Source organism: Mobula birostris, chromosome 13 (genome assembly GCF_030028105.1).
Source record: "Mobula birostris isolate sMobBir1 chromosome 13, sMobBir1.hap1, whole genome shotgun sequence".
Lineage (NCBI taxonomy): Eukaryota > Metazoa > Chordata > Chondrichthyes > Myliobatiformes > Myliobatidae > Mobula > Mobula birostris.
Genome location: NC_092382.1, coordinates 8,550,724 through 8,614,682, shown reverse-complemented (window position 1 = coordinate 8,614,682; position 63,959 = coordinate 8,550,724). Strand labels below are relative to the sequence as shown.

The 63,959-nt window shown below is 50.4% G+C and overlaps 3 protein-coding genes across 3 annotated transcripts; 2 read left to right on the top strand and 1 right to left on the bottom strand.

The window, feature by feature from the left end:
• Positions 1–5,243: 5,243 nt before the first annotated feature.
• Positions 5,244–42,712, top strand: LOC140208332 (NACHT, LRR and PYD domains-containing protein 3-like). The gene is made up of 10 exons (XM_072276927.1): positions 5,244–5,672; positions 11,495–11,591; positions 14,982–15,341; positions 15,918–16,084; positions 18,973–19,144; positions 19,251–19,316; positions 37,338–39,075; positions 39,522–39,608; positions 39,764–39,931; positions 40,078–42,712. The coding sequence occupies exons 2-10, from the start codon at positions 11,582–11,584 to the stop codon at positions 40,163–40,165; spliced, it is 2,856 nt and encodes a 951-aa protein (XP_072133028.1). The 5' UTR covers positions 5,244–5,672; positions 11,495–11,581; the 3' UTR covers positions 40,166–42,712.
• Positions 31,163–37,303, bottom strand: LOC140207378 (uncharacterized). The gene is made up of 9 exons (XM_072275920.1): positions 37,284–37,303; positions 37,014–37,170; positions 36,868–36,912; positions 36,585–36,725; positions 35,380–35,455; positions 32,788–32,931; positions 31,775–31,891; positions 31,396–31,544; positions 31,163–31,279 (listed from the first exon to the last, which is right to left on the bottom strand). Exons 1-9 carry the CDS (start codon positions 37,301–37,303, stop codon positions 31,163–31,165), a joined length of 966 nt encoding a protein of 321 aa, XP_072132021.1.
• A 10,975-nt stretch (positions 42,713–53,687) lies between the features above and the next one.
• LOC140208322 (uncharacterized) lies at positions 53,688–63,824 on the top strand. The gene is made up of 2 exons (XM_072276908.1): positions 53,688–53,757; positions 60,611–63,824. The coding sequence occupies exon 2, from the start codon at positions 60,934–60,936 to the stop codon at positions 61,804–61,806; it is 873 nt and encodes a 290-aa protein (XP_072133009.1). The 5' UTR covers positions 53,688–53,757; positions 60,611–60,933; the 3' UTR covers positions 61,807–63,824.
• The last annotated feature ends 135 nt before the right edge of the window (positions 63,825–63,959 follow it).

The window sequence follows — 63,959 nt, the reverse complement described above, 5'->3', positions numbered from 1 at the left end:
GGAACAACACCTTATATTCCGTTTGGGTAGCCTCCAACCTGATGGCATGAACATTGACTTCTCTAACTTCCGCTAATGTTCCCACCTCCCCCTCGTACCCCATCCGATATTTATTTGTATACACACATTCTTTCTCTCTCTCTCCTTTTTCTCCCTCTGCCCCTCTGACTATACCCCTTGCCCATCCTCTGGGGTTTCCCCCCTCCCCCTTTTCTTTCTCCCTAGGCCTCCTGTCCCATGATCGTCTCATATCCCCTTTTGCCAATCACCTGTCCAGTTCTTGGCTCCATCCCTCCCCCTCCTGTCTTCTCCTATCATTTTGGATCTCCCCCCTCCCCCTCTCCCTCTCCCTCTCAAATCTCTTATTAGCTCTTCTTTCAGTTAGTCCTGACGAAGGGTCTCGGCCCGAAACGTCGACTGTACCTCTTCCTAGAGATGCTGCCTGGCCCGCTGCGTTCACCAGCAACTTTGATGTGTCTTGTGAACCATCCATAGTAATCAATACATTACAACAGAACATTGAGGTGATGGAAGGTAAAATAATAACTGAATGTAACAAATCATTATGGTTACAGAGAAAGTGCGGTGCAGGTAGACATATGGTCCAAGGTCACATGGAGTTAGATAGTGAGGTCGACAGTCCATCTTATTAAGCTGTGTCCTATCATACTGGGAACATTCAATTTGATATCACAGCAAAATGGAGGCCATCCTTCAGCCCAGTGGTATGTTTCTGTTTTCTTTTAATCTTCCACCGGATGGGTGGGGAGAGGTGAGAATGTCCAGGTTTGTGGAGAACTTTGATTCTGTTTCCTGCTTTGCTGAGGCAACGGGGAATATAGAGACAGTTCATGGGGGTGGGGGCGGCCTGTTTCTATGTTGTGCTCAGCTGTGTCCACAGTTCTCTGATGTTTCAACTTCTCATCGCAGAGCAGCAGCCGTACGAAGGCGGGAAGTATCCAGATCGGATACTTTCCGTGACTCATTGATAAAGTTTGGTCAGGGACAAACGGTATATGCCAAATTTCTTACTGTTTGTTCTAGCTGTGTCATTTTAGGGTACCTCACTGATCAGTATCAGCAAACTTTCTTCTGACCTATGTCATCGTTGTAAAGTGTTCTCTTTCACCTTTTACTTCATTCAATTTTCCAGGATTCGTTGTTGTTTTATTATTTTTTTATTTTTTTGTGTGTTTTTGTTATTTTTTTTTCCTTTGTTAACAAGAACTACCAGAGGTCTAATTGAATACAGCACGAGGCAGGGTAAAAGCAGGCATTACAATTTTAGTTTCTCCGTTAAAAAGTGGCCTAGTGTTGATCCTTGACACTATGAAACTCATAACATCTTATATTAAGTTTGTTACTTCGTTTCTCAGTTATTTTTGGTGAACCACTTCCTCCGTTTCCAGGGCAACGGCCTGTCAGAGCTGCAGCAAGTGTTGCACATTTTGCCGCTCTGTGGTCACCGCCTCTCAGCGTAGAGACAGTGGCCCCAGGAGCAAATGTAACAGAGTGACAGTGGGAGGAAAGGATGCTGTGAGCATTGACTGTATGGGATGTATTACACCAGGGTCAGAATGAACTCAGAACTAACAAATTGGAGGGGTCAGAGTGGCATTTACACAAATGGTTTAAACATTTTAGTCTGTCCCAAATATTTTGCAAACAGCTACTATCAGTGCATTGAAAATGAACAAAAAATGCTGTTACCGGAAATGTAAAGTAATACAAGAGAGAATGCTGGAAACGCTCAGCAGATCGGCAGCATCTTAGACAGTCCCAGTTCTGAAAATGGGTCAATCCACACCATTTCTCCTTTGAGGAATGTAGCTGGATGTACTGAGTCCCCAGCATTTTCTGTTTTATAATTTTACATTTTGTTTCTGCTACCCTGAGGGAAACATGGCAGCCAATCGTGCTGGGCAGGATCCCTCACGGCAATAAGATGGTGATCAAGTGTGCTCAGTTTAGCTGCTGGAGACATGCTGAAGTGTAGCGGTATCCTCTCTCAAGCTACAGCCTGGTTCACCAGCCTGAGCCCCGACCCCGGCAGAGGGTCTTCAGGTTCCAGTTCCAGCTCAGTTTGTAAATCAAAAGTGGCAGCAGCACCACGGCAAATCGCCGGCATCGAAGCGTCTGTGACTGGGTCATACTATCAGGATGGATTCTCTCAGAACATGGAACTGGCAGTGTATGGATTTCAATCCAGGTTGGCAATTCTACAGCTGGGATTGGAATTTCCTCAGTCTGCAGTGAAGCTGCAGCCTCGGGTGGTTGGACATTGGTTTTGGGGAAATCACCGACTACACCATCCAGCGGGACATCATATCTGTCAAGTATTCTGGAGATGTTAGAGGAGGTAAATATGTAGGTAGATGAAGTTGAGCCGTGATTTTGTCTAAATGGACTTTGGTAAAGCCTCGAACAAGATCCCGCACGGCAGCTGATCTGGAAGTTTCGGTCACATGGGATTCACGGGGAGCTAGCGAGGTTGATTCACACTGGGATCAATGACAGGAAGAAGATAATAATACAGTTCCTCTTGTCCTTATCTACCTCCCCTTCAGCCTCTGCAACTTCCACAATATACAGTGAGGTCTTACAACTAAACATATCTTTACCTTCCTCGCTCCCACCCCACCCTCCTCTTTCAACAGGGATCATCCTTCCTCAATTCCCTTGTTCAATCATCCCTCCTCACTAATTTCCCTCCAGTCACTTATCCCTACAAATGGCCTTGGTTCTACACCTACCCGTACACCTTCTCCCTCGCCTTCATGCATAGCCCAAAACAGTCCTTCCAGACGAGGCAACACCTCACCTGCGAATCTGCTGGGGTCATCTATTGTGTCCCGTGCTCCCGATGGAGCCTGATTTACATTGGTGAGACCCACCGTAAATTGGGAGACCGTTTTGTTGAGCGTCTCTGTATCATCTGCAAGAAGGGGGACTTCGCAGTGGCCAAACATTTTAATTATGATTCCCATTCTGACGTCTCGATTTATGGTCTCCTTTCGTGCCGGGATGAGAACACCCCCAGAGTGAAGGGGCAACACCATATATTCCATCTAGGCAGTCTCCAACCCGATTACATGAGTATTGAATTCTCCTTCCAGTAAACACGTCCAACGCCTCACACTCCTCTATGCCCTTCTCTGAACTTTCATTTCTGCTCACCAGCCTATTACTTTCCCCTGAGTCCCCTCCTTCTCTTTCTCCTATTGACACTGTCCGATTCTCTCTTCTCCAGCCGTTAACTTGTTCTACACTTGACTTCACTGTCACCGTCCAGCTCGCCTCTTTCTCCTCCCCCAAAGTTTTATTCAGGTATCTTGTCCATCCCTCCTCAGTAATGAAGAAGACTCTTTGCCGAAAATGTCGACTCTTTACACTTTTCCACAGACACTGCCTGATGTGCTGAGTTCCAGCAGCATTTTGTGTGCGTTGCTTTGAATTTCCAGCATTTGCAGGTCCTCTCGTGTTTAAGTGAGGTATGGACAACATTATTTTTTCAAAAGTGTTGCTTCCTCCGAATTTTTTTGCTGATGAGAGACTGCTTGGAGATGAACACAAATATAAGTTCAGACTACTTGTATCACGTAGGAATTTGGAGAAACAACAAATTAACTTTTATTGAATATAATGTGTTTAATTGCATGATGGTGCTGATGCTTTCCAATAGCTCAACTAAGTTAAAATTATTTTGTTAATGATTTTCATTTGTACTCAGTGTCTGAGCCTGCTCGCTTTAGTGTGCAACAATAATTCGCCAGCATTGATGAATTCCAGTTGCCCCGGTGTCTTCTCTCCATGACCGCTATCTCCTGGTGAAACCTTTCACCAGCTCATCACTAACAGCAGCCAGATTTACAGGGAAGAAGTCTAAACGGGAATGCAGAAAATGAATCTTTAGTGACATGTTGCATTAGGGTTTTATATGTTTGAGGTATGATTTCAACCAGCTGCATGTAGGTTGGTGCTCTGTAGATGCCGAGAACAAAATTCAACAACTTTCTTGAATGCCTTCCATGTGATTTTCTCCGGTCCCACTAGAAATTCTTCAAGTTGCCTGTCATTGATGACCTGTTTGATTGCTGGACAAACAAAAATGCCTTCCTTAATCTTGGCACCAGTTATTCTGGGAAATATCTGTCTCAAATATCAAAATCCTTCATAGAAATGTTTGTGCCTGGTGATAGAAAATTCCATCCTTACAGTCCTGAACCCAATAATATTTACAAAAACCTGTCCTGCCATGCAGCAGCCGCGCTGCCTAAGCACACCTGGACAAGATAGGAAACTTGCCAACTTACATTGTGGGCAACATTTTAATTGACTTAAATTATGAATTGAAATAATAAACATTAGTGATTTCAAAAAATGGAGCGTGATTGGGAAATTTCATGGTGGTTTTCATGATCAGTAGCCCAAAATTCAGAAGATACACCTGAAAGTTGAGGAAGCAAAACCTTTGTTGTCCAGAGTAATTACCATAATAATTATGTGGGCTTTGTTGAGATTATATCTGGAATATGCTCCCCATACTAACATGGATTATGCAGACCAAAGAACAAACCGCCAGAGGAACTCAATGGGTCGGGCAGCATCTGTGGAGGGAAATCAATTTTCAATATTTTGGGCTGAGACCCTCCCTCTGGACTGAGAGTGGACGGGAAATAGTCAGAGAAAAGAGGTGAGGGGTGGAGATGGGGCAAGACCTGAGGAGTGAGAGGTGGATCCAGGTGAGGAGGGAGGTGGGAAGGTGGAACTAGTGACAGGGGTGCGAAGTAAGTGTTTGGGCCAACATGGGGCTGCAGAAATGGAATTTAAATCCATAGAGGGTTATCGAAGAAGTTTGTTTTAGAGATTCAGCAGAATGAGCATTGGAGGACGATGAAGTCTCAGTGATCGTCTTCACATAAAACAGAGGCCGGCAGATGTGTGGAGACCGAAGGGATCGAGGAACTGTGGATCGGACAAAAACTCTTGGCTGAGATGGGAGAACAACCGACATCTTGTTGATGGTTTGAGGGGCTGAACGGCCACCTCCTACTGTTTCTCACTTGATATTTCAGTGTTCCTGTCCAGCGAGGTTCTGGAGGAATGTGAATAGAAATTAGTGCTTATAAGCATAGAAGTGATTTCCACGAAACCTGCACAACTCCTGTTCGGGTGGGAATTGTGTATCGGACCGGGATGGGAATCGAAACCGTAACTCGGAGAACCGGGAGGTGGGGCGATGGGGATGGGGAAGACAAAGAGGGAAAATTTTAAAATGTAGCTGGTTTTAAAAATTGAAATAACGTGTAAAACGCAGCGGTGGGTCGGGCTGCGTGTGAGGGGCGAGGAACAGAGTCACCGGTTCAGATGGGAGACCCTCCACCCGTCACGTGATCCCGTTTCTCGCTCCCATTTCAAGCGCAGATCTGCAGCATCTGCGGGATTTTATTATCCAGGCCCCGCCCCCGCCTCAGCCCCCCGCTGCCGAGGCTCCGCCCCCGCTCTCACAGTCCCCGGATGGGCGGTGCTGTTCTTTCCGTTCTCTGTTGAAGCGGATCGTTGGCTGGGAGCCGGTGAACCGATCGCTGTCTGCGGGACAAATTAATCAAGTTCTCATCGGTCAGTGTTGAGGCCGGTCACTAGGTGTGAACGCGACCGACAATTTCCCATCGGTGAGTACTGATGTCGATCCCGGTGGGGTGGGGTGGGGTGGGGTGGGGGGGGGTGCTGATGTTGGGCAGAGCGTCCCGTTAACTTCCTCGAACTGGCGGCCTCGTCCCACTTCCTGGACACAACCTGCCGGGGTCGGTCCGGCTTATGGGACCGTCACACCGAACCGCCTGAGATGAGCCGCCGCTCAGCCCCGGTTGTTCTGGTCCCAGGAGCGGGATGAGGTGGTGAAGCCGAGACTGAACAAATCCATTAAGATGTAGCTGGGGACCTTTACCTCCATCACCCGGCCCGGTCTCGGATCCAAACTTCACCTGGATCGATGCCTGGGGTCGATAACTGTTTTACATATGTCCAGCACACTGGAATAGGCCGTTCGGCCTGGTGTGTTCTTGCAGACGCGAGGGTTCAACAGAGTAATCACACCCTCGGGACACTGATCCACGTGTATGAGTAGTTTCATTTATCCCCCGTTCAGACAGGACAGTGAGATCCAGATCTCTAACGTAGGACAGTGAGATCCAGATCTCTTAACGTCCTCTCGGGGTACTGGGAAGTTTATTTCCATCTTGTTTCCATTGCAACGACTTGCCGAAATGCAGCCAGTGTTTCACGATATATGAGCCTATTAATGCGGGAATTAAGTGTTGTTTCATTTATCTGGGTTTCTCGGAATTGTGTACACTCCCTCCAGAATTTCCAAAGGAGCAACCCAGGCCGTCTAATATTTCCACACGATTAAAATGGGGAATCTTTATTTTGTTTTACATGTACAGAGGTAGAGTGAAAATCGTGTCTTCGGTATTAACCGCACAGATCAATACATTACAGCAGTACATTAAGATAACAATACCTGAGTGTAACAACTCATTCTGGTTACAGAGGAAGTACAGTGCAGGTAGATATGTGGTGCAAGGTCAGATCGATTTAGACTGTGAGCTCCATCTCATCCCGCTGGGGAACATTCAGTTCGCTTATCACAGCCGAATGGACACCGTCCCTGAGCCCGGTGGTATGTTTCTGTTTTATTTTATCTTCGCCCCAGTGGGAGGGTGAGAAGTGAGAATGTTCAGGTTGTGGGGTTCTTTCATTATGTTGGCTGCTTTACTGAGGCAGTGGGAAGTGTCGACTGAGTCCATGGAGGGGAGTTTGGTTTCTATGATGTGCTCAGCTGTGTCCACAGTTCTCCGCTACTTCATTCAGTTAAAGAAATAGCAGTAGACAGTAGTTGTATTAAGCTGTGCGGTATCGGGATGGGATACTTTCTCCGGAGCACTGATGAAGCGTGTAGGGTGGAAAACGACATATACCGAACTTCTTAGTCAAGTCAAGTTTATTGTCATTTCGACCATAAGCTGCTGGGACAGTACACAGTAAAAAGAAAACAACGTTCCTCCAGGGCTATTGTTTGCTCTGGCTTTGTTATATTGGAATCTGTTATCTAGTAGTGTGTACTATTATTTCAGTGTCAGTGTATTACTGGACGACCATCGGAGAGTGCACTTGATTCCTTCTCCCACCGGGTTCCATCTGCTCATTCCCTGCCCATCTGGTTCAACCTCTGTCCAGTCTGAATCCCACCAACTGAATGATATATATCAACCCATTGTTCAATCTCTGTCCAGCCTGTATCCCACCACATCAATGATATCTATCAACCATTTTGTTCAATCTCTGTCCAGCCTGTGTCCCAATGCCACAATGATATATTTCAGCAAACTCTCTTCTAAATTTTGTCTTCATTGCGAAGATTTGTTTTACAACTTTTCCAGGATTGGGTTTTTGATAGCTGGAGCTACCAGAGGTTTAATTGAACACAGCAGGTGGCAGGGTAAAAGCAACCATTTCAATTTTAGTTTCACCGTTACAAAATGGCTGCAGTGTTAATCTTTGTCAAAATGAAACTCACAGCATCTGATGTTGAGTTTGTTATTTCCTTTTTCGGTTATTTTCGGTGAGCCACTTCCTCTGTTTCCAGGGTAACAGCCCGTCAGAGCTGCAGCAAGTGCTGCACATTTTTATCGCTCTGTGGTCACCGCTTCTCAGCGGCCTCAGGAGCAAATGTGACAGAATGACAGTGGGATGAAAGGATGCTGTGAGCATTGACTGTATGGAATGTATTACACCAGGGTCAGAATGAACTGAGGAACTAACAAATGGTTTGGGGTGGGGTGGCATTTACTGTTTAGGGTGTTGTTGATATTTTACAATCAGGTACTATCTGTGCATTAAAACGAGGAGGGAGAGAATACTACAGTTGCAGGAAATTCAAAGTAAGGAGGAGAAAATACTGGAAACGCTCAGCAGATAGGCAGCATCTCGAACAGTCTCAGTTCTGAAACTGGGTCTTCCACCATTTGTCCTTTCAGAGATGTAGTCTGATGAACTGAGTTTCCAGCATTTTCTACTTTATAATTTTACATTTTGTTCCTGCTACACTGCAGGAAACATGGCAGCCAGCTGTACTGGGCGAGATCCCACGCAGCAAGAAGATTGAACTGGGATTAGCTGAGACACTGCCGCATATTACCGGCAGCAAAGAGCCCTGGGAGAGTTGGTGCTTGAGATACAATCTTGGGATGGGGGCTCCAGGAATATGGAACTGGCAGTGTTTGGGCTTCGGTCTACGTTGGTGCTTTTACAGATGTGGCTGGATGTTCCTCCTTCCGCAGTGAAGCAGACGTCTCCAGGGGCTGGATATTGGTAGCGTGAGTCTGTCAGTGTGAGATGTGGAAACACCCAATGTGATATGTGGAAAAGATGTGTGAGGCTCTGGGTGTGGGCTGTGACCCTCTGAGGTTGGATCCTGGAATACCACACGTTTTCACCCAGATAAAATGAATCAGGGGATCAGGTTGTCCGGGTTTATGAGACGTTGAGCGAGTATTTCTGTTCTGTGCTCAGATGTTTGGTTCTGAAGTTCTGAAGCAAAGCAGAGAATGAGTTCCCATTCCATCCCTCACAGGGAGAGGCTGTGATTAATATGCTATTTTGTGTTTGCCCCAGTAGAAATAGACCGGGGTTTCAGAATTCAATTCACTTTTGGAAATTCCCCCTCACTGTCAACTGTCTATCTGCCAGTGGGAGTCAAAGGGAAACTCAAGATGCTGAAGATAGAACAGAACATGGAACAGTACATCACAGGAACAGGCGCATCGGCCACAATGGTGTGCCAAACCAGATAAAAAGTAAATCAACCCCCCCCAAAAAAAATAATGACGCCTACGTACACAATGTCCATATCCTCTCAATCTTCCTCACACCCATGTGCCTATCTAAACATCTCTTAATAGCCTCCAATGTGTTGGCTTCCACCACCATAACAGACAATGCATTCCAGGCATCCACACCTCTCTGAGTAGAAAAACTTACCCTCACATTTCCTTTGCAACTACTCCCTCACACCTTCATTGCATGTCCTCTGGTATTAGACATTTCTAAACAGTGAAACAATACTCCCCGTCTACTCTATCTATGTCTTTCATAATCTTATAAACCTCCATCTGATCTTCCCTCAGTCCCTACCACTCCATGGAGAACAACCCAAGATTTTCCACTAAAAACTGGATGATGTTTGAATCCATTCTGATGAAAGGTTAGGAAACCGAATTGCTAACTTTTTTCCTCTCCCCACAGCTGTTCCTTACCTGCTGAGCATTTCTAGTGATTCCAGTTTATCTGTATTACATTCACCCTGGAACATTTTGTGAGAGTTGACAGAAGAGTAAAGAAGGCACAGCTTTTCCCAGTACATTATCCTGGTACCAATTGTCCTGTTTTCCCCGGAAATGTATTCAGTACAGCTGTTGATAACAAGGTTCACAAGAATAATCTGAGGAATAAGCATTATGCATGTGGAGTATTTGATGGACCTGGGCCTGTGTTCAGTGGAGCTCAGAGGGATGGTGGTTGGGGTTTGGTGGTGGGGGGGGGGTCTGGAAGTTAGGGTGGGGGTGATTATTTACACCAACTGAATAACAGCAAGTCTGGATGCAGTGGGAATGGAGAGGGTGTCTTGATTAGACGGAGAGTCTGGGATCTGAGAGTGCTGCCTCAGAATAAAGAAGCTTCACTTTAAAACTGAGGTGAGAGCAATTACTTCAGCCAAATGTTGGTTCATCTGTGGAATTTGATGCCACAGAGGGTGGTGGAGGCTGTCGTTAGGTATATTTATGTTCTGGATTGCTAAATGGGTTGAGTATTATAGCAGGGAAGCAACAATACAGTGTTGGAAAAATAATGCTTCATGATTGATTATGGAGCAGACTAGAATGACCGTTTTACCTAATTCTACTATGTATTATGACTTGTACCATGACTGAACGATGACCTATCAAAAAAAAGAGAGAAAATCTGCAGTTTCTGGAAATCCGAGCAATGGATGGCATGTTATCACCATTACACAGACCTGACTGTTACAAGGGCAGGATTGGTGTTTGATGCTCCAGGTTTTAGTTGTTTCATAATACATATGGGCGGGGGGGGGGGGGTGTGAACGGGGGAGAATTCTCTGTACTAATTAGGGATGGTATCACAGCGACATACACAGAGGACATCAATGTGGGTGAAAGTCAGAAACGGGAAGGGGGCTACCATTCTGGGAGTATTCTATAGGCCTCCCCCAAAGCCACGGGGATAATGAGAGCAGATAACTTGGCAGCGTTGGGAAAGGTGCAAAAGCAACAAGGTTGTTATCACTGTTGACCTCAACTTTCCTGATTTTGATTGCACCTCCTCGCTCCAAAATGTGTCAATGAGGCAGAATGTGTTGTGTGTCCAGGAAGGATTCTTGACACAGTATGTGGATGGGCTAACTGGAGGAGTTGCCATACTGCATCTAGTATGAGGCAATGATGCTGGTCAGGTGACAGATGTCACGATGGGTGACCTTTTTGAGACAGTGACCACAACACCCCAACTTTTATCATGGTCATGGACAAGGATAGTAGCAGACCCTACAAGACAGTATTTAATTAGTGGATGGATAGTTACAATGGTATTTGGAGCAACTTTGGAGTGTAAATTGGGAAAACATTTTCAACGGGAAACACACAATGGAAATGTGAAGGTTGTTTCAAGAACACTTATATGCAGTTTGGGGTAGATTTGTTCCACCCACAGTGAAACAATGTTTATATAAACAAACTGTGATCACAAGAGATGAGAACATTTAAGCAAGAGGGAAAAGGAAGCATTATTTAGGTTTAGGAAGCAACATCCAAGCAAGGCTCCAGAGAATTATAACGTAGCCTGGAAGGAGCTTAAGAAGTGACTTAGAGGTCGAAGGAACTTGAGAAGTCCTTGAGAAGCAGGACGAAGGAAAGCCAAAGGTGTTCTGCATGTGGGAAAAGAAGAGGAGGATGAATAGACTGAGCGTAGGACTACACAGGAGCAAGGGAGGAAATGTGCCTGGAGGATGCGGTGATAGGCGAGGTGCTTAATGAATGCTTTGCTTCAGAGTTACCAATGAGATAGACAGTGATTGTGACGATAGCAGTTGGGATGTGTAGATGGAGTGAAGAGGCCAGGAGTGAAATGGGCCTGACACAGGAAATTGGGACCATCTCTGTGGGCACTGTGGTCAGCATTGTCTCATTGGGCTGAAGGGTCTGTGTCTGTGCTCTGTTGCTCTGTGACTCTATCAGTAAGATTCGCCAGATATCACTGGACAGACATACAGACATGGTGTGGGAGTTGATGTTAACAGGGAATGTTTGTTCCCTAAGCAAACTGCTGCTCTGATACACAGGGTGGTGATACTGTCACATTTTGCAAAGAATCGTACTCTCTCTGACTCACTGTCTGCTTGTTGTATGTAATTCAGGGCATCACCAACAGCTGGAGCTGTCCTGCACCGCGACCAAAGTGTGAACAAGACGACGACAATCGACAATCGTCAGTCAGAATCAGAATGGCTACAGGTATGTTCACTGGGATCTTTATAATTAAACTTCTGCCCTGTAGCTGCACATCGAAGGTTCAATCGTTAGGCATTAATATCGAAATAGTAAAATGGATTCAGCAGTGGCTAGATGGGAGACGCCAGAGAGTAGTGGTGGATAACTGTGTGTCAGATTGGAGGACGGTATGTAGCGGTGTGTCTCAGGGATCTGTAGTGGATCAAGTGTTGTTTGTCATATATATTAATGATCTGGATGATGGGGTGGTAAATTGGATTAGTAAGTATGCAGATGATACTAAGATAGGTGGAGTTGTGGATCATGAAGAAGGTTTTCAAAGCTTGCAGAGAGATTTAGACCACTTAGAAGAGTGGGCTGAAAGATGGCAGATGGAGTTTAATGCTGATAAATGTGAGGTGCTACATTTTGGTGGGACTAATCAAAATAGGACATACATGGTAAATGGTAGGGCATTGAAGAATGCAGTAGAACAGAGGGATCTAGGAATAATGGTGCATAGTTCCCTGAAGGTGGAATCTCATGTGGATAGGGTGGTGAAGAAAGCTTTTGGTATGCTGGCCTTTATTAATCACAGCATTGAGTATAGGAGTTGGGATGTAATGTTGAAATTGTATAAGGCATAGGTAAGGCCAATTTTGGAGTATTGTGCACAGTTCTGGTCACCGAATTATAGGAAAGATGTCAATAAAAGTTCAGAGAGTATAGAGGAGATTTACTAAAATGTCGCCTGGGTTTCATCTCCTAAGTTACAGAGAAAGGTTGAACAAGTTAGGTCTTTAGTCTTTGGAGCGTAGAAGGTTGAGGGGGGACTTGATGGAGGTGTTTACAATTATGAGGGGGATTTATAGAGTTGATGTGGATAGGCTTTTTCCATTGAGAGTGGGGGAGATTCAAACAAGAGGACATGAGTTGAGAGTGAAAGAGCAAAAGTTTAGGGGTAACATGAGGGGGAACTTCTTTATTCAGAGAGTGGTAGCTGTGTGGAACGAGCTTCCAGCAGAAGTGGTTGAGGCAGGTTTAGTGTTGTCGTTTAAAATAAATTGGATAGATATATGGACAGGAAAGGAATGGAGGGTTATGGGCTGAGTGCAGGTTGGTGGGACTAGGTGAGAGTAAGAGTTCGGCATGGACTAGAAGGGCCGAGATGGCCTGTTTCCATGCTGTAATTGTTATATGGTTAATAGTTCAGATGAAGAAACTTACACAGGTGCTAACAGGGCAGAGAAAAGTGTCATTGATCCCACTGGTAAAGCAGCTTTGTGTAATCGATCAGTCCAACAGTCCCAGTGCAGGGACCTGACACCAGTAATGGTCGAATGACTTTGTTCACCAGACAAAGCTCCAACTGAGTGAAAGGAGCTGGAGACCCTGAATCAGCAGGTTGAGAGTGAAACACAAACAGGAATGTGACGGCGGTGTTGTTCGTTACGTAAACGTCCAGGTTCAGGGTTTGTTGCACATCGGCCTGTTTAGGGGTGAAAGACATCTCCAACTTTTATTTATAAAATTCAGAAACAGGTGATAAGAGCATTTCCAGGATTTCAGAGAAGTCCAATGCTGTGATTTCAGCAAAGTAGATGAGGGAAATTTTCCAAACTCTGTTTTCTGTAACCGAGCCGAGAACATTGCCAGCCTTGGAAATGGCTGAGGATCAGCAGACACTTCATTTTAGATAAACTTGTGGTCTGGTTTGGTGTATCACTGTCTGGTATGGAGGGGCTACTGCACAGGACCAAAAGAAGCTGCAGGAAGTTGTAAATCTGGTCAGCTCCATCTTGGGTACGAGCCTACAAGGTACCCAGGACAACTTCAGGGAGAGTGTCTTAGAAAGGCAGCGTCCATTATGAAGGACCTCCAGCACCCAGGGCATGCCATTTTCTCACTGTTACCATCAGAAAGCAGGTACAGAAGCCTGAAGGCACACACTCAGCGATTCAGGAACAGCTTCTTCCCCTCTACCATCCGATTCCTAAATGGACATTGAATCTCTGGACACTACCTTAGTTTTTTTTTAATATACAGTCTTACTGTTTTTGCAAGTTTTTAAAAAATCTATTTAATATTTGTAATTGGTTTACTTGTTTATTTTTTTTATTCATTATTATTTTTCCCTGCTAGATTATGTATTGTATTGAGCTGCTGCTGCTAAGTTAACAAATTTCACGTCACGTGCCGGTGATATTAAACCTGATTCTGACTCTGTTTTAATACCCCAGTCCATGTCTGGTCTGTGGCCAAATGGTGAAAGTGAGTTCTCAATATTTCCCTCTTGAGATGATCTGCTACCTGAATTTAAATTCCCAGTATCTCTGATGGGAGACCCGGTATAACCAGTGACCAACTGTCTCTGTCTCCGCTGGGCATTGTGATTGTGCTCAACTCTGTGATTCCAGGTGGAATAAAACAGAGATTACAGCCTGGAAATGAATCCTTTTATTTGTGTTTACAGCCTCCTCTGACTGCGTGCAATTTATACTCATCACCCGCCACGTGAAAAAATGCCCCTTCAGTCCCTTTTAAATTTCTGCCCTCGAGTCTCAGACTCCCCTAAACTGGGAAAAAGACTATGACTATCCACCCTATCTGCACCCCTGATTACTTTATGTACGTGTGTAAGGTCACCCTTCAAGCTCCCATGATCCAGGGCAAACTGTCCCAGCCGAAACATATCACACAAAAACCAAATAGCTCCATCCAGTAACGTACTTGTCAATCTCCTCGACACTCTTTCCAGCTGAATCTCATCCATCCTATAGATTAGCAACGGCAAATGAACGCAAAGCTCTCTCGGTGAGACTTTGAGTTTAGCTACGAGAACTGCACGCCAAGGCGCTCCCTTTGCCAATGACTTCTATAGTTGTAACGTGACGATCATCCTCCAGGTGACGGGATGGGACCCAGGGGACCAGGCAGCGAGGCAATGGTCAGTCTGTGACCCAGGGGACAAGGCAATGTGTGACAAAGCAAACGGAGAACGTGTGATCTAGGGGATTGGACCATGAGTAATCCAGTGGATTGTTTGTGAGTGACACAGGTGACTGGGCAGTTTGTGACCCAGGGAGATTTATGTTTATGAAAGATAATCCCAGTGGTAATTCCCGGTATCACCTGATGCTGTTCCATTAATAACCGCTGGTTATCAGTGTGTTCAACTAATGCGTAGTCAGATATCAGTATCACTGTGTCTATCCATTTCTTTTTCTGGGAGTGGATGTGTCCAGACACCGGCTTATCGGGATGGTCACCTAGCAGGAAGTGTGGTTCACATTCACCAGCACAGTCCCACTCCAAAACTGGTCAGCCGGAGTCTCGGCTCCATTGCAGACACGCATTGTGAATCCTTGTTCGAGTATAAATCACTCTAAACCTGCTATTCCTCATTTACTTCAGGTGGGAAATTAAATTGGGTACAGAAAGTACTCCAGAGGTTTTTACTAGGCAACTCATCGAGGGAAGATGATCGGGACACGGGAAGCAAGGTACCAAAGCAGGGTCAGATTGAGAGCAATGTCCCAATGGAATGCGGTCCGGCCGCAGAGGAAGTGGAGCAAATTCAGCCCAGAGACAGTGATGTCAGAGACACTGATCAGGAACCTGGAAGCGGTACAAGTGAGGCGACTGTCTGTCAGCCCAGAGACAGTGACGTCAGAGACACTGAGCAGGACCCTGGAACCGGTACAAGTGAGGTGACTGTCTGTCATCTCGGAAGCTCATTAAACACGGAATTGTCAAGTGTCCAACAAGGAGCAGGTGAGTGAAATATGAGGGTAATGTGTTCGCAGAATGAGGCAGGAAGCGGGTAAATGTGATTCCTTGTTGGAGGGTTGGTCAGAGAGGGGAAATGTGTAGGTGTGGTACATGTGGTGTAGTGGGGCACCCGTTAACCCCACTACAGGAAATGTACCACCTGCTCTGATGATTTCCAGTATGTGTATCGGAGGAAATGCAGCTGTCCAGATAAGAGAGTATTTCCGCGATATGATCTAACGGAAATGTATTCGCCAGGATGGAAAGAGTATCTCTGGGAAGCAACTATCATTGACAGTCCCAACATTTATTGCCCATCTTAAACTAAAATAGGTGAGTGGGTGCGATGGTGAGAGAGACAGGTTTCTAGTAAATGTGATCCTTCTGGTAATGTCATGCCCAGCGCATTGATGGGTCAGTTTTAAGGCCAGTGTTGGAGATTAGGATAAAATCCATGTTTCCAGATGAAGGCAGGTGAACACTGAGGTTGTTGACATGACTGGTTTGTTGGGTTGGGTGAGAGCGGTGGAGACAGGTGATATTTGAGTTTGTGACTACATTCACTTTTTATATTTGCAGAGCCAGAGTTTACAATCTCTGACCTCCTGGCAGAGGGGGGTGAATATCGACTGTACCAGCTGACAAAGTTCTACAGGGACAGACTCAAACAGGCGATTGAAGAAAAGGTTGAAAGACTCGGTTGGATGTTGACAAAGGAGGGACATTTCAGTACAGAAGAAAATGAGGTGAGTGTATTTAGTATATTGTCACTGAACTGCTGGTATCAGAGGGAATAGTGATCAATATTCATCTCCTGCACGTTCTAGGAGTTCCACATGGCAATGGAGACTTTGATCTCTGACTGTCTCCAGCAGATCTGGTTTCAGCTGTTAAGGTGGGGAGCACTGGGAGCTACAGGTTCAGCGTCACCTTTTCCTCTCACACCTGCTGTATTTATCAGTGTGATATACGAGCAGTGGCTGCATATCTGGACTGTTGAACAGACATTCAGTCTAAAACTAATTTCACGTCTTATCGGGACCGTCAGTCAAATTCACCTCAGCTCATTGATCCAGGATGAATATTGTCAGATTGTAAACTGGGGCAACTGGCTTCACTGCGGTACTTGAGGGAGGGAATCCTGCTCACCACAGCTGGTCTGGTCTCCATCTGAGTTCCCTAACAGAGTAGCTGACTTGTCATATTCATAGAAAAGTACAGTACAGAAACAGGCCCTTTGGCCCATCTGTTCCATGCCAGACTACTGAAGCTGCCTATTCCCACTGACCTGCACTGGACCATGGCGCTCTATACCCTTACCATTCATGTATCTATCCAGACTTCTCTTCACCGCTTGTACCACTCACACTGCTAGCTCGTTCCACAATCTCACCACCTGCTGAGTGAAGTTTCCCCTCATTTACCCTATCTATGCACCTTATATTTTTGTGTACCTCTATCAAACCACCCTTCAATCTTCTGCGTTCCAAGGCATAAAGTCCTAGCCTGTTCAATCTTTCCTTATACCTCAGGTCCTCCAGTCCCAGCAGCATACTTTGCAACCTGCTTTACCTCTGTCCTCGAAGTAGGTGATCGGATCTGCACACAGTACTGAAAACTAGGCCTGACCAACGTTTTATACACGTTCAACACCATATTTCACGTCCTGTACTCAATATTTTCATTTATGAAGGCTAGTGTGACAAATACTTTCTGTCCAATCTATCAACCTTTGCTGCCACTTTTAATGATTATGGACCTATTCTCTCAGATCACTTCGCTCTACCGCACTCCTCAGTGCCCTACCTGCTTGGTCCTTCCAAAGTGCAACATGTCGCACTTGTCTGTAGTAAATTGCATCCGCCATTTTCAGCCCATTTCTCAGCTGGTTTAGACACCACTGCAAGGTTTGGTAGTCTTCCTCACTCTCCACTCTTGGTGTCATCTGCAAATTCGCTGATCCAGTTAACCACATTTTCACCCAGATCATTGATATAGATGACAAACATCGGATCCAGCACCGATCCCTGTGGCACAGCACATATTACAAATTCCCAGTCAGAGATTCAACAGTCTCTAACCACTCTCTGCCTTCTTCCAAAAAGCCATTGTCTCATCCAATTTACCAGTTTACCTTGAGTGCTGAGCAACTGAACTTTCTTGCCCACCCTCCTCTGCGGTGCCTTGTCAAATGTCGTGCTAAAGTCCATTCAGACAACACCCACTTCCTTCCATTCATCAACTTTCCCGGTAACTTCCTGGTCCAACATTCAGATTGGTTAGACAGGAACTACCACGCACAAAGCTGATATCGCATGACATCAAAAATCAATAGGTTGTCCTGAAAGGGCATATATATCACAAGAACCTTTTGGTAAGCACTTTACATTATTAGCCAGCACCCCTTCATATTTCATATTCTCTCTACTTACGGCTTTTTAGTTGCTTTTTGCTGGTTAGTAAAAGCTTCCCAGTCCTCCAGCTTTCCACTATATTTTGCTATATTCTATACCCTCTCCTTTGCTTTTCTGCTGCATTGACTTCCTCGTCAGCCACGGTTGATCATCCTCCCTCTGGAATAATCCTTCATATTAGGGATTATCTACCTCTACCTGCGCCCTCTGAATCGCTTTCAGAATCTTCATCTATTCCTGCTTTGCTGTTGCCTCTGCTAGTGTCCTCTTCCAATTAATTTTGCCCAGCTCCTCTCTCATGCCTCTGTAATTCATTTATTCCAGTGTAAACTGATACATCTAACGTTACCTTCTCCCTCTCAAACTGCAGTGTGAGTTCTGCTATTTTCTGATCACTGCCTCTGAAGGGTTTATTTACCTTAAGCTCCCCAATCAAATCTGGTGCAATACACAACACACATCGAATCCAGATTTGCCTTTCCTATAGTGGGCTCAACCACAGGCTTCTCTCAAAAGCCATCTCATAGGCATTCTATAAATTCCCTCACTTGGGATTCAGCACTGACCTGATTTTCCAAAACTACCTGCATATTGAAATTTCCCATGACTATTTTAACATTGACCTCTTTACATGCCTCTCCTCTCTCCCACTGAAATTTGTAGCCCACATCCTGGTTACTGTTCCATCAGGGTCATTTTTCCCTACGCAGTATCTTAACAGCTACACCGTCCAATCTGCTATCACTTCTTTAGAAGAACTTTTATTTTTTTATGACAACAGAGTCAACCCAACCCTTTCACCCACCTGCCTCTCCTTTCGATTAAATATTTATCCTTGGATGTGAGCACCCAAATATGATCTTCTTTCAGCCACGATTCAGTGATGCCCACCATCCATTTTTTTGTTCTCTCGCTCTCCCCTCCCTTCCGTTCTTCTTGTCACATCTTTTTGATGTAATGTTACACATTGATGGATAAGTAAATTAATCACGTTGAATATACTGCAGGGTGTCAGTAAATCCTTATTCTTTCACAATATTGATTTAGAATTTCCCTCAGTTACTGTTTCTGTGTTAACGACTGAACCCAGAGAGGATCAGGCAGCAGCCCAGTGACTGCATCAATTTTGAAGCTACTGGGGCCATGAACAGATATTTTCCTGCACATTCTCCATGTCTGTCTGTCTGCTCCGCGGTAAATTTATTACTTTCCTTTTCTAGAAAGTCACTGAACTGACAGAGAAGGGAAACCGGACCGAGAGTTCCAGACTCTTCCTCAGTTTGGTGATGGGTAAAGGCTCCCGGGCCCGGAGGGCGATGTGGGAATCCTTTCTGGCATGGAGGGCTGAGTTACCGAAGTTGGACAGAATACTGAGGGAAATACAGGAGCTCGGTACGTTAAAAACATGCACTGAACACAAAGGCACATTGAAATAAACATTTTAGTTATTTTAATTATTTTAGCTCTGTTTCCATGGATTCTTTTTATATTTAAACAGGTCCTGATCCACAGGAATACATGAACATCGCCCAAGGGTTATCTGAATTACCCACTCAACTGATAGGTGAGTGATGAAATGCTCAGTTCAAACCACATCTCAAGTGTTAGTCTGTGACTTGGCAAAACCTGGGAATCAAAATTCGCCATTAGCCATTCGCTGATCTCTGGATCAGTCCAGGTGAGTTTTCTATCTTCAGACCTTTCATCTTCCAAGCCCCTTTTCCTTTGTAATCGCACAACACACAATTCTGTTCACTGGTGTTCATTACTTTTTGTAATTCCGCTAGTGACTTCCACAGAGTTTGTCTGCCATTTCCTTTTCACCTGTTACTACAACTACAACAACATTTTTCAGCGGTCCGATATCGACCCTCTCCCTTTTTTTTACTCTTTAATATCTGGGAAAGTTTTAAAAAAAATACTTTGGTATCCTTTCTTATATTATTGACCATATGCTTGCATTTGCTGTACATTCATGTATATCTAACATAGTTGCCTTCAACATGACTCAGGTAGTAAATTCCAGGTACCAGAACTCTATGAAAAAAAAACACCCACAATTGCTGTAAATTTCCCACATCTCATCTTAACCAAATGCCCTCTGATATTAGACACCAGTCTTATGTAAAAAAATAACAAACAAAATACAAGCTGTCGACCCAAATCTTATCTCTCAAACTTGTGTACCTCTGTCAGAACTCTATTCTAACTCCAGAGTAAACAAACCAAGTTTATCAAACCTCTACTTGTAGCACATGCCACCGAATCCAGGCAACACCCTGATAAACCTGTTCTGTACCCTCTCCAATCCTTCTAAAAGCTGGACAATCAGAAGTGAATACAATACTCCAGATGCTCCCTAAAACCATAAGACTTAGGAGCAGAATTAAGCCAATCGGCTCAGTGATTTTGCTACGCAAATCCTCTCAACCCCATTATCCCGCCTTCTGTAAATGTTGACGCTCTTCCTAATCAGGAACATATCGACCTGCATTTTAACTATATCCAATGACGTGTCTTCCTCAGCAGTCTATGACAATAATTTCACAGATTCACCGCCCGCCAGCTAAGATGTTTCTCCCAGTGTGGGTCCCTGCCAGCGAGGATAATTCACCACAGTTCCCAAGCATATTAATTTTCTGTATGAGCCTCCCATGTGGGACCTTGTCAAAGACTCTACCAATATACAAGTAGACCTGTGACTAGTGGTGTGCCACAGGGATCAGTGCTGGGTCCATTGTTATTTGTCATCTCTATCAATGATCTGGATGATAATGTCGTAAATTGGATCAGCATATTTGCTGATGATACAAAGATTGGAGGTGTAGTGGACAGTGAGAAAGGTTTTCAAAGCTTGCAGGGGGACTTGGACCAGCTGGAAAAATGGGCTGAAAAATGGCAGATGGAGTTTAATACAGACAAGTGTGAGGTATTGCACTTTGGAAGGACAAACCAAGATAGAACATACAGGGTAAATGGTAAGGCACTGAGGAGTGCAGTAGAACAGGTATCTGGGAATACAGATACAAAATTCTCTAAAAGTGGCGTCACAGGTAGATAGGGTCGTAAAGAGAGCTTTTGGTATATTGGCCTTTATTAATCAAAGTATTGAATATAAGAGCTGGAATTTTATGATGAGGTTGTACAAGGCATTGGTGAGGCCGAATCTCGAGCATTGTGTCCAGTTTTGGTCAACAAATTACAGGAAGGATATTAATAAGGTCGAAAGAGTGCAGAGAAGGTTTACAAGGATGTTGCCGGGCCTTGAGAAACTCAGTTACAAAGAAAGGTTGAATAGGTTAAGACTTTATTCCCTGGAGCATAGAAAAATGAGGGGAGATTTGATAGAGGTATATAAAATTATGATGGGTATAGACAGAGTGAGTGCAAGCAGGCTTTTTCCACCAAGGCAAGGAGAGAACAAAACCAAAGGAGATGGGTTAAGGGTGAGGGGGGAAAAGTTTAAAGGGAACATTAGTGGGGGCTTCTTCACACAGAGTGGTGGGAGTGTGGAATGAGCTGCCAGATGAGGTGGTAAATGCGGGTTCTTTTTTAACATTTAAGAATAAATTGGGCAGATTGCAGACAAGCATGACGTGTTGCACTTTGGAAAGACCAAGCGGGGTCGGTCTTATACAGTTACCAGTAGGGCACTGAGGAGTGTGGTAGAGCAAAGTGATCTGGGAATACAGGTCCATAATCATTAAAAGCTTTGGATGGGATTTGCGTCTTGACAACTTGATTGAGTTCCTGCAGGATGTGACAAAGGTGATGGATGAAGTTACACATGGATGTTGTCTAGAAACCATAGAAACCATAAAAAAAACTACAGCACAGAAACAGGTCTTTTGGCCCTTCTTGGCTGTGCTGAACCCCAAACCACCTCAAACATTCTCTCTTTCATACTGCCATGGGGCGGAAGATATAAAGACTGAAGGTGTGTACCACCAGCCTCAGGGACAGCTTCAATACTGCATTTATAAGACTACTGAATGGTCACCTACTATGTTATTATTGGCTCTTAATAATATTAAGACAATTATATAATTGTAGCATCGTGCATCCGGTAACTAATAACAACTCACTTAGATAACCACAATATACTCACAGGGCAGCAGAAAAAATACCGTTCGGTTATGAACAACAGATAACAGATTATGCAATTCTATTTCAAAACCTGTGGAAAGCAGAAATCTTTCAGTGTAATATTGTCTATCAAAAAACATTTGATTCTCTCCCTCACATGGTTAAGAGAAGTTCCAAATAGATATAAAATTCATCCAATACTTGTGAAATTTCTACAACATCTGATGAATCATTGGCATAAAATAATCGTCCTATTACCAACCACAAAGGGACAACCACCATTATCAAAATTGAGGGATTTTCCAGAGCGACTCACTAAGGCCAGTATGGTTCTGTTTGGCTTTAAACCTGCTCATAATTTACTGAAACGGACAAAAATCAGGTATCAAATCAGGTAAAAATACGAATTATATGTTTGCACAGCTATACATTGATGATTTGAAATTACTTGCTCTTGCATCAGCAAAGCTGAAACAAATAATTCAAATAATGGAACTAATTTCCAAAGATATAAGCATGAACTTTAGACTAGAAAAGTACAGAACATGAAACATAAAGAAAGGTGCAATAGAGCCAGTAGAATATCAAACAGAACATCAGGATACAATGCAACAGAATATGAAACATATAGTTAGGATATCAACAAGCAAAGAAAATAGATAATCGTGTGATAAAGGAAAACTTTCCAACAAAATTTACTTCAAGGCTGAAGAAAATCTGAATTTACATCAAGGATCAAGAAAATCTGCCAAACAGAGCTGAACAGTAAAAATATAACAAAGGTACTAAACACTCACTATGCCCATATTGACGTATAATTTTGGTATAATATCCTGGTCTGAAACAGATCTGGAAAATATGCAAAGAAAAATAAGAACTTAAATGACAGTTTCTAGAAAACGCCATGTGTACTGGAGCACACTTAGATTGATATGAATGAGGACAGTATGAGTATGATGAATAACAGATCTAAAAAAATGAGACAACAGCCAGATAAAAATTCTCAGAATCAGGGTTAATATCACAGACACATGTCGTGTAAACTGTTTTTCTGCACCAGCAGCACAATTACAGTAAAGTGTGTGCGGTGAGCGTGTATATATGTGTACAATTGTAGAAATAGATTTGTATCAGCGTGAATTAATCAGTCTGATGTCCTGGTGGAAGAAGCTGTCCCGGAGCCTGTTGGTCCTGGCTTTTATGCTGTGGTACCGTTTCCCGGATAGTAGCAGCTGGAACAGGTTGTGGTTGGTGAGACTTGGGTTCAGAATGATCCTTTGGGTCCTTTTTACCCCGTCTCTGAAAAGCCCTGAATAGTGGGAAGTTCACGTCTACAGATGCACTGGGCTGTCCGCACCACTCTCTGCAGAGCCCTGCGATTGAGAGAAGTACAGTTCCCATTCCATGTAATGATGCAGCCAGTCAGGATGCTCTCAACTGTGGCCCTGTAGAAAATCGTTAACATTTGGAAGCCCATTCCAAACTTCCTCTACCATCTGAGGTGAAAGAGGTGCTGTTGTGCTCGTTTCACAACACAGCCGGTGTGTACAGACCATGTGAGATCCTCAGTGACGTGAATGCCAAGGAAATTAAAGCTGTTCACCCTCTCAGCCCCAGATCCATTGATGTCAATAGAGGTTAGCCTGTCTCCATTCCTCTTGTTCTTGCGACATTGCGACCAGCTCCTTTGCTTTTGCGACATTGAGGGAGAAGTTGTTCTCCTGACACCACTGTGTCAGGGTGATGACTTCTTCTATGTAGGCTACCTCGTTATTATTTGAGATTTGGTCAATCCATATAGTATCGTCAGCAAATTTAATTAGCAGATTGGAGCTGTGGGTGGCGACACAGTCATGTGTATACAGAGAGTAAAGGAGGGAGCTTAGGACACAGCCCTGAGGGGCACCTACATCGAGTGTCAGAGGGGCAGAGGTGAGGGAGCCCACTCTTACCGTCTGCTGGCAATCTGACAGGAACGCCACGATCCAGCTGCACAAGGCAGGGTCAAGGCCGAGGTCTCTGAGCATCTTGTCAAGCCTGGAGGGAATGATGGTGTTGAATACTGAACTGTAGTCCGAGAACAGCACTCTCACATATGCATCACTCTTCTCCAGATGTTTAGAGGCACTGGCTGTCCACTGTATCTATTCCTCTTAATATCTTATACACCTCTATCATGTCTCTTCTCATCCTCCTCCTCTCCAAAGAGTAAAGCCCTAGCTGCCTTAATCTCTAATCATAATCCATAATCTCTAAACCAGGCAGCATCCTGGTAAATCTCCTCTGTACCCTTTCCAATGCTTCCACATCCTTCCTATAGTGAAGCGACCAGAACTGGACACAGTACTCCAAGTGTGGCCTAACCAGAGTTTTATAGAGCTGCATCATTACATTGCGACTCTTAGACATTATCCCTCGACTTATGAAAGCCAACAACCCATAAGCCTATCTACCTGTGAGGCAACTTTCAGGGATCTGTGAACATGTACCCCAGATCCCTCTGCTCCTCCACACTACCAAGTATCCTGCCATTTACTTTGTATTCTGTCTTGGAGTTTGTCCTTCCAAAGTGTACCACCTCACACTTCTCCGGGTTGAACTCCATCTGCCACTTCTCAGCCCATTTATGCATCCTATCAATATCTCTCTGCAATCTTCGACAGTCCTCTACACTATCTACAACACCACCAACCTTTGTGTCGTCTGCAAACTAGCCAACCCAGCCTTCTACCCCCACATCCAGGTCGTTAATAAAAATCAGGAAAATTAGAGGTCCCAGAGCAGATCCTTGTGGGGCACCACTAATCACAACCCTCCAATCTGAATGCACTCCCTCCACCACCACCCTCTGCCTTCTGCAGGCAATCCAATTCTGAATCCACCTGGCCAAACTTCCCTGGATCCCATGCCTTCAGACTTTCTGAATAAGCCTACTGTGTGGAACCTTGTCAAATGCCTTACTAAAATCCATGTAGATCACATCCACTGCACTACCCTCATCTATGTGCCTGGTCACCTCCTCAAAGAACTCTATCAGGCTTGTTAGACACGATCTGCCCTTCACAAAGCCATGCTGACTGTCCCTGATCAGACCATGATTCTCTAAATGCCCATAAATACTATCTCTAAGAATCTTTTCCAACAGCTTTCCCACCACAGACGTAAGGCTCATTGGTCTATAATTACCCGGACTATCCCTACTACCTTTTTTGAACAAAGGGACAACATTCGCCTCCCTCCAGTCCTCTGGTACCATTCCCGTGGACAACGAGGACATAAAGATCCTAGCCAGAGGCTCAGCAATCTCTTCCCCCACCTAATGGAGAAGCCTGCGGAATATTCTGTCTAGCCCAAGGGACTTATCCATCCTAATGTATTTTAACAACTCCAACTCCTCCTCTCCCTTAATATCAACATGCTCCAGAACATCAACCTAACTCATATTGTCCTCACCATCATCAAGTTCTCTCTCATTGGTGATTACCGAAGAGAAGTATTCATTGAGCACCTCACTCACTTCCACAGCTTCCAGGCACATCTTCCCACCTTTATCTAAATGGACCTACCTTCACTCCTGTCATCCTTTTGTTCTTCACATAAGTGAAGAATACCCCAGAAGAGATCCCAATGATCCAAACCCCCTGCTCCCTGCACCAACTCCTCAGCCACGCATTCAACTGCCATCTCCTCCAATTCTTACCATCACTGTCACGTAGCACCGGCAGCAATCCTGAGAACGCCACCCTTGAGGTCCTGCTCTTCAGCCTTCTGCCTAGTTCCCGAAACTCACACTTCAGGACCTCATCCCTCTTCCTGCCTATGTCGTTGGTGCCAACATGTACCACGACTTCTGGTTGCTTTCCCTCTCATACCAGGATGTCGTGCACCCGGTCAGAGACATCCCGGACCCTGGCACCCGGGAGACAACAAACCATGCGGCTGTCCTTCTCACGTCCACAAAATCTCCTGTCTGCTCCCCTGACTATAGAGTCTCCAATGACGACAGCTCTCCTCTTCTCCGTCCCACCCTTCTGCACCACAGGGTCAGACTCAGTGCCAGAGGCCCTGCCACCGTGGCTCACACCCGGTCGGTTGTCCCCGCCAACAGTATCCAGAATGGTGAACATATTATTGAGGGAAATGGCCACAGGGGTGCTCTGCACTACCTGTCTGCTCACCTTCACTTTCCCCCCTCTGACCGTCACCCAACGACCTGCTTCCGACAGCCTAGGTGTGACTACCTCCCTGTAGCTCTCATCTATGACTGCCTCATTCTCCCTTATGAATCGAAGGTCATCCAGCTGCTCCAGATTCCTTCCAGATCGCCAAGATCTTGACACACTGTGAGACCGCACAGACCCCTGATAGTGTCCTGAGACACTCTGAGACCCACGCACCCCTGACAACATCCTGTCACGCTGTCAGACCCCACACACCCCTGGCCGGCTCCTGACACACTGTGAGACCGGACACAAACCTGAGAGGGTCCTGACACACTGTGAGACCCGACACACCACTGGCAGGGTCCGGACACACTGTAAGACCCCACACAACCTGGACTCGGTCCTCACACACTGTGAGACCCCACACACTCCCAAAAGGGTCCAGACACATCGTGATACCTCAAACACCCCTGGCCGGCTCCTGACACACTGTGAGACCCCACACACCCCTGACAGGGTCCTGACACACTGTGAGACCCCACACACCCCTGCCAGGGAACTGGCACACTGTGAGACCCTACACACCCCTGGCCGGCTCCTGACACACTGTATGAGACCCCACACACCCCTGACAGGGTCCTGACACACTGTGAGACCCAACACACCCCTGACAGGGTCCTGATGCACTGTGAGACCCTACACCCCTCTGACAGGGTGCTGACACACAGTGAGATCCCACACACACCTGACAGGGTCCTGACACATTGTGATACCTCAAACACCACTGACAGGGTCCTGACACACTGTGAGACACCACACATCCCTGAGGGAGACCTGGCACACTGTGAGACCGCACACACACCTGGCCGGCTCCTGACACACTGTGAGACCCCACACACCCCTGGCCGGCTCCTGACACACTGTGAGACCCCACACACCCCTGACAGGGTCCTGACACACTGTAGGACCCTTCACCCCTCTGACAGGGTGCTGACACACAGCGAGATCCCACACACTCCTGACATGGTCCTGACACACTGTGAGACGCAACATACCCCGGACAGGGTCCTATAGAAAATAGACAAGAGACAATAGGTGTAGGAGTAGGCCATTCGACCCTTCGAGCCTGAACCGCCATTCACTCTGATCATGACTGATCATCCACAATCAGTATCCAGTTCCTGCCTTATCCCCATAACCTTTGATTCCACTATCTTTAAGAGCTCTATCCATCTCTTTCTAAAAAACATCCAGAGACTTGGCCTCCACTGCCTTCTGGGGCAGAGCATTCAATATATCCACCACTCTCTGAGTGAAAAAGTTTTTCCTCAACTCCATTCTAAATGGCCTACCCTTTATTCTTAAACTGTGGCCTTTGGTTCTGGACTCACCCATCAGCGGGAACATGCTTCCTGCCTCCAGCATGTTCAATCCCTTAATAATCTTATATGTTTCAATAAGATCCCCTCTCAGGCTTCTAAATTCCAGAGTATACAAGCCCAGTCACTCCAATCTTTCGACATATGACAGTCCCGCCATCCCGGGAATTAACCTTGTGAACCTACGCTGCACTCCCTCAATAGCAAGAATGTCCTTACTCAAATTTGGAGACAAAAATTGCACACAGTACTCCAGGTGTGGTCTCACCAGGGCCCTGTACAGCTGCAGAAGGACCTTTTTGCTCTTGTACTCAATTCCCCTTGTTATGAAGGCCAGCATGCCATTAGCTTTCTTCACTGCCTGCTGTACTTGCATGCTTGCTTTCACACTGATGACACTCTGTGAGACCCCACACACCCCTTACAGGACCCTGATACACTGTGAGACCCCACACACCCCTGACAGGACCCTGACACACTGTGAGACCCCACACACCCCTGACAGGGACCTGACACACTGTGAGACCCCACACACCCCTGACAGGGACCTGACACACTGTGAGACCCCACACACCCCTGACAGGGTCCTGACACACTGTGAGACCCCACACACCCCTGACAGGGTCCTGACACACTGTGAGACCCCACACACCCCTGACAGGATCCTGACACACTGTGAGACCCCACATACCCCTGACAGGGTCCCAACACACTGTGAGACCCCACACACCCCTGACAGGGTCCAAGCACTCTGTGAGATCCCCACACCCTTGAAAGGATCTTGACACACGGTGAGACCTGACATACCCCTGACAGTGTCGTGACACACTGTGAGACCCCAAACACACCCGACAGGTTCCTGACAAACTGTGAGACCCCACACACCCGTGACAGGGTCCTGACACACTGTGAGACCCCACACACCCCTGACAGGGTCAGGACAAGCTGTGACGCCCCACACACACCTGACAGGACACTGACACACTGTGAGACTCCACACACACCTGACAGGACACTGACACACTGTGAGACCCCACACACACCTGACAGGACACTGACACACTGTGAGACCCCAGACACCCCTGACAGGGTACAGAAACACTGTGAGACCCCGAACACCCTGACAGGGTCCTGACAAACTGTGATACACACACACCGCTCACAGGGTCCTGGCACACTGTGAGACTCCACACACCCCTGACAATGCCCTGTCACATTGTCAGACCCCACACACTACTGACAGGGTTCTGACACACTGTGAGACCCCCCACACAACTGACAGGGTCCTGACACACTGTGAGACGGCACACACACCTGACAGGGTCCTGACACACTGTGAGACGGCACACACACCTGACAGGGTCCTGACACACTGGAAGATGCCACACAGCCCTGACACGGACCTGACACACTGTGAGACCCCACACACCCCTGACAGGGCCCTGACACCCTGTGAGACCCCACACATCCTGGACCGGGGCCTGACACACTGTGAGACCCCACACAACCCTGGCAGGGTCCTGACACTCTGTGAGACCCCACACACCACTGGCAGGGACCTGACAAACTGTGAGACACCACACACCCCTGACAAATTCATGACACACTGTGAGACCCCATACACACCTGAGAGGACATGACACACTGTGAGACTCGACACACCCCTGACAGGGTCCTGACACACTGTGGACGCCACGCACACCTGACAGGGTCCTGACACACATTGCAATCCCACACAACCCTAGCAGGTTCCTGACGCACTCTGAGACCCCACACACCCTGGATAGGGTCCTGACACACTACGAGACCACACACACCCCTGACAGGGTCCAGACACACTTTGCGATCCCACACACATCTGAGAGGGTTCTGACACACTGTGAGACCCCACACACCCCCGACAGGATCCTGACACACTGTGAGACCTCAAACAACCATGACAGGGTCCTGACACACTGTGAGACTGCACACGCCCCTGACTGGGCCCTGACACACTGTCAGACCCCACACAGCTCTGACGGTGACCTGACACACTGTGAGACCCTACACACACCTGACAGAGTGCTGACACACAGCGAGACCCTACACACCCCTGACAGGGTCCGGACACACTGTGGGATCCCACACACTCCTGACAGGGTCCGGACACACTGTGGGATCCCACACACTCCTGACATGGTCCTGACACACTGTGAGACCCCACAGGCCCCAAAAGGGTCCTGACACACTGTGAGACACCACACACCCCAAAAGGATCCTGACACATTGTGAGACCCCACACACCCAGGATAGGGTCCTGAGAGACTGTGAGATCTGACACACCCCTGGCAGGGCCCTGATGCACTTTGCGATCCCACACAACCCTGGCAGGGTCCTGACGCACTGTGAGACCCCACAGGCCCCAAAAGGGTCCTGACACACTGTGAGATCCCACACACACCTGGCAGGGTCCAGACACACTGTGAGACCCCAAACAACCCAGGCAGGGTTCTGACACACTGTGAGACCACACACACCCCTGACAGTATCGTGACACACCACACGACACCACACACACATCAAAGGGTCCTGATACACTGTGAGACCCCACACACCCCTGGCACGGTCCTGACACACTGTGAGACCCCACAAACCACTGACAGGGTCCTGACACACTGTGAGACCACACACACCCCTGACAGCGACCTGACACACTGTGAGACGCCACAGACAACTGACAGGGTCCTGACACGCTGTGAGACGCCACGCACCCCTGACAAAGCCCTGACACATTGTCAGACCCCACACACCTCTGACGGGGACCTGACACACAGCGAGACCCTACACACCCCTGACAGGGACCTGACACAGTGTGAGACCCCACACACTCCTAACAGGACCCTGACACACTGAGACCCCACACACCCCTAACAGGACCCTGACACACTGTGATACCCCACACACCCCTAACAGGACACTGACACACTGTGATACCCCACATACCCCTAACAGGACCCTGACACACTGTGAGACGCCACACACCCCTAACAGGACCCTGACACAGTGTGAGACCCAAACAAACCCTTGACAGGTACCTGACACAGTGTGAGACGCCGCACAGCCCTGACAGGGTCGGGACACGCTGTGAGACCGTACACACCCTGGATAGGGTCCTGACACACTGTGAGACCCGACACACCCCAGAAGGGTCCTGACACACTGTGAGACCCCACACACTCTGGATAGGTTCCTGACACACTGTGAGACCCCAAACAACCCAGGCAGGGTCCTGACACACTGTGAGACCCCACACACCCCTGACAGGTTTATGACACAGTGTGAGACTCCACACACACCAGACAGGGTCCTGACACACTGTAAGACCCCACACACCCCTGACAGGGACGTGACGTACTGTGAGACGCCACACACTCCTGACAGCGTCCTGGCACACATTGCGATCCCACACACATCTGAGAGTGTTCTGACACACAGTGAGACCCCACACACCCACGACCAGATCCTGACACACTGTGAAACCCCACAAACCACTCACGGTGTCCTGACATGCATTAAGATCCCACACACACCTGAGAGGGTCCAGACACACCGTGAAACCTAACACACCCCTGACAGCGACCTGACCCACTGTGGACGCCACACACACCTGACAGGGTCCTGACACACATTGCGATCCCACACACGCCTGGCAGGGTCCTGACACAAATTGCGATCCCACACAACCCTAGCAGGGTCCTGACGCACTGTGAGACCCCACACACCCTGGATAGGGTCCTGACACACTACGAGACCACACACACACCTGACAGGGTCCTGACACAAATTGCAATCCCACATACCCCTGGCAGGGTCCTGACGCACTGTGAGACCCCACACACTCTGGATAGGTTCCTGACACACTGTGAGACCCCAAACAACCCAGGCAGGGTTCTGACACACTGTGAGACCCCACAGGCCCCTAACAGGGACCTGTCACACTGTGAGACCCCACAAACCACCGACAGGGTCCTGACACACTGTGAGACCACACACACCCCTGGAATGGTCCTGACACACTGTGAGACTGCACACACCCCTGACAGGGCCCTGACACACTGTCAGACCCCACACACCTCTGACGGGGACCTGACACACTGTGAGACCCTACACACCCCTGACAGGGTGCTGACACACAGCGAGACCCTACACACCCCTGACAGGGCCCTGACACACTGTGAGACCCCACAGGTCCCAAAAGGGTCCTGACACATTGTGAGACAGCACACATGCCTGACAGGGTTAAGAAACACTGTGGGACCCCACACACCCCAGAGGGTCCTGACACATTGTGGACGCCACACACACCTGACAGGGTCCTGACGCACTGTGAGACGCCACACATCCCTGACAGGGACATGACACACTGTGAGACCCCACACACCCCTGGCACAGTCCTGACACACTGTGAGACCACACACACCTCTGACGGGGACCTGACACACTATGAGACCCTACACACCCCTGACAGGGTCCTGACACATTGTCAGACCCCACACACCCCTGACAGGGTCCGGACACACTGTGAGACCCCACACACTCCTGTAATGGTCCTGACAAACTGTGAGACCCCACATACCCCGGACAGGGTCCTATAGAAAATAGACAAGAGACATTAGGTGTAGGAGTAGGCCATTCGACCCTTCGAGCCTGAACCGCCATTCACTGTGATCATGGCTGATCATCCACAATCAGAATCCAGTTCCTGCCTTATCACGTAACCTTTGATTCCACTATCTTTAAGAGCTCTATCCATCTCTTTCTTGAAAGCATCCAGAGACTTTGCCTCCACAGCCTTCCGGTGCAGAGCATTCAATATATCCACCACTCTCTGGGTGAAAAAGTTTTATTCAATTCCATTCTAAATGGCCTGCTCCTTATTCTTAAACTGTGGCCTCTGGTTCTGGACTCACCCATCAGCAGGAACATGTTTCCTGCCTCCAGCATGTCCAATCCCTTAATAATTATAGATGTTTCAATTAGATCCCCTCTCAGGCTTCTAAATTCCAGAGTATACAAGCCCAGTCGCTCCAATCTTTCGACATATGACAGTCCCGCCATCCCGGGAATTAACCTTGTGAACCTACGCTGCACTCCCTCAATAGCAAGAATGTCCTTCCTCAAATTTGGAGACCAAAACTGCACACAGTACTCCAGGTGTGGTCTCACCAGGGCCCTGTACAGCTGCAGAAGGACTTCTTTGCTCTAATACTCAATTCCCCTTGTTATGAAGGCCAGCATGCCATTAGCTTTCTTCGCTGCCTGCTGTACTTGCATGCTTACTTTCACACTGATGACACTCTGTGATACCCCACACACTCCTTACAGGACCCTGACACACTGTGAGACCCCACACACCCCTGACAGGGACCTGACACAGTGTGAGACCCCACACACCCCTGACAGGGTCCTGACATACTGTGAGACCCCACACACCCCTGACAGGACCCTGACACACTGTGAGACCCCACACACCCCTGACAGGGACCTGACACACTGTGAGACCCACACACCCCTGACATAGTCCTGACATACTGTGAGACCCCACACACCCTGGATAGGGTCCTGACACACTGTGAGACCGCACACACCCCTCACAGGTTCCTGACACACTGTGAGACCCCACACACCCGACAGGGACCTGACACACTGTGAGACACCACACACCCCTGGCAGCGACCTGACGCACTATGAAACGCCACACACCCCTGACAGGGTCCAGACACACATTGCGATCCCACATACATCTGAGAGGGTTCTGACACACTGTGAGACCCCCCGCAACAGCGTCCTGACCTACTGTGAGACCACCCACACCCACAACCAGATCCTGACACACTGTGAAACCCCACGAACCACGCACAGTATCCAGACACACAGTGAAACCCCACACAACCCTGCCAGGGGCCTGTCACAGTGTGAGACCCCACACACCACTGACAGGGCCCTGACACCCTGTGAGACCCCACACACTCCTGGCAGGGACCTGGCAAACTGTGAGACACCACACACCCCTGACAAATTCCTGACACACTACGAGACCCCACACACCCCTGACAGCAACCTGACACATTGTGAGATGCCACACACACGTGAGAGGGTCCTGACACAGATTGAGATCCCACACACATCTGAGAGGCTCCTGACACACTGTGAGACCCCACACACCCCTGACAGGGTCCTGACAAACTGTGATACCTCACACACACCCGAGAGGGTGATGACGCACTGTGAGACCCCCCTGACAGTGTCCAGACACACTCTGAGACCCCACGCACACCTGGCAGGGTCCAGACAAACTGTGAGACCCCACACAACCCAGGCAGGGTCCTGACGCACTGTGAGACCCCAGACACTATTGACACAGTCCAGACACACTGTGAGACCCCACACACACCTGACAAGGACCTGACACACTGTGAGACACTGCACACACCCCTGGCAGGGTCCTGACACACTGTGCGACCCCACACACCCCTGGCACTGTCCAGTCAAACTGTGAAACCCCACACACCCCTGGCACTGTCCAGTCAAACTGTAAGACCCCACACACCCCTGACAGGCTCAGGAAATGCTGTGAGATGCCACACACGCCTGAGAGGGCCCTGACACACTGTGAGAGCTCACACAACCCGACAGGGTCCTGACACAGTGTGAGACCCCACACACCCATCACAGGGACCTGACACACTGTGAGACCCCACACACTCTGACAGGGTCCTGACACACAGTGAGACCCCACACGCCCCTGACAGGGACCTGACACATTGTGAGACGCCACACACCCCTGACAGGGTCCTGACACACATTGATATCCCACACACTATTCACACGGTCCTGACACTCTGTGAGACCCCACACACACCTGAAAAGGTCCTGACACACTGTGACACCCCACACACCACTGACAGGGACCTGACACACTTTAAGACCACACACACAACTGACAGACAGGGTCCTGACACAGTGTGAGACCCCACACACCCCTAACAGGGTCCTAACACTCTGTGAGACCCCACACACTATTGACACGTTCCTGACACACTGTGAGACCACACACACCCCTGACAGGGACCTGACGCACTGTGAGACTCCACACTCACCTCTCAGGGTCCTGACAGACTGTGAGACCACACACACCCTGGATAGCGTCCTGACAGACTGTGAGATGCCACACACCCCTGACAGGGTCCTGACACACATTGTGATCCCACACACATCTGAGAGGGTTCTGACACAGTATGAGACCCCACAAACCACTCACAGTGTCCTGACACACTGTGAAACCCCACATAACCCTGACAGGGTCCTGGCACACTGTGAGTCCTAACACACCCCCGAGAGGGTGATGACACACTGTGAGACCCCAGACACCCCTAACAAGATCCTGATGCACTGTGAGACGCCACACGCATGACAGGGTCCGGACACACATTGAGATCCCACACACATCTGAGACAGTCATGATACACTGTGAGACCGCCCCACCCTCCCCGACAGTGTCCAGACAAACTGTGAGACCTCACACACCCCTGGCAGGGTCCAGACACACTGTAAGACCCCACACACCCCTGAGAGGGTCCTGACACACGGTGCGATCCCACACACCCCTGACAGGGTTCAGAAGCACTGTGAGACCCCACACACCCCAAAAGGATCCTGACACACTGTGAGATTCCCCCCCACCCCCAGAAAAGGGTCCCAACACACTGTGAGACCTCCAAACAAATCACTGGGTCCTGACACACAGTGAAACCCCACAAACCCGTGACAGCGTCCTGACAGACTGTGAGAACCCACACACCCCTGGTATGGTTCAAACACGCTGTGAGACCCCACACACAACTGACAGACAGTGTCCTGTCACACTGTGAGACCCCACACACTCCTGACAGGGACCTGACACACTGTGAGACCCCACACACACCTGAAAGGGCTCCTGACGCACTGTGAGACCCGACACACCCCAAAATGGTCCTGACACACTGTGAGATCCAACACACCCCTGACAGGGACCTGACGCACTGTGAGACTCCACACTCACCTCTCAGGGTCCTGACAGACTGTGAGACCACACACACCCTGGATAGCGTCCTGACAGACTGTGAGATGCCACACACCCCTGACAGGGTCCTGACACACATTGTGATCCCACACACATCTGAGAGGGTTCTGACACAGTATGAGACCCCACAAACCACTCACAGTGTCCTGACACACTGTGAAACCCCACATAACCCTGACAGGGTCCTGGCACACTGTGAGTCCTAACACACCCCCGAGAGGGTGATGACACACTGTGAGACCCCAGACACCCCTAACAAGATCCTGATGCACTGTGAGACGCCACACGCATGACAGGGTCCGGACACACATTGAGATCCCACACACATCTGAGACAGTCATGATACACTGTGAGACCGCCCCACCCTCCCCGACAGTGTCCAGACAAACTGTGAGACCTCACACACCCCTGGCAGGGTCCAGACACACTGTAAGACCCCACACACCCCTGAGAGGGTCCTGACACACGGTGCGATCCCACACACCCCTGACAGGGTTCAGAAGCACTGTGAGACCCCACACACCCCAAAAGGATCCTGACACACTGTGAGATTCCCCCCCACCCCCAGAAAAGGGTCCCAACACACTGTGAGACCTCCAAACAAATCACTGGGTCCTGACACACAGTGAAACCCCACAAACCCGTGACAGCGTCCTGACAGACTGTGAGAACCCACACACCCCTGGTATGGTTCAAACACGCTGTGAGACCCCACACACAACTGACAGACAGTGTCCTGTCACACTGTGAGACCCCACACACTCCTGACAGGGACCTGACACACTGTGAGACCCCACACACACCTGAAAGGGCTCCTGACGCACTGTGAGACCCGACACACCCCAAAATGGTCCTGACACACTGTGAGATCCAACACACCCCTGACAGTGACCTGACGCACTGTGAGACGCCACACAGCCCTGACAGGGTCCTGACACACATTGCGATCCCATACACACCTGAGAGGGTTCTGACTCACTGTTAGATCCCCCACAACAGCATCCTGACACACTGTGAGACCCCCCACAACCACCACAAGATCCTGACACACTGTGAAACCGCACAAACCACTCACAGTGCCCTGACACACAGTGAAACCCCACACACCCCTGACAGGGACCTGACACACTGTGAGACCCCACACACCCGTGACAGGGTTCAGAAACACTGTGAGACCCCACACACCCCAGAGGGGTCCTGACACACTGTGAGACCCCACACACCCCTGACAGGGACCTGACACACTGTGAGACCCCACACAACCCTGGCAGGGTCCTGACACACTCTGAGACCCCCCACCCCCGGAAAAGGGTCCTGACACACTGTGAAACCCCGCAAACCAGTAACAGGGTCCTGACACACTGCAAAACCCCAGAAACCCGTGACAGCGTCCTGACAGACTGTGAGACCCCACACACCCCTGACAGGGTCCTGACACACTGTGAGACCGCACACACCCCTGATAGTGTCCCGACGCACGGTGAAACACTGACACATTGTGGGTCCTGACACACTATGATCCCTCAAACAACCCTGAGAGGCTCCTGACACACTCTGAGACCCCACACACCCCTGACAGGCTCTTGATACACTGTGCAACCCCACACACCCCTAACAGTGTCCTGACACACTGTAAGACCCCACACACCCCTGAGAGGGACCTGACACACTGTGAGACCCCACACACCCCTGAGAGGGACCTGACACACTGTGAGACCCCACAGGCCCCAAAAGGTTCCTGACACACTGTGAGACCCCAATTAATGCAATAGCTTTGAGCTAACTCTTGTGTATTTAAATACCGAGTTCTGAGTTGAGGCATGTAACAGTTTGTTCACTGTCTGTTCCCATGGAAGATGTTCAACAGAAACACAAGGAGACTCTGTGGGCACAAACTGAAACCCTGAGAGTGAACACGATCCTGATGAGGGAGAAGGTGAAGGTTTTCCAGCTGGTTGATCGATACGCTGAGCTCACAGTCATTTCTACTGTTCGAGATCGGAGACTGGTGGAACATGAGCTGCTGGCAAGAGGCAGAGACCACGAGGAGTGGAGAGAGAAACATCTCCGTGGAGAGCTGGAAAAAATCCTGACTGATCAGCTGTTCCAGAGCAGCTTTTCCTGGAGTAAATCCAAATCTGGGAGTTCGGCAGCAGTGGCCGGAGTGCCAGGGATTGGGAAAACAACAATGGTACAAAAGATTGTTTATGACTGGGCCACAGGGAAAATATACCAACAATTCCAGTTTGTCTTCAGTTTCAAATTCCGGGATTTAAATTCCATTAACTGCAGAATAAACCTGAAGGAACTGATTCTGGATCAGTATCCTTACTTTGGGAATATCCTGAGAGAGGTCTGGAAGAACCCAGAGGGATTGCTGTTTATATTTGATGGTTTGGATGAATTCAATGACAAAATTGATTTTGCTGACAGTCAGAGAAACACAGAACATCGGTCCGCATGCACAGATCCTGAATTCTGTTGCAAAGTGTCTGACATTGTGTACAGTTTAATCCAGCACAAGCTGCTCCCAGGGTGTTCAGTGCTGGTGACCACCCGCCCCACTGCGTTACATTTACTGGAAAAGGCGAAGATCAGTGTCTGGGCTGAAATCCTGGGATTTGTTGGTGAGGAACGGAAGGAATATTTCATCAGGCATTTTGAAGATCAGAAGGTGGCAGCAGCTGTTTTCAAACACGTGGAGGAGAACGAGATCCTGTACACCATGAGCTACAACCCCTCCTACTGCTGGATCCTCGCTCTGGCACTGGGCCCCTTCTTCACACAAAGAGTCAGGGACCCGCAGCGAGTTCCCAAGACCATCACCCAACTGTATTCCTACTATATTTACAACATCCTGAAAAACCACGGCCGTGAGATTGAGAACCCCCGTGATGTGTTTCTCAGGGTTGGTCAGATGGCCTTCAGAGGAGTGGCTGAGAAGAAGATTGTATTTACAGATGGAGATTTGATCAACTACAATTTGCAGGCTTCCCAGTTCCTGTCCGGGTTCCTGATGGAGCTTTTGGAGAGAGAGGATTCTGCCCGGAGCGTGGTGTACACATTCCCACACCTCACCATCCAAGAGTTTGTAGCTGCAGTCGCACAATTCCTAAATCCACATCCCGGGGATATCCTGAGATTCCTCACTGAAGCCCACAGCACGACAGACAGTCGATTTGAGGTATTTCTCCGTTTTGTTGCTGGTCTCTCCAACCCAATGACAGCTCGGGGCCTGGAGGAGTTTCTGGGTCCATTTCCTCATCAAACAACCTGCCGGGTGATTGACTGGGTGAAGGAGGAGGTTAAACGCCAGAGTGGAAACACATGGAGTGGAGCTGGTAAAAGGAGCCTCCTGAACACATTGCACTACCTGTTTGAGTCTCAGAATCGTGGACTGGCTCAGGCCGCACTGGGATCTGTGAAAACACTTTCATTCAGTGGATTGACACTGACCCCGATTGACTGCGCGGTCCTGTCTCATGTCATCGGACTCTGTGATACAATAAAACACCTCGACCTGGTGAACTGCAACATTCAGTGTGAAGGAATCCAGCGGCTGGGACCCGGGCTGCACAAGTGCCGGGAGTTGAGGTATCTGATTTATCTCTCACTCTGAACTGTGAAACTGTCCAGGTGTGTTGTTTCAATGTAAAGGGATTTGGGTAAAACTGTGATAAATACGATTGTGAAGAATTGTGACAAGTGCCATCACCCTTCGTCCTGTGGGATCTCTCTTCCCCATCCCCGTTCCTCCTTCATCCCTGCCCCTCCCGACCCTCTCACGTCAGGAACACGTTTCTGACCATCGGGGAATGGGACAGAATATGTGGAGTTTACAGGGTCACACCGACAGACTAAATTACTGACATTCGGTGAATACCCTGGAGCTGGGCAGTGAGGGACATTGACAGTGATGGGAACTCCAATCAGTGATTTACTGAAGGGTTTAATGTTTCCTGAAATATCCGAGTGAGAGAAATTCCCTCAGACCCACGGTTTGAATCACTTTGTTTATCAATTTGTCTGTTTGTGTGTAGACTTGGGGAGAATAAACTGGGCGATTCAGGAGTGAAACTGGTGTCTGCGGCTCTGAGGAACCCGGAGTGTAAAATACAGAAACTGTGGTAAGTACCAGACTGTGGGAGATTGTGTTTACAGTCACTGGGTGTCTGACACTGAACATTAATGTGATCAGTAATTGTGTTACTGATAAGCACTGGGGATTTGTACCGTCTCCTGTCTCTCTGTGTCCTTCACCCTCACTCTCTCTCATCTCCAGGCTGAGGAATGTCGGTCTCACAGACTCTGGTGCCGAGGATCTCGTCTCCGCTCTCAGTACAAACCCATCACTGACGGAGCTGAACCTGGGTTACAATTTGCTGACAGACCGATCTGTCCCCGGTCTCCGCCACCTCATACTGACCCTCCCGAGTCTGAAGCTGATCCTGTGAGTGTTTGTGTTAATGTTCAATGTGATAAAATATCAGCGGATCCGCGGGTTTTCTGGTGATATTTGTCTGTGAGTGTTGTCCCCTGTTACTGACACTGTTGTGTGATCTGTTTATTTCATCTTTATTCTCCCATCTGTTTCAGGCTGGAGGACAATCGGTTCAGTGAGACCGGGATGAAGGAACTGAGATCTCTGCAGGAACCCAGACCCGGACTGACAGTGTCCGTGTGAACATCTGAATGTGTGAACATCCCCGCCTGCGGGATGCCGACAGTTTGGCCGATTCCCCGCCCTCCCCTTTAACTCCCACCTTCCCCTTACCTTTAATGTCCGCGCGCCAGGTTTAATTCCCAACCGTTTTTAACGGAACTAGCTTTAGGCTCGCGCTGTGCGTCGCTCGCTGGTCTCCCGTGGTGACGTATTTCCGCCTCCTGTCCAGCGGCGCTGCTTCTGCCGGATGTGCGGGTTCGAGACCCCGGGGAATTACACAGACAGGAAGAGCCCGGGGGACCGGGGCTCAGTCTGGGTCACCGGTGTCCCGGGTGGGATTATCCCGGGAGTACGTAATGCTGGCTGGCCTGCTGCGTTCACGGGCAACTTTTACGTTTCATGCCGGGGAATTACACAGACAGGAAGGGCCCGATGATGGCGGGTTTTTTCTGAGACACCGGCGTGGATAACTTCACTCACATCATCTCTGAACTGATTCCACAACCTACGGACTCACTTTCAAATAATTTACAACTCGTGTCATTATTATTTAATATTTTATTTGCACAAATTTCCCTTCCTTTGCACGTTGCTTGTTGGTTACTCTTTGTTTTTGTATAGTTTTTCATAAATTCTGTTATATTGATTTATTGTCCTGTAAATGACTGCAATAAAATGAATCTCGGGGTAGTATATGGTGACAAATAAGAACTTTGATAATAAACAACACGCATCAAAGTTGCTGGCGAACGCAGCAGGCCAGGCAGCATCTCTAGGAAGAGGTACAGTCGAGACCCTTCGTCAGGACTAACTGAGGGAAGAGTGAGTAAGAGATTTGAAAGTTGGAGGGGGAGGGGGAGATCCAAAATGATAGGAGAAGACAGGAGGGGGAGGGATGGAGCCAAGAGCTGGACAGGTGATTGGCAAAAGGGCATGAGAGGATCATGGGACAGGAGGTCCGGGGAGAAGGAAAAGGGTGAGGAGGGGGAACCCAGAGGATGGGCAAGGGGACAAAAAAGGGAAATGATAAATAAAGTCCCATCACACACTCGTGGGGTCAGACACAGCATGAAACTCCCTCTATACCATCCCATCACACACTCCCGGGGTCAAACACAGAGTGAATCTCCCACCACACCGTCCCATCACACACTCCCGGGGTCAGACACAGCGTGAATCTCCCACCACACCGTCCCATCACACACTCCCGGGGTCAGACACAGAGTAAATCTCCCACCACACCATCCCATCACACACTCCTGGGGTCAAACACAGAGTGAATCTCTCACCACACCGTCCCATCACACACTCCCGGGGTCAAACACAGAGTGAATCTCTCACCACACCGTCCCATCACACACTCCCGGGGTCAGACACAGAGTGAATCTCCCACCACACCGTCCCATCACACACTCCCGGGGTCAGACACAGCGTGAATCTCCCACCACACCATCCCATCACACACTCCCGGGGTCAGACACAGCGTGAAGCTCCCTCCACGCCGTTCCATCACACAATCCCAGTGACTCCCTTGTCCATTCGTCCCCCCCACATCCCTTCCCACCTATCTCCCACCCAGCACTAATCCTTGTAAGCGGAACAAGTGCTACACATGCCCTTACACTTCCTCCCTCACCACCATTCAGGGCCCCAGACAGTCCTTCCAGGTGAGGCGACACTTCACCTGTGAGTCGGCTGGGGTGATATACTGCGTCCGGTGCTCCCGATGTGGCCTTCTATATATTGGCGAGACCCGACGCAGACTGGGAGACCGCTTTGCTGAACAACTAAGCCCTGTCCACCAGAGAAAGCAGGATCTCCCAGTGGCCACACATTTTAATTCCACGTCCCATTCCCATTCTGACATGTCTTTCCACGGCCTCCTCTACTGTAAAGATGAAGCCACACTCAGATTGGAGGAACAACACCTTATATTCCGTCTGGGTAGCCTCCAACCTGATGGCATGAACATTGACTTCTCTAACTTCAGTTAATGCCCCACCTCTGCTTTGTACCCCATCCCTTATTTATTATTTATTATCATTATTATTTTTCCCCATTTTTTCTCTCCCTTTTTTCTCCCTCTGTCCCTCTCACTATAGTGGGTTCACCTCCCCTTTCTTTTTCCCTAGGCCTCCTGTCCCATGACCCCCCCCCCCTTCTCCAACTCTGTATACCGTTTGCCAATTAACTGTCCAGCTCTTGGCCCCATTCCTCCCCCTCCCCCTCCCACTTTCCAATCTCTGACTATCTCTTCTTTAAATTAGTCCTGACGAAGGGTCTCGACCCGAAACGTCGACTGTACCTCTTCCTAGAGATGCTGCCTGGCCTGCTGTGTTCACCAGAATTTTTGTGTGTGTTCCTTGGTTAATGTGGCCGCCAGGGATGGAGTGAGACACTGACTTACAATGGTCACAGTCGCACACAGAATCTATGGCGAAGGAACATGCGGTGCCCGTGGATACAATCCCGGGATCGAGTGTCTTATTGATTATAATAACAGTATTTTAATTTGTGTTTTATATAGTCTTGGGTATTTCATGTATGTTTTAATTCTAATAATTTTGTCATTGAATAAACTAATGTATATATCTCAGATATTCACACATACACATATACATGTGGGTTTTGGGGAGGAGGGGTGAGGGGTTTGGGAGGAAGAGGAGTGACGGGACGAGGAGTGGACTGATGAGACGGTGACCGTGGCGAAGTCATTGACTCAATAGGGGACGAAAAGGGGAGGCGAAAGTTCCTGTCACAAACTGGTGGTGACGTGGATAAGATAGAGTCGGGGTGAGGAGGAGTGAAACGACAGGAAGGGAGCGGGAGTGATCTGACCAGGAAGGAGGGAAAGTAATGGGACGAGGTGGGAGGGGATCTGATGGGACGGGAAGGGAGGGGAAGTTGCAGGACCAGGAAAGTGGGGTCTGAAAGGAGAGGGTGGGCAGGAACAGGATGGGGCGTGTGGGGGAAGGGTGGGTGATTTCGATCCTTCGCAAATAAGACGGACGGCAAGAAGGAGAGCGCGGACAGGGGAAATGGGGAGCGAGAGGTCGAGACGCGATCTGGGCTGATGGGACGGAGAGTTGAGTGTCTGAACGGAGGGAGAGGGGAGAGACTCACTGAACGAGAGAGGGAAGGGATCGGGTGAGGGAGCGAAATTTCCCATCGGACAACGTTCACCACCCAGAATGTGTTGGATGGCAGGAGAAAGGACAAGGGACGGAGAGGGGAGGGTGTCAGGAGTGATGGGGTGAGTAGTGGAGAGACTCACAGGGTAACTGAAAGAGAGGGCGATGAGGAGTTGAGATTGAATAAACAGGGAAGTGAGTGGGAGGTGAGGAAAAGGGTGTGACTATTTCTACGATGCTGGGAGAGCGGTTTCAATGATAACCATCACAAAATGGCCACCAGCCAGGGTGAGACGGGCGGTGATAGAGGGGACAGAGAGCGGAGTGTGTCAGGAGTGACCGGATGCCGCGGGTGGGACAGGGCGACTCGTAACAAGGGAGCTTGAACTGGGGGGTTCCCACGGGGAGGAATGTGACCACGGGAATGTTACCCACCAACCCCCACCCCCAACTCCGTCTCCAAAATCCGGCCTTGATTTTCCTTTCAGGCCGCTCGGCCCGAATCCTTTGGGCTGTCCCGTGGAGCGGGGAACGTGTCGTCACTGGGGCCCGTCAGAGGCCGGGGTGGGCGCCGGTTCGCTGGAGAAGATGGAGGCGAGGTCCGGCGGTGCGAGCTGGTTAGCATGGATCACCATCATTCTCTGTGGGTGGGGGAGAGGGAGGGATCAGATTGAGGAGGGGACGGGAGAAAGAGAAGGTGAGGAGAGGAGACGGGATCCACTACCCACTCCCACAGCCTCTCTCTCCCTCCGTCCCTCTCTCCACCCCCTCTGTCCCTCCATCTCTTCCCCCCACCTCTCTCTCCCCCTCCCTATCCTCCTCTCCCCACCCCTTTCATTCCCTTTCTGCCCCCATCTCTCTCTCTTGCTCCCTCCCATCTCTCCCCACCCTCTTTCCATCTCCCCCCATCTCTCCCACCCATGTCCCATCCCCCGCCGCCCACACCCCCCCGGTGCACAGGAAGATCCCACTCACCACCGGAGGCCGCACGGCGCAGCACTCGAGGTTCCTGCAGTTGACGATGGCCGTGAGGACGGACATCACCAGGGAGACCAGGCAGTTCACCAGCAAAATCACCGTCACCCCGCTCACAGACCTCTGCCAGAGGGAGAGAGGGAGACATGGGGTGAGAGAGGGAGAGAGAAGGGCTCGGGCCGGGGAAGAGAGAGACAGAAGAGGGGGGAGAGAGGGTAGGGTCGGGAGCGGGAGTTTGGGGTAGGCGGAGGTGGGAGACCCAGCTGGGGAGGAAGAGACTGGGGGGCGATGGGTGAGGAAGAGAGGGGGTGGGTGGGAGAGAGATGGGGAGAAAGAGGAGAGGTGGCACAGAACAGTTGATAAAGGGAGAGTCAGACGGGGGGGAGAGAGTGGTGGAAGTCAGAGGGTAGAGAGAGGTGGGAGGGAAATGTGAGAGGCTGGAGATGAGAGAGGTCGGACAGGGAGGGAGAGAAAGGTGGAGAACAGGGGGGAGAGACGGAGAGGGGATGAGGGACAGAGAGGGGTGAACGAGGCAGAGGGGAGAGAGGGGGTGAGAGACGGAAAGGGGGAAAGGGGGGTGAAAGACAAAGTTGAGCAGAGAGGAGAGATAGAGTGTGGGAGAGTTGAGAGTGTGAGAGAGAAGAGGGGTAGTTCCGAGGGAGGGGTGAGAGGGGAAGAGATAGTGAGGGGGGGAGTGAAGAGAGAGAGATGGCCGGTAAGAAGGAGGAGGGGAAGAGTTGTTTGGGTATGGGGGTAAAGTCGGGGGAGAGGGAAGGAGCGCGTTGGGTGGGGAGAGAGGGGGAGTGTGGGAGAGGGAGATGTGTTTACAAGTGTTGGGGGGAGTGGAGAGAAATCTCTGGCAACTCCTGTCTCAGGAATGCAGCTTTCTCTTCACGGAACACACCAGGTTTCGGGTGACGGTTCCCTGAAAGGGGGGAGACGGAGAGGGGGTCACAGGGGTGACAGGTTTAGGGTGACGGAGAGTGGGTGACAGGGGTGACAGGTTTAGGGTGATGGAGAGGGGGTGACAGGGGTGACAGGTTTAGGGTGACGGAGAGGGGGTGACAGGGGTGACAGGTTTAGGGTGACGGAGAGGGGGTGACAGGGGTGACAGGTTTTGGGTGACGGAGAGGGGGTGACAGGGGTGACAGGTTTAGGGTGACGGAGAGGGGGTGACAGTGGTGATGGAACACATCAGGTTTCGGGTGACGGTTCCCTGAAAGTGGGGAGACGGAGAGGGGGTGACAGTGGTGACAGGTTTTGGGTGACGGAGAGGGGGTGACAGGCGTGACAGGTTTAGGGTGACGGAGAGGGGGTGACAGTGGTGATGGAACACATCAGGTTTCGGGTGACGGTTCCCTGAAAGTGGGGAGACGGAGAGGGGGTGACAGTGGTGACAGGTTTTGGGTGACGGAGAGGGGGTGACAGGCGTGACAGGTTTAGGGTGACGGAGAGGGGGTGACAGTGGTGACAGGTTTTGGGTGACGGAGAGGGGGTGACAGGCGTGACAGGTTTTGGGTGACGGAGAGGGGGTGACAGGGGTGACAGGTTTAGGGAGACGGAGAGGGGGTGACAGGGGTGACAGGTTTTGGGTGACGGAGAGGGGGTGACAGGTTTAGGGTGATGGAGAGGGGGTGACAGGTTTTGGGTGACGGAGAGGGGGTGACGGGGTGACAGGTTTTGGGTGACGGAGAGGGGGTGACAGGGGTGACAGGTTTAGGGAGACGGAGAGGGGGTGACAGGGGTGACAGGTTTAGGGTGACGGAGAGGGGGTGACAGGGGTGACAGGTTTAGGGAGACGGAGAGGGGGTGACAGGGGTGACAGGTTTTGGGTGACGGAGAGGGGTGACAGGTTTAGGGTGACGGAGAGGGGGTGACAGTGGTGATGGAACACACCAGGTTTCGGGTGATGGTTCCCTGAAAGTGGGGAGACGGAGAGGGGGTGACAGTGGTGACAGGTTTTGGGTGACGGAGAGGGGGTGACAGGCGTGACAGGTTTAGGGTGACGGAGAGGGGGTGACAGGGATGACAGGTTTTGGGTGACGGAGAGGGGGTGACAGTGGTGATGGAACACACCAGGTTTCGGGTGACGGTTCCCTGAAAGTGGGGAGACGGAGAGGGGGTGACAGGGGTGACAGGTTTAGGGTGACGGAGAGGGGGTGACAGTGGTGACAGGTTTTGGGTGACGGAGAGGGGTGACAGGGGTGACAGGTTTTGAGTGACGGAGAGGGGGTGACAGGGGTGACAGGTTTTGGGTGACGGAGAGGGGGTGACAGGGGTGACAGGTTTTGGATGACGGAGAGGGGGTGACAGGGGTGATGGAACACACCAGGTTTCGGGTGACGGTTCCCTGAAAGTGGGGTGACGGGGAGACGGGGCGGTGAAGGCGGCGTTCGGCATCCCCGCCATCGTCGGATCGGACACCGGGAACAGGAGACCGGAGATCCCGGGGATTTACGGGGATGTCGCCGGGACTGGAGGGACTGAGTTACGGAGAGAGGTCGGGCGGGTTGGGAATTTATTCCCGGGAGTGTCGGGGTGACCTGACAGGGGTGTGTAAAACCACTAGGGGCACAGACAGGGTGAATGAACACAGACATTTCCCCAGGGTCGGGGAATCGAGATCCAGAGGGCGCAGGTTTTAGAGATTTAATAGGGGAGCCCGAGGGGAAACTGTTTCACCCAGAGGGTGGCCCGTCTGTGGAGGGAGCTGCCGGGGGAGGGGACGCTACAACCGAGGGGAGGGGGGGTTCTGAGGGAGCTTGGCGTGGAGGGAGGGAGCGCTACCGGGAGGGAGGAAAGCGTCGCGGGAGAGGGGAAGGCCGAGTGGAGATCTCCGGGGGTTGAGGGGGTGTTGAGGGCTGGTTCGCCAGTGTGTTGGGTGTGCGGGGCGGGGGGCGGAACACTCACCATCCGGCACCCGGTGTAGCAGTACCCGATGCAGGGGAAGACCCGGACGGTCAGCGAGTACAGGATGACGGCGGGAGGGCAGGCGAGAGCGCAGATCACATTCGCGACCAGGCAGGCGATGGTCTGTCGCAGAGAGAGAGAGAGAGTGTGTGAAAGGGGTGACAGAGAGAGAGTGTGTGTGAAAGGGGTGACAGAGAGAGAGGGAGAGAGAGAGAGAGAGAGAGAGTGTGAAAGGGGTGACAGAGAGAGAGAGAGAGAGTGTTAAAGGGGTGACAGAGAGAGAGAGAGGGAGAGAGAGAGAGAGAGTGTGAAAGGGGTGACAGAGAGAGAGAGAGAGTGTGAAAGGGGTGACAGAGATAGAGAGAGAGAGAGAGAGAGAGGGAGTGTGGGGGGGGCGGACAGAGAGAGAGATAGACTGAGAACGACAGAGAGAAGAGGGGTGGGGAGGGACAGTGATGGGACAGAGAGAGATAACAGACGTGGGGGATGGACGGAGAGAGAGAGAGGGAGGGAGAGAGTGTGTGTCAGAGAGAGAGAGAGGGAGTATGGGGGGGCGGACTTAGAGAGAGATAGACTGAGAACGACAGAGAGAAGGGGGTGGGGAGGGACAGTGATGGGACAGAGAGAGATAACGGACGGGGGCGGATGAACGGAGAGAGAGAGAGAGAGACTGGAAAGGAGGAGAGCGGCGAGAGGAAGGCAGGAAGCAGGAAGTCGAAAGGAAGAGCGGATGGGAACAAGGGAGAGAGAGATAGAGAAATTGGAAGAGAGGGGGAGAAAGGTGAAAATGGAGAGGAATGAGAGAGTGTGAATGAAGGGAGGAGGGAGAGAGGGGGATAAAACCTGAGAGGAGGGAGAGAGAGGTGGAGGGAGGGAGGATGGGATGAGAGAGGGGAGGGAGGGGGGATGGGATGAGAGAGGGGAGGGAGAGAGGGGGATGGGATGAGAGGGGTGAGAGAGGAGGAGGGAGAGGGGAAGAGTGGGGGAGGGAGAGGGAGAGGGGAGGGACAGAGGGGGATGGGATGAGAGAACGAAGGGAGGAGCGACAGAGGGGGAGGGAGAGAGGGGAGGGAGGGGGGATGGGATGAAGGGGGGATGCGATAAGGGGGAATGGGGATGGGATGAGAGAGGGAGGGAGAGAGGGGGATGGGATAAGGGGGGACCCGGAGACCGGGAAACGTAAACCGTCAACGGTGGGGAGTGTCGAGGGACGGGGGGACTCGGGGAGAGAGGGACAGATCAGGAGGGAGGGGAGGGGATGGGAGGGCATGACCGGGGAAGACAGAGGAGGGAGAGGGAGGGGAGACGGAGACAGGGAGGGGAGAGTTGGGGGTCGGGGTCGGGGAGAGAGGGACAGAGATCAGGAGGGAGGGGAGGAGATGGGGGGACATGGCCGGGAAAGAGAGAGGAGGGAGAGGGAGGGGAGACGGAGAGAGGGAGGGGAGAGTTGGGGGTTGAAGTGCGGAGTCGGGGAGAGAGGGACAGAGATCAGGAGGGAGGGGGTGGGGTGGGGGGACATGGCCGGGGAAGAGAGAGAAGGGAGAGGGAGGGGAGACGGAGACAGGGAGGGGAGAGTTGGGGTCGGGGTCGGGGAGAGAGGGACAGAGATCAGGAGGGAGGGGAGGAGATGGGGGGACATGGCCGGGAAAGAGAGAGGAGGGAGAGGGAGGGGAGACGGAGTGAGGGAGGGGAGAGTTGGGGGTTGAAGTCCGGGGTCGGGGAGAGAGGGACAGAGATCAGGAGGGAGGGGAGGGGAGGGGGGGACATGGCCGGGAAAGAGAGAGGAGGGAGAGGGAGGGGAGACGGAGAGAGGGAGGGGAGAGTTGGGGGTCGGGGTCGGGCAGAGAGGGACAGAGATCAGGAGGGAGGGGAGGGGACGGGGGGACATGGCCGGGGAAGAGAGAGGAGGGAGAGGGAGGGGAGACGGAGAGAGGGAGGGGAGAGTTGGGGGTTGAAGTGCGGGGTCGGGGAGAGAGGGACAGAGATCAGGAGGGAGGGGAGGGGAGGGGGGGACATGGCCGGGAAAGAGAGAGGAGGGAGAGGGAGGGGAGACGGAGAGAGGGAGGGGAGAGTTGGGGGTCGGGGTCGGGCAGAGAGGGACAGAGATCAGGAGGGAGGGGAGGGGACGGGGGGACATGGCCGGGGAAGAGAGAGGAGGGAGAGGGAGGGGAGACGGAGAGAGGGAGGGGAGAGTTGGGGGTTGAAGTGCGGGGTCGGGGAGAGAGGGACAGAGATCAGGAGGGAGGGGAGGAGCAGGGGGGACATGGCCGGGGAAGAGAGAGGAGGGAGAGGGAGGGGAGACGGAGAGAGGGAGGGGAGAGTTGGGGGTTGAAGTGCGGGGTCGGGGTCGGGGAGAGAGGGACAGAGATCTGGAGGGAGGGGGTGGGGGGACATGGCCGGGGAAGAGAGAGGAGGAAGAGGGAGGGAAGATGGAGAGAGGGAGGGGAGAGTTGGGGGTTGAAGTGCGGGATCGGGGTCGGGCAGAGAGGGACAGAGATCAGGAGGGAGGGGAGGGGGTGGGGGGACATGGCTGGGGAAGAGAGAGGAGGGAGAGGGAGGGGAGACGGAGAGAGGGAGGGGAGAGTTGGGGGTCGGGGTCGGGGAGAGAGGGACAGAGATCAGGACGGAGGGGGTGGGGGGACATGGCCGGGGAAGAGAGAGGAGGGAGAGGGAAGGGAGACGGAGAGAGGGAGGGGAGAGTTGGGGGTTGAAGTGCGGGGTCGGGGAGAGAGGGACAGAGATCAGGAGGGAGGGGTGGGGGGACATGGCCGAGGAAGAGAGAGGAGGGAGAGAGAGGGGAGACAGAGAGAGGGAGGGGAGAGTTGGGAGTCGGGGTTGAGGTCGGGGAGAGAGGGACAGAGATCTGGAGGGAGGGGATGGGGGGACATCGCCGGGGAAGAGAGAGGAGGGAGAGGGAGGGGAGACGGAGAGAGGGAGTGGAGAGTTGGGGGTTGAAGTGCGGGGTCGGGGTCGGGGAGAGAGGGACAGAGATCTGGAGGGAGGGGGTGGGGGGACATGGCCGGGGAAGAGAGAGGAGGGAGAAGGAGGAGAAATGGAGAGATGGAGGGGAGAGTTGGGGGTTGAAGTGCGGGGTCGGGGTCGGGCAGAGAGGGACAGAGATCAGGAGGGAGGGGAGGGGGTGGGGGGACATGGCTGGGGAAGAGAGAGGAGGGAGAGGAAGGGGAGACGGAGAGAGGGAGGGGAGAGTTGGGGGTCGGGGTCGGGGAGAGAGGGACAGAGATCAGGAGGGAGGGGGAGGGGGGACGTGGCCGGGGAAGAGAGAGGAGGGAGAGGGAGGGGAGACGGAGAGAGGGAGGGGAGAGTTGGGGGTCGGGGTCGGGGAGAGAGGGACAGAGATCAGGAGGGAGGGGGTGGGGGGACATGGCCGGGGAAGAGAGAGGAGGGACAGGGAGGGGAGACGGAGAGATGGAGGGGAGAGTTGAGGGTTGAAGTCCAGGGTCGGGGAGAGAGGGACAGAGATCAGGAGGGAGGGGGTGGGGGGACATGGCCAGGGAAGAGAGAGGAGGGAGAGAGAGGGGAGACGGAGAGAGGGAGGGGGGAGCTGGGGGTCGGGGTCGGGGCCGGGGTCAGGGAGAGCGGGACAGAGATCAGGAGGGAGAGGGAGGGGATGGGGGGACATGGCCGGGGAAGAGAGAGGAGGGAGAGGGAGGGGAGACGGAGAGAGGGAGGGGAGCGTTGGGGGTTGAAGTGCGGGGTCTGGGTCGGGGAGAGAGGGACAGAGATCAGGAGGGAGGGGGTGGGGGGACATGGCCGGGGAAGAGGGAGGAGGGAGAGGGAGAGGAGACGGAGAGAGGGAGGGGAGAGTTGGGGGTCGGAGTCGTGGAGAGAGGGACAGAGATCAGGAGGGAGGGGGTGGGGGGACATGGCCGGGGAAGAGAGAGGAGGGAGAGGGAGGGGAGACGGAGGGAGGGAGGGGAGAGTTGGGGGTTGAAGTGCGGGGTCGGGGAGAGAGGGACAGAGATCAGGAGGGAGAGGAGGGGGGGACATGGCCGGGGAAGAGAGAGGAGGGAGAGGGAGGGGAGACGGAGAGAGGGAGGGGAGAGTTGGGGGTTGAAGTGCGGGGTCGGGGTCGGGGAGAGAGGGACAGAGATCAGGAGGGAGGGGATGGGGGGACATGGCCGGGGAAGAGAGAGGAGGAAGAGGGAGGTGAGACGGAGAGAGGGAGGGGGGAGTTGGGGGTCGGGGTCGGGGCCGGGGTCAGGGAGAGAGGGACAGAGATCAGGAGGGAGAGGGAGGGGATGGGGGGACATGGCCGGGGCAGAGAGAGGAGGGAGAGGGAGGGGAGACGGAGAGAGGGAGGGGAGAGTTGGGGGTTGAAGTGCGGGGTCTGGGTCGGGGAGAGAGGGACAGAGATCAGGAGGGAGGGGGTGGGGGAACATGGCCGGGGAAGAGAGAGGAGGAAGAGGGAGGGGAGACGGAGAGAGGGAGGGGAGAGTTGGGGGTTGAATTACGGGGTCGGGGTCGTGGAGAGAGGGACAGAGATCAGGAGGGAGGGGGTGGGGGGACATGGCCGTGGAAGACAGAGGAGGGAGAGGGAGGGGAGACGGAGAGAGGGAGGGGAGAGTTGGGGGTCGGGGTCGGGGAGAGAGGGACAGAGATCAGGAGGGAGGGGAGGGGATGGGGGCACATGGCCGGGGAAGAGAGAGGAGGGAGAGGGAGGGGAGATGGAGAGAGGGAGGGGAGATTTGGGGGTTGAAGTGCGGGGTCAGGGAGAGAGGGACAGAGATCAGGGGGGAGGGGAGGGGATGGGGGGACATGGCCGGGGAAGAGAGAGGAGGGAGAGGGAGGGGAGACGGGGAGAGGGAGGGGAGACGGAGAGAGGGAGGGGAGAGTTGGGGGTTGGGGTCGGGGTCGGAGAGAGAGGGACAGAGATCAGGACGGAGGGGGTGGGGGGACATGGCCGGGGAAGAGAGAGGAGGGAGAGGGAGGGGAGAGTTGGGGGTCGGGGTCGGGGTCGGGGAGAGAGGGACAGAGATCAGGAGGTAGGGGAGGGGACGGGGGGACATGGCCGGGGAAGAGAGAGGAGGGAGAGGAAGGGGAGACGGAGAGAGGGAGGGGAGAGTTGGGGGTTGAATTGCGGGGTCGGGGTCGGGGAGAGAGGGACAGAGATCAGGAGGGAGGGGAGGGGATGGGGGGACATGGCCGGGGAAGAGAGAGGAGGAAGAGGGAGGTGAGACGGAGAGAGGGAGAGGAGAGTTGGGGGTTGGGGTCGGGGTCGGGGAGAGAGGGACAGAGATCAGGAGGGAGGGGAGGGGATGGGGGGACATGGCCGGGGAAGAGAGAGGAGGGAGAGGGAGGTGAGACGGAGAGAGGGAGGGGAGAGTTGGGGGTTGAATTGCGGGGTCGGGGTCGGGGAGAGAGGGACAGAGATCAGGAGGGAGAGGGAGGGGATGGGGGGACATGGCCGGGGAAGAGAGAGGAGGAAGAGGGAGGTGAGACGGAGAGAGGGAGGGGAGAGTTGGGGGTTGAAGTGCGGGGTCGGGGAGAGAGGGACAGAGATCAGGAGGGAGGGGAGGGGATGGGGGGACATGGCCGGGGAAGAGAGAGGAGGGAGAGGGAGGGGAGATGGAGAGAGGGAGGGGAGATTTGGGGGTTGAAGTGTGGGGTCGGGGTCTAACCTCTTTGTTAATCCTCTATGGAATTAATTTCCATCTTCTGCAGCCCCGTGTTGCCCCAACCACTCACCTCCCACCCCCGTCACTATTTCCACCTTCCCACCTCCCCCTCACCTGGATCCACCTCTCACTCCCCAGCTCTTGCCCCATCCCCACCCCTCACCTCTTTTCTCGGACTATTTCCCGTCCACTCTCAGTCCAGAGGGAGGGTCTCGGCCCGAAATGTTGACGGTCCATTTCCCTCCACAGATGCTGCCCGACCCACTGAGTTCCTCCGGCAGTTTGTTCTTTGGTCTGTGTGACCCGTGTTAGTGTGGGGAGCGGGATTTTACACCATATTCCCGGGACAGTCTCAACAAAACACAAATAATTGTCACTTTGCCCGGACCATCGGCCCCGCTTGCAGGGCAACAGTCTGCCGGTGTTTGCCCCCCAATGTGGTGAATCGCCACCACCGTGGGCTCAGACATTTCCACAGATGAGCCCCTCCTGTCCCCACCGGGACAAACATCCTGTCCGCCCCCTCTCTCCCCGTCTTCATCCTCTCCCTCCCCGGGGAACCGGCATCAAACCGACGGGCCGAGCGGTCTCCTCCTACCTCTCAGCGACACATCAGACTCCGGCCGCAGGAGACGCTTCACAAACGCCCCAACTTCCCTCGGAGGGAAATGGAAATAAATCAGAAAGCGGACATTTACTTTGACGGTTGTCCCGCCGTGACGGGAAGTTCGGGAGACGGTGTCAGCGGGGGTAACGCCCTCTCGGGTCGTCCGCCTCCGCTATTGGCTGGAAGCAGTGATTGACACTGCTTCGTACCAATGGAAATAGCGCAGCGCGTGACTCCTCTGTTGACAGCGGTGGGGGAGGAGCTGGTCACGTGATTAATAGCCCAGCCGTTAAACCGACCAAGCTCGAGCTCACCAGCGCGCGGGGCACAAAAGGCCCCGGATGATCGGTTGAGGTGAGAAGGGATCTCCGGGTTGGGGGTCTCACCGGGCGGCGTTTTCAACACCGACTTCGGGTAGTTGCTGTGACTCCGGACTCCGTGACCCGCAATCCCGGGACAGTCCTGCTCTCTTCCCTCTCTCTCAGCCCCACCATCCGGACACGGGCCCCGGGGAGCTTCCGGCTGATGAGGGAATGGGAACCGATGGGTCTCTCAGACAGAGCTGAGCTCCAGCTGTCTAAATGCAAGGATCGGGAACTCGGAGAAAGGGAACAAAATCTTTTACATCAGCTGTTGTGAAAATCACCTTTGTTCTGCCTCCAGTCACAAACAAGAGAAAATCTGCAGATGCTGGAAATCCGAGCAACACACACAAATTGCTGGAGGAACTCAGCATTAGTACTCTTTTCCATAGATGCTGCCTGGCCTGCTGAGTTCCCCCAGCATTTTGTGTCTGTTGCTTGTTCCACCCCCTCTTGTTCTGGACTTTCTACCCGTGAGAACATGTTTTGTCCCACTCTCTCTGGGTACATAATGATATCAAACACCTTTGTCCTGGGCAACAAGTAGCTTTCACATCACAAATGTGCCAGACTCCAATGAGACAGACTACTGCCCTTCCCTTCATATTCATTGGCATTGCCATCACTGAGTTCACCACCGTCAGTCACCTGGGGGAGGGTTCAGGGGAAATATTTATGTACAATACAGAAACTGGTGTTACCTGTGTGTATTGTGGTGATGCAAAAGTTGCTGGAGAATTTGAAAGTGGGAAGAAGTGGAGTGATAGTTTGAAATCTGACTTTTTAAAGCGTCATTTAGCAAGCAAATCAGATATGGACAATGTGCAAAAGCTCTGGCGAGAAAATCCTTCATTACCCGTTACAGGCCTGCAACATGGGTTGTGTGAGAGTGCAGATGAATTCAACTGAACCCAGAGGAGATCAAAGTTCTTACTGACAGTGATTTGCTAGCAGTTAAAATGAATACCTCTCTATATAAAATTCACTGTGCACATGTTGTCACTGGTTAAAAGAATGAACAGTACAAGATTTACTTTACTTTGTACTTTATTGTCGCCAAACAATTGGTAGTAGAATGTACAATCATCACAGCGAAATTTGATTCTCCGCTTCATACTCCCTGGATAACAAATATTAAATATTATAAATATTAAAATTAGTTAAAATTAGTAAATATTACAAATTTAAATTATAAATCATAAATAGAAGATAGAAGAATGGGAAGTAAGGTAGTGCAAAAAAACCGAGAGGCAGGTCCGGATATTTGGATAGTACGGCCCAGATCCGGGTCAGGATCCGTTCAGCAGTCTTATCACAGTTGGAAAGAAGCTGTTCCCAAATCTGGCCGTACGAGTCTTCAAGCTCCTGAACCTTCTCCTGGAGGGAAGAGGGATGAAAAGTGTGTTGGCTGGGTGGGTTGCTTCCTTGATTATCCTGGCAGCACTGCTCCGACAGCGTACGGTGTAAACTGAGTCCACGGACGGAAGATTGGTTTGTGTGATGCGCTGCGCCGTGTTCACGATCTTCTGCAGCTTCTTTCAGTCTTGGACAGGACAACTTCTGTACCAGGTTGTGATGCACCCTAGAAGAATGCTTTCTACAGTGCATCTATAAAAATTAGTGAGGGTTTTAGAGGACAGGCCAAATTTCTTTAGTTTTCTCAGGAAGTAAAGGTGCTGGTGGGCCTTCTTGGCAGTGAACTCTGCTTGGTTGGACCAGGTCAGGTCATTTGTGATATTTACCCCGAGGAACTTAAAGCTCTATGTGCATACCGGTCATTACAAATTAGAGGGGACATTGGTGGTGGAACCTCCACTGTCCCTTATGCCCTCACCTACAAGATGTGCATCCAGCTGCAGCTCATAACCCTGCACTTTATGGAGTTGGAACTTGAAATGGATCAATTCCAGATCATCCAGGCAGTGATGCAGCCAGTCAGGATGCTCTCAGTTGTGTTCCAGTAGAAAGTTCTTAGGATTTGGGACTCAATCCCAAGCTTCTTCAGCCGTCCGAGGTGAGCAAGGTACTGTTGTGCTTTTTTCACAACACAGCCGGTATGTACAGACCATGTGAGGTCCTCGCTGATGTTTATGCCAAGGATCTTAAAGCAGTTCACTGTCTCAACCCCAGATCCATCAATGTCAATTGGGATTAGCCTGTCTCCATTCCTCCTGTCATCCACAATCAGCCCCTTTGTTTTTTTTAGATTAGATTGGATTCAACTTTATTGTCACTGTGCCAAGTACAGATACAAAGCCAATGAAATGTGGTTAGCATCTGACCAGAAATGCAAAGAATCGTGTTATTTACAAAATAACTGAATAAAAAAGTGCTACAACACCCAAATATAAAAGTACTGAGACAGTACAATACGGATGCAATACTGCTTAGCGCTGTGACTAGAGGTTCAGCAGTGTCACAGCCTCAGGGAAGAAGCTCTTCCTGTGCCTGTTGGTGTGGGAGCGGAGGCTCCTTTAGCACCTCCTTGATGGGAGGGGAGTTAATAAGTCCATGGTTAGGGTGAGATGTATCCTTGATAATTCTTTTCGCCCTACCCAGGCAGCGTTTATGGTAGATGTTCTCAATGGTGGACAATTGGCTGTCGATAATCCGCTGGGTAGTTTTCACCACACACTGGGGTGCTTTGCGCTCTGATACAGGACAATTGCCATACCACACTGAGATGCAGTTGGTGAGTATGCTCTCAATGGTACAGCAGTAAAAGTCTGTCATATCCTGGGACAGAGGTGAGCTTTCTTGTTGCTCCGCAGGAAGTAAAGGTGCTGTTGTGCCTTCTTGATCAGGATGGAGGAGTTCAGAGACCAGATGAGATCCTCGGAAAAGTGGACACCAAGGAATTTGAAGCTTGATACACGCTCCACTACAGTTCCGTTGATGTAGATGGGGACGTGAGTGTGGCTCCTGGCATGCCTGAAGTCCACAGTGATCTCCTTGGTCTTCTGGGTGTTAAAGGCCAGATTGCTGTCGGCACACCACGCGGCCAGGTGCTGGACCTCGTCCCTGTAGGCTGTCTCGTCATCCCCTCTGATCAGACCAACCACCATGGTGTCATCTGCGAACTTGATTATGGAGTTAGAACCATGTACAGGAATGCAGTCATAGGTGAAAAGGGAGTACAGAAGAGGGCTCAGCACACAGCCCTGAAGCACGCCGGTGTTCGGGGTGAGAGTGGAGGAGGAGAGGTTGTCTAACTTAACTGATTGGGGTCTGTTAGTCAGAAAGTCCAAGGTCCAATTGCAGAGGGATGAGCTGATAGCAAGCTGGCGAAGTTTGGTGATCAGCTTGAAGGGGCTTACAGAATTGAATGCTGAACTAAAGTCAATGAACAGCATTCTGACGTAAGAGTTGGGGCTGTCCAGGTGGGTCAGGGCAGAGTGAAGTGCCGTGGAGATGGCGTCCTCTGTTGACCTGTTGGTGCGATAGGCAGATTGATGGGGGTGCAGGGTAGTGGGCAGACAGGATTTCAGATGTGACAGAACCAGTCTTTCAAAGCACTTTGCAATGATGGGGGTGAGTGCAACTGGGCGGAAATCATTCAGGCTCGTGGCAGTGGAATGCTTCGGCACTGGCACGATGGTGGCGATCTTGAAGCTTGTGGGGACAACACCCCGGGCCAGTGACAGATTAAAAATGTCCGTGAAGACCCCGGCCAACGGCCCTGCACAGACTCTGAGCACATGGTCAGGTATTCCATCCGGACCAGCTGCCTTCCGTACATTCACCCTGCTCAGGGTCCACAAACATCAGAGGTGGAAAGTGAGAGAGACAGTTCACCAGGTGGGAGATCCGCTTTGAGGGTGACCTCCTTGTTCCCTCGATCAAAGCGAGCGTAGAAGTAATTGAGCTCATCAGGGAGGGTAGCAGAGCTGGAAGGGGGCACAGTACTAGGAGGTTTGAAGTCTGTAATGACCTGTATGCTATGCCACATGGGCTGGGGGTCAGAGGAGTTGAAATGCTCCTCGATTCTCTGTTTGTAAATGTGTTTAGCCTGAGAGATTCCCCTCCTCAGGTTGGCCCTGGCTGAGCTGTAAGCCTCCTGGTCTCCAGACCTGAAGGCTGAATCTCTGGCTTTGAGTGGGAGGTGAACCTCTCTGTTCATCCATGGTTTCTGATTGGGGAAAACTTTTATTTGTTTTGGTGATGTCTCTCTATCTACACACTTGTTGATGTGCTCAAGGACAGAGTTGGTTTATAAATCAATGTTAATCTGAGAGTCTGTGGTGGCATGGGCAGCAAACATGCTCCAGTCTGTGTGCTGGAATTGGTGCTGAAGAGCAGAGTCAGCCCCCTCCAGCCAGATCTTAATAGTCTTCATTGTGGGTTTCACATGGTTAATGACCGGGCTATACTTGGGAAACAGAAACAGTGAAAGATGGTCAGATTGTCCCAGGTGGGGGAGGGTAGTGAGTTTGTAAGCATCAGCCACATTTGTGTAGACATTGTCTAAGGTTTTATTCCACGTGGTGGTGCATAATACATTTTGGTAAAATCTTGGAAGCACGGTACGTAGGTTACAATGATTAAAGTCCCCAGCGACAGTCAAAGCTCCATCTGGATGCAATGTCTGCAGCTTGCTAATAGCAGCACTGAGGTCTTTCATGGCTACTTTAGCATTAGCATCCAGTGGAACATAAACTGCGACAGCAATGATGCATGTTTTGTGACAATGAGGGGAGGTTGTTTTCTTGACACCAGTCAGATGTTGTTCAGACACCAGATACAGTCAGCAATCAAATGGTTGAGCCTGGAGCCTTCTCCTCCCCAACCTCCCGCCACCTTCTTTATTGGGTCTCTGCCCCTACCCTCTTCAGTCCTGACGAAGGGTTATGGCCGGAAACGTTAACTGATCATTTCCACGGATGCGGCCCGACCTGCTGAGTACCTCCAGCGTGTTGTGAATGGTGCGATGAATGTGCTGAGCTGTGTATATCACAATGCAAGAAGCATCGTAGGAAAGCCAGATGAGCTCAGGACAGGGAATTATGATATTGTAGCCATAATTAGGACTTGGTTGCACCCAACGTCTGAGGGATTTAGAGGAACAAATTTGTAGAGAGATCGCAGACCATGCCAAGAAACAAAGGTTGATTCAGTAAGTGATTTTAACTTTCCATATATTGACTGGGACTCCCATACTGTAAAAGGACTAGATGGGTTAGAGTTTGTCAAATGTGCCCTTAATCAGTAAGTAGAATTCCCGACGTAGAAGTGTGCAATAAGCTGTTAGGGAATGATCCAGGGCTGGTGACAGAATTTAGTGATCATCATGCCATGAGATTCAAAGTAAATATGGAAAAAGGAAGGTCTGGACCAGGGGTTGAGATTCTAAATTGGAGAAAGGTCAATTTTGATGGTATCAGAAAGGATCTGACAAGTGTGGTTTGGGACAGGCTGTTTTCTGGCAAAGGAGTACTTGGTAAGTGGGAGGCCTTCAGAAGTGAAATTTTGAAGGTATCTAGTTTGTACATGTCTGCCAAAATAAAAGTTGAAAGGTAACTGGTGCTGGGAACCTTGGTTTTCAAGCGATATTGAGGTCCCGAATATTTTGTCCCTCTGAATGCCTCAGACTGTTGGGTGCTACCAAGACTCATTAATGACTACAATATCATAATTCCACCCCAAGCTCATCCAACTTTTTTTTAGTCGTCTTCTGTGGGTTTCTAAAAGCTTCCCAATCGTCTTTGCTCTTTTGTTTACCCTCTCTTTGGCTCTTATGTTGGCTTTGGTTTCTCATTTCAGCCACGGTTGTGTCCTCCTGCCTTTCCAATGTTTCCACATCTTTCGGATGTATCGATCACTCGGCTCCTGAATTGCTCCCAGAAACTCCAGCCATTGCTGCTCCATTGTCACTCCTACCTTTTCCCTTCCAGACAAGTTTGGCCAGCTTCTCTGTCATAGAAACATGGAGAAGTTCAGTACACAAACAGGCTATTTGGTCCATCTGGTCAATGCTGAAAAATCATTCAAGCTGTCTAATGCAACTACCTGTACTGGGACCATCGTCCTCCAGACCCCTACCATCCAGGCTCCCATCCAAACTTCTTTTAAATGGTGAAACTGAGCTCATATTCACCACTTGTGCTGGCATCTCATTCTGCACTCTCACAACCATTTCAGTAAAGAGCTTTTCCAAATGTTCCTGTTTAATTATCAACTTCCCCACTTACCCCTGACCTCTGGTTGTAGTCTCACCCAACCTCGGTGGAAAAAGCTGCTTGCATTTGCCCTATCTATACCCTCATAATTTTGTATACTTCTAACAAATCCTCAAAGCAATGTATAATTTCTTTCTTTATGTTTAGAGCCTTTCTTAGATGTGTAAGATGATAAAGGGCATTGATCATGTAGATAGCCAGAGGTTTTTTCCCAGGGCTGAAATGGCTAACATGAGGGGGTATAGTTTTACAGTGCTTTGAATCAGATACCGAGGGGATGACAGGGGTAAGTTTTTTTACAGAGAGTGGTGGGTGCGTGGAATGCACTGCCGGCTACTTGTGTGAGTATTTCAGTTACTGTGGGGCCAGGAACCCATGCAGCTCAGTGGGAACAGGGAATAATACCAATGGGGAGAGTCAGACTGAGCCAGGTCACAGATTGGAGACGGCAGAAATGCCCCATTCTGATAGAGACAGGAAGAGCATCAGAGAATTTGCTGGTCACTCCAGATACCAGCTCTGTGCCCAGTTAGAAGATGATTTCTCTCTCCAACCTGGATTGAACCTCACTGTAACAGTGTGATGCCAGATCACACCTTGGCAACTCAAGTGATCTCATCTGAAATGTTGTCCGACACCCATTGATGGATTTTGTAAATCTTTTTACAGGTTAAAAATGACGAGGAATTTATCTACGGGAATCTTGAACACAACACACCAGTTTTGCTGTTCTTGTCCAGATATTTAAGAAGTAGAGCAAGCGAATCACTTGATCGTCCCGCCCGCTCAGACTGTGGGGAGGGATTCACTCAGTCATTTCAACTGAAGATATATCAGCAAGTTCACACCGGACAAGGCCATTCATTTGTTCTGTGGGTGAGAAGGCATTCAGTTGCTCATCCCACCTGTGGACACATCAGTCAGTTCATCCTGGGCAGAGGCTGGTCATCTGCTGAATTTGTGGGGGAGGATGCATTCAGTCATCTGACCTAATGGCTCACCAGCGAGTTCACACCAGGGAGCAGCCGTTCACCTGCTCAGACTGTGGGAAGGGATTCACTTGCTCAACCAAACTGAAGGTACATCACAGAGTTCACACTGGGGAGAGGCCGTTCACCTGCTCAGACTGCGGGAAGCGATTCAGCATATCATCTCACCTTCTGATTCACCAGGCAGTTCACACTGAAGTGAGGGATTTCATCTGCTCAGTCTGCGGGAAGAGATTCTCTCAGTCATCCAACCTACAGAGACACCAGCGAGTTCACACTGGGGAGAAGCCATTCACCTGCTCAGACTGTGGAAAGGGATTCACGCGGTCATCCCACCTGCAGAGTCACCAGCGAGTTCACACTGGGGAGGGGCTGTTCACCTGCTCAGACTGTGGGAAGGCATTCACTCAGGCATCTCACCTACGGAGACACCAGTCAGTTCACAATGGAGAGAGGCCATTCACCTGCTCAGTCTGTGGGAAGACATTCACTCAGTTATCCAACCTACAGACACACCAGCGAATTCACACTGGGGAGAAGCCGTTCACCTGCTCAGACTGTGGGAAGGGATTCACACAGTTAGCTAACCTACAAACACACCAGTCAGTTCACACTGGGAAGAGGCCGTTCACCTGCTCAGACTGTGGGAAGGGATTCACCACATCGTCTCACCTACTGAGTCACCAGTCAGTTCACACTGCAGTGAGGGATTTCACCTGCCTAGACTGTGGGAAGAGATTCTCTCAGTCATCCAACCTACAGACACACAAGCGAGTTCACACTGGGGAGAAGCCGTTCACCTGCTCAGACTGTGGAAAGGGATTCACTCGATCATCCAACCTACAGAGTCACCAGCGAGTTCACACTGGGGAGTGACTGTTCACCTGCTCAAACTGTGGGAAGGGATTCTCTGTCATCTGATCTTTTGGCACACCAGCGAGTTCACACTGGGGAGAGGCCATTCACTTGCTGTGAATGTGGGAAGGCATTCACACGATCATTTCATCCACTGAAACACCAGTGAGTTCACACTGGTTAAAGGCTGATCACCTGCTCACACTTTGGGAAGAGATTCTCTCAGCCATCTTCACCAAGGGTGCATCATTGAGTTCACACTGGGGGGAGGCCGTTCTTCTGCTGTGAATGTGGGAAGGGATTCACTCAGTCATCTAACCTTGTGACACACTAGCAAGTTCACACTGGGGAGAATGTTTCAATAAGCTGCCTGCTGGATATTTGTCCATTACCATTGCTGAATGCAATTTCAACAGTGACTGTCGGTGCTGAACTCTGCAATTATTGCTGCTGCTCACCACACCCAGTTCTGCACCCTGGTCACTGGGCATGGGAGGAGCTTATTCTGCTGCATATTCACCTTTAATGGGACTGGAGATTAATATTCTGGATCTGAGACAAATAAATCAGTTCTATTTTAAACGCTGTCTTCATTACTTAGTGAATTTATAACACACCTTGTACAGTAGAGAGTCAACTCAGGCTGGCTGGACACTGCCAGTGATTCTGTTCTACAACAGTCCTTTTAAATCCTCCCCTGTTGTTCCCCTTTTGCTCTCCCTGTGGGATGGGTTCCAATCACCACTCTGCGGGTGAAGAGGTTTCCCTTGAATTTTCTGCAGACTAAAGAAGTCGAGCTGATTGCAGTTCTGTCTGAGATGTTCTTCACCCCTGAAATCTCTGGGCTGAGTTAACCTCCTTATTCAGGGCTCATTTCCACATTATGGGTCATTTTTCCTGCTTCTAAAGGGTTGTTAGAAAACACCACTGTCCTCTGAAGACTGAAAGCAGGATGGGAAACCATTAGTTGGATGCTCAATGAAGCAGGGTCAGAAACCAGAGGCGGGTCTGCACAGGGCAGAGTTTGGGGCTCTGAACGATGGTCAGGGTAAGAATGTATGATGAGGAGAAGGGAATCAGCAACGGGGTGGGGCAACGAATGACAGAGTAGCAACATTTGGAAGCTGATTGACAGGGAAAATAATTCGGTTGACTGATGACACAAACAACGCCTGTGGTGAGGTGCTCCATTGATCGAGGAACATGTGTGTGTTGGGAATGGTTATATCTATTGAGGGAGTTGTTCCTGCTTGTTTATTCTGTAATATTATATCCAGATGTTTATATTTTAGATTATCCTATCTGTAATAATGTATTGATTATCATATAAATTGTGAGATTCTGTCCTGAACTGGATCAGGCTGGAATTTATGGTGCCTTAATGAAGTTATGGTGGTCATTCATGAGTTTGTATTTTAAAGCAAGATTTTGGTGAATGATATTTGCCACTTCATTGTGCCTTCATATGTAATCAGATTGAGTTAAACTGCTTTAGGATCCCGGAATGTGTTGGATTGTGTCTGGTTTCTCGGCATTTGCTGCATTTATTGCCTTGTTTGTTTGTATTGTATGTGTTTTTGATTTTGTTTCTCTTTTTGTGAACCCCCTTGTGCTGTATTTCTGCAAGGAACCCCTCTGTTTCTGGGAAGAGGTTTCCAACTCTAGTCAGGTGCTCGATGCTTCCCTGTCACCATCTCGTCTGCTCAGATCGTTGGGATGTCTCCCATGGAGGGTTATACTCTGGTTAATGTTTTCTTCCATAATGATGATTTATTTTTCTCAGTTTGCCTCTCATTTAAGTTTTCTGGTCTGTATTTCTTATCATGATTGCAGATACACACATGGAGTGCTGAATCCTGTTCAGTTTATATACTTAGAAGTTTTATCTGACAGTTGTGATTTTTTTTTTCATGTGTGTTATTCCTCTTCCTCCTTCTGTCCAAGGTTATTTTAATCTAAATGGGTTTGAGTGTAAATAGTCTTTTCTAAAGTTGTCATTTCAGTTCTTATTTATCTTTGTAAATTTTACTGATTGAAATAGGACAAAATATTTTCATTAAAAAAGTCAATGTCTGTATTCATGAGAATGTTTATTGCTTTTGTTGTATTTAACTATTGGGCTCTGTTTGGTAGGTTTTTTAAAGCCTTGAACTAAATTTTGTCAAAGGTTTTCC

Excerpts from the sequence above, each read along its gene's own strand:
- LOC140208332 (XM_072276927.1), top strand. Across the intron at positions 16,085-18,972 it reads TCAGTACAGAAGAAAATGAG|AAAGTCACTGAACTGACAGA; the intron begins GTGAGTGTATTT and ends TTCCTTTTCTAG. Across the intron at positions 19,317-37,337 it reads ATTACCCACTCAACTGATAG|ATGTTCAACAGAAACACAAG; the intron begins GTGAGTGATGAA and ends TTCCCATGGAAG.
- LOC140207378 (XM_072275920.1), bottom strand. The coding sequence starts at position 37,303 with ATGCCTCAACTCAGAACTCG. Across the intron at positions 37,171-37,283 it reads ATGCCTCAACTCAGAACTCG|GGGTGTGTGGGGTCTCACAG; the intron begins GTATTTAAATAC and ends GGTCCCTCTCAG. Across the intron at positions 31,280-31,395 it reads GGTGTGTGTGGTCTCACAGT|TGTGTCAGGAACCTATCCAG; the intron begins GTGTCAGGACCC and ends GGGGTCTCACAG.
- LOC140208322 (XM_072276908.1), top strand. The coding sequence starts at position 60,934 with ATGGCTCACCAGCGAGTTCACACCAGGGAGCAGCCGTTCACCTGCTCA.